The sequence below is a fragment of the Pocillopora verrucosa genome, chromosome 9, assembly GCF_036669915.1.
Source record: "Pocillopora verrucosa isolate sample1 chromosome 9, ASM3666991v2, whole genome shotgun sequence".
Lineage (NCBI taxonomy): Eukaryota > Metazoa > Cnidaria > Anthozoa > Scleractinia > Pocilloporidae > Pocillopora > Pocillopora verrucosa.
In genome coordinates, this window is record NC_089320.1 from 318,151 (window position 1) to 388,446 (window position 70,296).

Genomic DNA, 70,296 nt, shown 5'->3' on the forward strand with positions numbered 1-70,296 from the left:
CTGCACGAGCTAAATGTTCTCCAGGAATCCTAAAATCACAAAAATCCTAAATAAAGCGTTGGGAATACCCTCAATCAACAAATGAATAGTTCAAGCTTTACTGAAGCGCTCAAATGATAATTGTAACAGCATAAACATGAACCGAGTTTAAATGCTTGATGGTATAGTTTACTCATATTTTGAGCAGGATTTTCTCATCTAAATAAATCTCAAATAAGACGTTGATAACGAGTTCAATCATTCACTGTACGTCTCATTACAGCATTAAAATTATCGAGCTTAAATGCTTGATGGTACGGTTTACTCGTATTTATGCAGGGTTTTTTTTATCTATATGAATTTCAAATAAGACGTTGATCCAGTCATTAATTATACATATCATCACGGCATGAACGTTAACAGAGCTTAATTGCCTAAAGGTATAGGGTTAATCATATTTGTGCAGGATTATTTTTATCTATACAAATTTTAAATAACATATTCATGACGAGTTCTATCATAATTAATTATTCGTATCATAAGCTTAAAACTTGACGCTCGGCATCTTTTAATGTGGGTCTACCGCAAATGGCGTGTGCGTTTGTAAGTACTTTGAACGTTCCAGAAGGAAAGCAATTCTTCGTGATTTACAATCAAGCTTCGCACCACGAGATGCTGAGAGTAAAGAGACCTATGAAGAACAAACCAAGTCACATGTTTTCTCGTCAGTCGCCTCGTTTTTCACAGTTGCCTCGCTTTCATGCTTGTAGAGGAATATCGCAGGCCGTCAAGCAATGCAGGCTTACACACTTTCGACATTGACGATAGATAGTTAGATAGGAAACCGAAACCTAGACTCGGCCTACCTGTGTACCTGAGTAATGATCTTTGTTTACAGGGTTTTCTCCCTCTTGCATCTGCTAGCAAACTACCAAGTTTTCTGCCTCGGAATAATACCTCAAAACGCATTTTATGCGACTGTAAGCTTTTTTGACTAATTGAAAGTAACGATATGCGGTAATGAATTCCACAAGTTTGCTTTTGTCGGAGAAGCACAGGATTATTTTCGTCCGCTTCTGATTGATACAGCTGCAAATGTTTTACATCACGGCTCTTGTTTAGCAACAGATCATGAACAATCGAAGCAATTCACAGTTTGGGTTTGTGCCTGAGCTGGATAAATTTTACTCGCTTGGAAGGTGATATTTAAAGCAAAGATGCTTAGTACAAACTGTAACAAACCCTCGCTATCGTTTTAGGCGCGGTTACTACTCCAATAGTACATCTTGGTGAGTGAGTGACTAATGGGCATATCGAAGTCCCAATAAAAGCGCGTCTGCAGAATCAGTAAAACAACCATGGTATTGAGGATAGAATGCGCGTCCGTAGTAAGTAACTGAGGCAAGATAAGTTTATTTTGTATTCTGGAAAGAACAATTGTCCGACAGTAAACCGGGGCGGAAGTTAATATCAGAATCAGGCGAGGGTCTTTTTCAACTATCGGTCGAAGCTAAAACTCTAGTCCGCGCAAACTAAACTCACGTTTTGAAACGTGATCGGTAAGTCCCGCTGCTGTGCTACTGGTTGTGACTCAAATAGGCCGTGTCAGTCCTGATTAATCAGTTTTTATTCGTCAATAAAGCTAAGAGGCTCTTTTCAGTAAGCTGGTTGTATTCATGTGTGTATAGATTCGTTTTCCGGGTGCCAGTAGTTGTTGATATCTGTTCAAGGGTCTCCGCAAAGTAAGTAAACCAGCTTTTCAGAGTCAGTCGTTAAAAGTGCGGTATGTCGTTGATTACGCATCAAGCGATGACAATTTTACAAGCATGATCGCTGACGTCACTATTTGTAAGGACCGGTCTGTCTTCAGTTAATATGTTGTTAAAGTTCTTAGTCTCTCCAAAGCTGAAGGCTCAGCGGTCCAAGAACTTACTGCCTCGACCAGCCTTGGAACTAAATAGACTTATTACGTCAATTAGTCTGAATCAGTCTTTGCTTGAGAATACGATGAGCGCGAGGATTAATTTGTTCCTTTCGTGTTCAAGTCAAAACTCTTCATCTCAACGTGTTCGAATGAGGACCCTTAAAGAGTGTGAATGTTTTCCGCTGTGTGCCCATCGCCGAAGCTGAAAAAGGATTAACTTCCCATAACTTAAGGGGATCATCCTATAAAATAGCTTCACGATTTTGTTCATGTAGATTTACGACGCGATGAAAGCCTACTCGACTGTTGAGAGGTGGAATGAAAGAAGACGTGTACGAACAACTCGCTGCTAGGTACGTGAAACGATTTTTCAAATGTAAAATCCCAGAAAATTCTTTACCTTAACCGGCAAACAATTAGTGAGAAAGAGACAAATGACTGAAAATGTCATCACCACATAGTCTTAACTTATTGACAAGGAAATAAGACAAAGCTAGTTGAGTGTTATTTCTATGTCAGATCTTGGTAGCTAGAAAGTTAAACACATATTTGCATAAATTCACTCAGACAACCGTTCAAAATCAGTAAGTAAAAAATCAAAACAAAACAAAAACGCTTATGTACGTAACAAGGGCAAAATGACACGAAGACACAAAAAAGGTACGTATTTCGCTCCCTTTTAGGATAAGTTGAAACCATTAAAAAGAGGAAAATTAAAACATGTAGAAGGTTGACCAAACTGGGTATCAAAGTGTCAGTTGAACTGATCAACAATTTTTGTTGTCTTTTCCTGCGATTTTGCCAAAAATATTGTGAAATTAACGTCTACAACTTATACGTAAAGAAAGCAACAAAGAAAAACTCCAGTTGGTTTCTTTAAGTTCGTCTGCACTTGGTCAGTAACATGCATTTTCCATCTTGTCTTTAAACCTAAATCGCTTCAGGGGACTCTAGCGCTGTTCATATGAGAAATTTATGTCGTAACAAGATATGAGTACAGGATATTCTCCTGCCAAAATGCTATGAGGCTCAAGAAAGAAATCCAGAATGTGTGATATAAACCTCGTCGACTTTCTCTACGCCGTTTCGTCTTCCATGATCGAAACCTGCTCTGTTGTTTCTACGGTGAAATTGCTCAACAGTTCGCGGAGGCTAAAACGAACCGTTTTCTGTTCATCAGTCTCAGACGGTGCTTTTGCTGTATGTGTTTCCTTATGTTCAGTTAACGATATCTTACAAGAAAATCCTTCGCCACAAAGATCACATTCAAATGGTATTTTCTCGGTGTGCCTTGCTAAATGCTCGTTTAAATGACCTTTCTGATTAAAGCGCTTGCCACAGTGGGTGCATTTAAAGGGCCTCTCCCCGGTGTGTGTTCTTCTGTGTTGTTCCAGACCTCCGGCCTGTGTATACACCTTCCCACAAAGTTGCACTGATGTAGGTTTTCTCTTGTATGCATGCGTTTATGTACTCTTAAAGTTGCGGCGTTTTTGTAACTCTTGCCACAGTAGTCACAAGCGATAGGCTTATCGACAGTATGTCCTCTTTCATGTTCTTTCAAATTCCCTTTCCACCTAAAACACTTGCCACAGTGCGAGCACTTAAACGGCCTATCATTGGAGTGTGTTCTTTCATGTTTCTTTGCGCGACTTTCTTGAAGAAACGTCTTTGGGCAAAAGCTGCACTGATATTGAACCTTTGGTGCATGGTCTATATTTGACTCTTCAGCTGGAGAAATCTTGCCCTGACTGCTTTGCGAATGTGTTGTTTCTTTATGTATTCTTTCATGTAGACTTAAAGCTTTCTTCCGTACAAAGCAAAGGCTACACTGGGAACATTGAAAACGTCTCTCTTCTGAATGTGTCTTCTTATGGAGCTTCAGAATGCTTTTTAATCGAAAACATTGTCCGCACTGGTCACACGCGTATGGATTTTTTTCCCACTGTGTATACTTTTATGTTCCTTGAGATGTCCTCCCTGCATAAAAGACTTGTCACACTGGTCACACTTAAAAGGCCTTTCACCAGAGTGCATTCGCTTATGCTGCTCCAGACCTCCTGCTTGAGTGAACGACTTATTGCAAAGATTGCATTGAAATAACTTCCCTTCCGCATGAACCCGCTTGTGTACTTTGAGAGTTACCGCGTGTTTAAAACTCTTATCACATTGATCACATTCCATGCGTTTTTCATTGGTATGCACCCTCTTGTGTTCCCTCAAGTTACTTGCTCGCCTAAAACTCTTGTCACACTGGCTGCATTTGAAAAGCTTTTCCTGGATATGTGACCACTGGTGTTCTTTTAGATATTCAACTTTCTTGAACGTCTTTCCGCACTGTTTACTTTCAAACTTTTTTCTAAGGTATGTCTCTCTGTTTGTGTCTTTTAGATGGCCTTTCTGCGAAAACTTTTTTCCACAATGCTCACAACTAAAGGCTTCTCACCTGTGTGTGTTCGTTTATGTTGCTCCAGACCCCCTGATCGAGTAAACACCTTCTCACAGAGGCTACATTGAAAAAGCTTCCCTTCCGAGAGCAGTCTTAGATGTACCTTAAAGTAGCGTTATTCTTAAATCTCTTCCCACAATGACTGCATTCACATGCATTTCCACAGGATTGCAATCTTTTGTGTTCGTTCAGGTCTTCTGCCCGTAAAAAAACGCTTTCCACACTGTGGCACTCAGGAAACTTTACTCTCGCATGTCTCCGTTGGTGGTCTTTCAAATGGCCTTTCTGGGTAAACGTCTTCTCACACTGGTCACATTTAAACGGCCTCTCTCCTGTATGTGTTCGAGTATGTTGTTGTAGACCTCCTGATTGAGTGAACGATTTGTCACAAAGGTTGCACTTGAAAAGTCTCTCTCCAGTGTGCATTCTTTGATGTACCTTTAAAGAGGCGTTATTTTTAAACCACTTCCCACAATAACTACATTCACATGCATTTCCACAGGATTGCAATCTTTTGTGCTCGTCCAGGTCTTCTGCCCGTACAAAATACTTTCTACATCCTTGACACTATAAAGCTTTTCGCTCGAGTGTTTCTGTTTGTGGTCCTTCAAATGGCCTTTCTGGGTGAAAGTCTTCTCACACTGATCACATTTAAACGGCCTCTCTCCCGTATGTGTTGTTCGCTTGTGTTGTTCAAGGCCTCCTGATTGAGTGAACGCCTTGTCACAAAGGTCGCATTGATACAGCTTTTCCCCACTGTGTAGTCTTGATGTAATCGTAAAGATGAAGCGTGTTTAAACCACTTACCACACTGGGTACATTCAAAAGTCTTCTCAGAAGTGTGCACTTTTCTATGTCCGTTCACTCCTTGTAGTACAAAACTCTTCGAACAACCGCCATCCTCAAAATTTCTCCCGCCTTCATGAGTTCGGTTATGTTCTGCTAAGAGAGCTTCCTCACGAAATGACTCACTGCACTGGTCACATTGATAAGTTCTTTTTCTTGGTGTAGCATATTATACTTCTCTCAATCTTGAGCCTGACCGACCCACTTCCTACAAAGTTTTAATGCACGTGTACATGTAATCGAATTAACTTCTCTTTGTGCCAATAAATGTTGACAGAATGTTGATTCACTTTTCAAGCTTCTCCCCTATAAGTAAAAGCAGTATGGCAATAAGGTCAATCAAAAGTTGAAGTACTCAGATAGACCCATCAATAAATAGTCACCATCAAATAAAATATAACATTAACTTGATATTTCAGCACCCTATAAGGCTCAGTGACAGTCAGGCTTGTTAGCCCAAACTTTTGTTGCTTCACAGTGACAAGAATCTTTGGTTCAATGACAATCAAATGGAGCTTTCATTGTCTGAGCAATAAAATCAGAAGAGAAACAGGCCACTAGCATGTGTTTCTCCAAAATCATGTGAAAACCATTAAAGAAATACCATAGCAATGTTTACCAATTCACATGTTGGCTGATGCAACACTCAAGGGAACCCCAAAAAATAAGAACCCTTAAATTATTATAACGACCCTACAATGTAACTATGACTACACCAGCACAGCTTTACAGCTAAAAAAAATAAAGCATAGTTTGAAAGAATAAAGAATAATAACTCCCAAGATCTCATTAGTAATTCTCCTTACTGTCTGCCATACAATTCTTATGTGAACTTTGGAGAATTTAGTATTGGATCATGAACAACCAATCCCCTAATTGATATTTTTCTTTGTTCTTTTCAGTTGTGTGCTTGTTATTGCATTAATATTGCAAGGAGAAATTCCATTTTAGGCACTTGTGGGAGTTAAAGGGTTAATAAAGAGTCTGGAAAGTAAAATACAGCAAACCTGAATTAAGAGGTCACCCACAGGGAATGGAAAAATTACCACTTAATGCAGGTTCCACAGAAGAGGGATAATATAAAAAATAAATAACACTTACAAAAAACACAATTTTTATGCCATGATTGACCACTTAATGTACAAACACCCACTCAAAAATACTAGTAGAGTAACATTGATTTCAGGAGAGAAACATGAATTAAAATTTACTAGAGGGATTATTTTCAATTTTTTTTTTCGAGTGGTTCTGCTTTAAATGAATGTTTAATACCAGTGGAAGACAATACAAAGAGGCCATTGGGACTTAGGAGTGATCACGACAACTTAGTAGAGATGACCACATAATAGAGGTGAAAATTACAGTAAGTAAGGTTAAACAAGTTTGAGACTTAAATAACCACCTCTTAATATGGGTGACTGCTTAACACAGTGGAACTTAATATGGGTTCAACTGTACCAAGTATAATACAATTCAGTAATCTACACAGCACTAGAACTCTAAAAAAAAAAGAGACATTGATTTCAACTCTTAGCAAGTTTCTTCTCAATATTTTCAACTAATCTCCTATAACCGTTGTAAGTGATTTAAGTAATATGACTTAAAAAAATAAATTTGCCCTCAAATTAACATTTCTCCTGTTTTGATTCCCCACAAGAAACACTAAAGTTTTTTTATACCTGCACATGTATAACATAATGTTTTGAAAAGGAAATATGCTTGGACTTCAGTAATGCTTCTAATTGTTTTCTAGCACTAAAAAGTTAGACACCTGGTATATTAGAATACACTTAAATGAAAATACTTAAATCCACAATAACTAATTTAAGGGGTTTTGATGATCTGATCAGTAAAGTGTTTGAATGTGCTGAGGCAAACCAAAAACAGGTAAGGCCTACAGCATCAGAACTTCCATATTTCACTTCCCATCAGCGACAATGCACATAAAAGTAATGACCCCTTTGTAATCCTTCAGCAAGTGAGGAGATAAGTGTAACAACTTACTGTGGGCTAGCCCCATGTACATGCACACATACTTTTGTGGTTTAAGGTCCTCCTATAAACAAAGTTTTGCCCTCACGAGGAAGTGTAACTAAGCAATCCAGTAGTACACCGTCAGCACAAAAAAATACAGGCGAAAACAACGTTTACATAAGAGGAGAATAAAACCACAAAAGCTTCTACCAAATGATTTATATGAAACAGAACTATGTGGAAATTGTTCGTGAAGTGAACTTTAAGACAAATTATTTTCGCAACCAGGCTAGTTTACACCAAGAATCGAAATATTTGGAGCTCAGAAATATACCTTTAAGCTATCATTCTGAAGTTAGGAGTGAAAATAGATGACATCACGCAGTAAACAAAAGATCAAATTTGAATGTACTCTCGCATTCGATCGCCAGCGTGCAACGTCTGTCATTTTACATTTTCTTATTGTACCCAGGCTGTGTTCCAATATACATAAAAAAAAAAATTGGTTGGTAGGTGGGATACATTTCCTCACAGATTTTCTTATCTTTACCTCGAATCCAACCATCATGACAGAGTTGATGACACTTTACGATCTAGGGCTGCATGTGTTTGCTCGCTGGGTTGACAAGCTACCGGCTACATGTTGAAAGTATTGACTTTTTGAGCAAAGCGAGCAGTCGTTTACATATTTCATGTGTTTGTAAATATGTTAGATATCACAAAGACTGGCTTACCAAGCTTGGTGATTTGTCGGTGAAAGGTAATAGATCTTGGCCACCTGAACGAAGTCTCGATGATAATAGCATATTTGACGTACTAGTATCTCAGTATGACATTCCGCTATCCAGTTTAGCCTGCTGCTTCAATCTTGTCCCCAGCGGTTTGTCGGCCACTTTTCATAGATAAAGGCCTGTAAAAGGAAACTGAACGCTGCTATCCGGGGCACAAAAGATTCCTCTCCTATCATAACATTAGAAATGTTCCTTTTATTTGAATGAGTATCTCCAAGTCTTGAATCGAGTGACATATCACGCTTGCATTACTTCTTTAGAAGTTTCAGGGAATTTTATTTTTTCAAAGTGACTGCGAACATTCGATGCGGTAAAGGAATGAAAAAAGGAGAAATATTGAAAAAGACCTCAATTTTTCAATATCCTGTCTCATCTTTCTTTCTACCTTTATGCTAATGTTGTTTGCGGTGTAACTTATGTCCCGTCTCCCCTTCGTCCGTTGTTCCCATTATATAGTCCAGTCCACACTAAACCTTTCAATGCATACGAAGATTGGGCACTAGGTTACCAAAAGGCTGCTCCTCGAAAACAATACTTGATCAAGACTGATATTGGTTCATCAGTTTAGGAAAGGTAAGGGGAACTTAAGAGGGAATTTTTTCAAAGGAAACATAGAAATTATCGCTTTCCTCAACGATTTCAAGCGAAATCACCGAGACCTCCTCATTTATACGAATTAGCCGGGTGCAATTTTCCTTTTTATCACTGCCATGGTGGTCGTTAGATAGCGGCGTAATATGTGACTAACAAAGTCTATAGACTGTAAGATTTTACGCCACTATCTGCGTCGGTGCACATACTGTAAGATTTTAAGCCGTTAACTAATGTTGTAACTACACCAGTAACTTACGGCGTAATTTCTTCCAGTCGGTGATACATATACGCCAATAACTAACGGCTTAATTTCTTCCAGTCAGTATTGTAAATACCCTTTACGGTGGCTAATTTACGTTTTCAACTCAGTCGTTAACACTAAATTACCTAGTATTGTATATACTGTAAGATTTTACGCCAGTAACTAGCGGCCTAATTTCTTCTATTTGGTGATACATATATTGTAAGATTTTACGCTGGTAACTAGCGGCCTAATTTCTTCCTGTCGGTAATGTATTTATGTTAGGGTGCGTTCCTTTGGGAGTATTCGGATTAGGATTTGTGATCCAAGATCACACAGATCACGATGCATGAAAGGAACGGAGTTTTAGGGTGCGTTCCTTTGGGAGTATGCACGTAGGTTATTGAGCTCTTCTCTGAATGGCTCGTCTAACTGCACGGGCTTTTAGCGCCCACAATTTGTCTAATTAGCACTATTCATTAGAAGCACATTTTTTTCATGATAAACTCAAACGATAGAGTCATCCTGGACATATAGTCAACTGTTTTACGGTAAATACATTCGCCGTTCGTCATTTTACAGTCTACTTACAGTATTTTGAATTTTGTCCGGTAGAATCCGAAGAAATCTTTTTTAGTGTCACGCTTGGATCTCTACATACACTGTGTACAGCGGGGTCGGCGAAAAGGACAACGTTCGAATTTTTTCACTTTCGAGAAGCACTTGTGGATTCTAAATAAGAACAAAATATTTTCCAATAGAAATTGGTATTTGTCAAGGAGAAATATGAAAAAATATCAGACTGTCGGACGTTTAGTTATTCGAAGACCGAGTCGGTAGTGTCCGAAGAAAATTTTCTTAGTGTCACGCTTGGGTCTCTTCGCACTCTGTGTTCAGGGTCGGCGAAACGGACAATGTTCGAATTTTTTCACTTTCTAGAAGCGCTTGAGGATTGTAAATGAAGTTAGAATATTTTCGAAGGAAAATTGGTATATTTCAAAGAGAAATATGAAGTTATTGGAGGACCGTGTCCGCTCGTGTCATTGAAAAGTTTTTAAGTGTCAGGCGCTTGGATGGCTTTGTACTCTGTATACAGGGTTGGCGAAAAACATTAAGTTCGAAATATTTGGCTGCCTGTAAGCGCTAGAGGATTGTAAATAAAGGAAGAATATTTTCGTATAAACATATTGGATTTCGAAGAGAAATATGGAAAAATATCGGACTGCCGGACGTTTAATTATTTTAAGACCGTGTCCAGCCGCCGGACATTTAGTCACTTCATTGCAGGAACGTCAGCGACACTGACAGTTTATGTTACAATTCTTATTTGCTGCTTTGCATGGACAACAACCTCGACCACTCTTTTGAGCGCAAGCTCCTCTCCACGGGTAGGAAACTTCAACTGACCCTTGGTCCTATTTAACAAGGATGGCAATCTTCAATGAAAAAAAATGGAAGTATGAATTTAAACGTGGTGGATCAACATTTTCACCTTCCTCGGAATACTCGCAAGGATTTTCGTGTTCCTCTCTAGCAACAACTGATCCATAAGCACTTGCTGCCTCGGAATCTACTAAATCAGTGTATTCATCTGATTCCAAACTGGATTGAAACGTATAGTACTGTTTTAAACAGAATTATTTTGACAAGTTCACCGAACTCATCGGGAAAAAACGCAGAAGATATTTTGAGACAACGTGACAAGGTAAAAATAACTGACCAATCAGAGGCGCTATTTAAACAAAAGTGGTGGTTCAAAACAAAAACAAACGACCGCGTTGCATCAAGGTTGGAAATGGGCCTTTAAGTACGAATTATGTACACCACACCAGAAAAATTCGTTAAAAATGGTTAATAATGAAAAAGTCTTCGGTGCGCCTCGTACTACAGGAAGTAACGTTTTTGTAAAAGTACAGCTGGTCTGAGTCGTGCCTTAGACACAAATATACTGTAAGATTTAACGTCAGTAACTAACGGCGTAATTTCTTCCAGTCATAAATATATACACAGTAAGATTTTACGCCCGTAACTAACGGCGTAATTTCTTCCAGTCGTTAATGTTTTATGTAAGATTTTACGCCAGTAACTAGCGGTGTAATTTCTTCCAGTTTGTAATGTATATAGTGTAAGATTTTAAGCCAGTAACCAACGGCGTAATTTCTTCCAGTCAGCAACGCATATACTGTAAGATTGTACGCCAGTGACTAACGGCGTAATTTCGTCCAGTCGATAATGTCTATACGTAAGATTTTACGCCAGTAACTAACGGCGTAATTTCCTCTAGTCGGTAATGTATATATGTAAGCCAATAGGGATAGCGGAATCGATATTCCTGATGCATAGATACCCACAACAGCCGATTTATGAGGACCTAAGAGGGACCGGAATAATAACGAGGATCGAAATGCACCAATAACAGCGTACCAACGTGCAACAAATAGCGACACGTAAACAATCGACCTCATTGCCCGATGAAGACTAGCAGTATTGCAGTCCGAACGTCGCGATCAACATCAAAAGTGACTCTATGGTGAGAGAAACGAACAAAGTTCATCTCCTATATAAACTGTGTTAGTCACATATTACGCAGTTACGTTTATTCCCATCACGTATCAGACGGAAAAACATTATAAATTCTCAGTCTGCATTTTGTACCCGGTCTGCATTCTGAATTTTGTACCTAGTCTGCATTTCGTACCCGGTCTGCAGTCTGCATTTTGTATTGACCAGATTGGTATTGCTGTTTTTCCTCGAGCGAGTCTCAAGTCCGAACCGAAATATTAGGGCTCGAAAAAAATTTTTGGTAAGACTATCTTGTGAATGAAAGTGATCCTCACAGTGATGTGCACTACTTAGGCATTCACGTCTTTATCCGCAGTTCAAATATATGACTTTCATATTTTTTACCGTCTATTCATCACTTCACGGGTTTATTTAGAACCACCATCATGCTCCCAGTTGGCTTGTTAGCTCAGTTGGTAGAGCGCTGCACCGGTATCGCAGAGGTCATGGGTTCAAATCCTGTACAGGCCTGAATTTTTTTCAGGCCTTATTTTCACTACTGCCTAAGTAGTGCACATCACTGCGAGGATCACTTTCATTCACGTCTTTATCCGCAGTTCAAAAATATGACTTTCATATATTCTTAACCGTCTAAGACTATCTTGGCCGCTATGATTGATGTGTGGACTATATGTTGAAGAGCTCCCGAGGAAAGGCACAATGATAGAGCTATGATTACTATATACCAACTGGAGACGAACGCAAATGCTTGGCTTAACAATGTGGCTGCCTCTGATACCCTTCCACGTGGTCACAGCGAGTGTTGAAATGAACCCGCTACGGGTCCCCTAGGTGTGAACATTTCGGCTTCTCGATTCAAGTTGCAATTTTTAGAAGTTCGGAAATGTGATTTGAGTTTATCATTTGTATTAAACCATACAAACATTTTATTTCTTTCCACGTGACTTTCTGAGCTTCATCGGGATTAATTTTGACCTTTACTAAGTCGGTAGGGGTATGGTGCAAGACTACTTCCGTTCACGGTCCACAATGCAACTTCCGTGAACATCTGCTTTACCACAATACCTCATGTATTGCTTTCAGCGTGAATGAGCGAGGAAATTGGCTCTCTTGAAATTTTCATATTAATGAAGCAGCATAGGATATCTATGTTTGGACTCATGTTAACCCAAAAGGTTGGCGGTAAATAGGTTTGCAATTATGTTTTATAACTTTGAAATGTGTTTAACTGAGTGGAAATCATGCGTGGATGTAACATATAATGAGGTGTCTCAGCTTATCACTTTTTGAGCAGTGATATCTTGTTTTGGATATATTTTGGTGGTGTTGAGGTACCGGTATCTAGAGCTCTGCCATGCCTCCTCATTCACTGCACTGTTATGAGTGTATTTGGAGGGGTGCCTTCATCTACCATATTTCCACAACAGTCCCTTCCTTTTTCGCAAAGGAGGTCTTCCTTGGGAAGATACTATTGTCAATTTTCCCTTTTGGAAAGTGTCAACATATATATGGGCTATTTTTTGTGGAACTTAAAGCCATAGGGGCTTAAAAGTGGTATGAAATTTTCCTTTATGAATAGGGGACCAAATTTAATTTATTACCTTGGGGAGGAGGGAAGGGGGGTTAGAAGATTTTGGCTTTTGTTGTTATAAAATTTAGCTGATTGCCCCATAAAGTAATAGTCCCCCACCCTTCAATGGTAAGTTTATAGCCGTCAATTTTCCTTTATACCCTACTAGGGATGCCTGATCACTGCACCTTTCCTCCTGAAAATCCTCCACCCCTCCCCAGGAAATAAACAATGTTTGACAGTTTAGTTTATCTTTGGGGAAGAGGGCTAAGAACTTGGAGTTAAGGGTAGTTTGGTATTCCTATGCAATGTTTATGGTAACAAGAATAAATGATAACTCGTAGGAGATTAACCCTTTAACCCAGGAGTGACCAGCATCTATTTTCTCCTTACAAATATCACCCATTAAGGTCATGAGAGCAAAGAAAATGATCAACAAATTAACAAGCTCTTTATTATTAAACAAATTCTCTTTGTCAGCATCTTAAGAAATGTATGAATAACAGTATGGAAAATATGCACACTGATGTTAGGGTGTAAAGGGCTAAATCAGAAATTCGAGAAATTCAAGAATATCCCTGCATAGGTCAGGTCCACTGCTAACTCCGTGCTTCTATTGATTAAGGATTTGGGTTGGGGCTGAAGAGGAGATAAAAGACTGACTTAGGCCTTGCTGCGCAAGCGAAAAAGTTGTTAATTTAGACAAATTCCTGTCATCACCAACATGTTACATGTGCGACTTGACCAATTTTGGAAAAAAATTTTTGAAAAAGTTTTGAAAAATTTTGTCTTAGATAAAAACTGGACGAAAGCAATAAATAAACAAGACCGTGAAAAACTTTTGTAAACTTGCCCTGCTTCTCTTTACTACTTCAGAACCTCAGAAACACGTCATTTTATGTCAGTACCAAATGTTTGGAAAACATGGAACATGAGATCAAAAATGGTGTTCCTTAACCCTTTTGCTCTCAAGATCTTATGAGTAATCTCTCTTACTGTCTACCATACTATTTTTATGATGTTCAGAGAACTTGGTGTTGGATCAATTAATAATCCTCTTATGGTAATGATAATATTATTTTTCTACATTCTCATCCCTTGACAATGTCTGCTTGCTTTTGTAGTGATATTGTAAGGATAAATTCTGTCTTGGTCACTCACGGGAGCTAAAGGTAAAATAACCTGTTGGGGGGTTTACCCCGAGTTTTCCAGCCAGGGTTGTAATACCAAGAAGCTCCTAGTCTCATTTGGATTACATAATATTTGAACTATTTATTATAGAAAGTGAGCAGCATGATTTCTCTCTCCACTTGACAGTCACTATATGGTCAGTCGATCATGGCGAGATGGAAGCTGATGCTGCTGCCTTTGGTTGTTTCCCTGTATGCTCTACTGACGACAGTTGAAAGACATTTAAAATGCAATTTGCCTTCAATTGCTAATTTGCTGGTTAGTTAAAGTTTCCAATTCTGACTTTACAACAGTATTCTTTTGTTTTATGTTCTCTTTTATAACCCGACATCATTTCCTCTCTCCTTCTTTTTACTTTCGCTTTTTCATCCCATCGTTCTCTTCCAAATGCTTTCTTTTCTCTTTAAAGACCTTATTCCACCCATTTTTCCACTTTTTCAGTGTCAAGCTTATGAAGCAGGGGAAATCTCTGGACCTTTATGCCCCGATCTTTGTGAACAGAAAAATATCCAATTTGGAAATTGCCTTACAGAGGCGATGGAAGATAAAGTTTATGAAGGCCAATGGCATGGAAGAGACGTCATTTTTAAGGCAAATCTTCGATGGTATACGGACTTCAATACATTTCAGAAACAAACAGACGAAGATGTTGTTCTAAGTTTTCAAGATAATGTTTCTTTCTTAGTGGAAACCTTGTTTGGTGATTGTCCTCAATGCAACAGGCTTGTGTCGCTGTTTCTATCCCTTGGTGATAGCGACAATGATGGTATTGTGACAGCCCCCGAAGTACGGTCGTTGGTGCCATTATTGCGCCAGCAAGAACCATTTATGTTGATTGCATTAAATAACAGCAAACAGACTGCTGATTTTCATGGATATTGTGGTGGTCTGTATGCGACTGAAAAGCTGCCTCTCATTGTCTCAGATGTTTTAGGTACAGAGTGGAATTTCGATGATTTGAACATTGTGCCCGATACATTTGAACCCTTTCAAGAAATGGTGAAAAAACTTATTGCAAAGATTTTCGACGCAGCCAGTTCTATCCCGTATTTTTCTAAAATTGTTGTGAATATACCAACTATTACATTGAATGGTATTTTAGATGCCTTTTTCGACTTACGGATGCCCAATCGAAAAAAACAGTTCGAGTATTTCCACTCACTGCTAGACTCTGTAATGGATCTGTCCAGTAACCCTTATGGCATGTTACAGTCTTGTGACATGCACCTCGGGAATTTTGGAATCGCCAATAATTCAGTGGTAAAAGTGATTGATTTTGACGCGGTCTTTCCTGTTCATTATCTTAGACATGTCTTGGAGCAAAAGGAATGTGTTTCTGATGCTGATTGCTGGTTTGGCACCAAAGATGATTGCCAGTCGTCGTGTGACACTGCTACCAAGAAATGTACGTCGAGAATGCAGAAACAAGATTTGATCCATATCTGTGAGACTCACATTCCCTTTGTTCTTAAAAGGCCCTGTAACCAGGAGTTTTCGAAAAACAACTCCACATGCTCTAAGAAAGTTATAAGAAAATTCGAGTTGTTTTGCAAAAGGTTGAGAGTGGTTGACTCACTTGATCAGCTAAGAAACGATGTTCTAGCGGTGAAAAAGGAACTCACCCATTTGGAGAAGGATTTATCCAATATGTGCTGAAGCAAAGGACCCTTCAGTAACACTAAAACTGTTTAGCACTCATCTGCACCAGCAGTACGTCTTTTTATACTGTTTCGCCAGAGGACAACTCTGATATCTCGAACAGTGAAAAAAAAACCACGGTTTGATACCGTGATAAATCAGATAAATCCAATCTGTTTAACCTGTTTCAGGTTTTTTTTACGACAATTAACGATAGCATCAATCGCGAAATATTCCTTTTGCAGTGATCTCTTGTTTCGACTCTATGCATAAGTATTTTCCATTTTGCTTTGTCTCTCTCTGATTTTTGCATTGTCTCTCTCTTATACTCTTTTATATCTGAAAACGCATCTCTTTTAGTGCGTTTTGTCTATCGTCCACGATTCAGGCTAGAAAACGCTGACTCGCGCGACGGAATTCCCAGAAAAGGGAGGGACTTCTTGTAGCCTAGTTTCGAAACGAGAAGGCAGTCGAGTTTCTCTGTGAACATGACAGTTCGCGTGTTACCGTGATGGAAACGCGTTATTTGCCTACGATGCATCTATTATGTTAAGTTTACTCTTATACCAAAAAGATCATATCATCATCAACTGATTTTAATAACGTGATGATCCTAAAATTATTAATAAATGATGTAAGCAGTTTTAAAAGGATATTTATAGAAGGACATCGATATGTAAATATTTTAATTTTATTTTATTTTTTGAATCGAGATCTATAACACTTTATCCAATCAATTATGGTGTTACAGTTGTAATTAAGACTGGAGCTGGCCAATTTATGAGCAGAGGAAATTGTCTGTCCGTATTTGGCTCTTGTCCATCTTACGGGATGCGACTTTACCTAATGTTACCAATTTTCATGGTCACATACTCGTACGTCCATTTTAATCTTCCATCGCCAAAAGCAACATCGTCATGAATATGTGACGAAAAAAAAAATAAAGACGAAATGTTCGCTTTTGACCTCAAAAATGTCCGTGCTGCATGTCGCATATGGTCCAAAATTCATGATATGTGGAAGCCTAAAAATCATTCAGCGCTGGTGTGCTATCTGAAGAGCACTTTCGATTTCTTAATCGGATCTACAAGGCATGATTTGGCACTCTGGCTTTTAAATTGTCAACTGAGTTTATAATGTAAATTGGCCACCTTTAAGAGTTTGTAAGTTGAGTTCGAGGGCTGGCCCTTCGTCGTTATGAATGGAGGAATTATGGGTTGCGTGTGTGTGTTTACGTGCTTTCTTTGATAACTATACTGAGGATGCTTCAGGGGAAATTCGGCAAGAAGAGGAATGTAAATGAACCCTCAGTTACAACTTAACTGCGACAACTTTGAAACTATACAAACGCATTTTAATTAACAGGATTTCCCACTTAGGATTGAATTTTGTGTCACTAAATTTCACGTCGACCATCCTTTTCGAAGGGTACTTGAATTTTACGCTTCGATTAAATTTCGAAAACTGCGGAAATTAGCATCAATTAAGTGCGTGGTAGAGCATTTTAACAACATACCATCAGCGAACGCCGCTCCCCGCGCGCTGCCTGGGACAAGTAATGTCCAGTCCCTCGCTGCCATTTTGATTACATTGTAACTGTACCAGGGGCCAAGTAGATGAAAGACCTTTAGGCATTTAAAACAGACTCGTGGGCAAAGTGAGTGACTTCAGTACAATTACATCTCAAGATGAAACTTGTCATGGTATGCTTTTTCCTTTTTTTAATATGATCTGAAGGTTAATTTGATAATTAATGTCATCGACTCGCCTGGTGCAGGAAACACATTGTTTACATTTCGTAGCGTGTACTATTTCTGGTAGTTGACAAGATGGAAAATTTCACGGGCACAGGACTTTAAAAATTGGGGATAACACTTAGGTGATGTATTGCAAGATTATAAGCTGCTGTTCTTCATCATATGTAGAATCCTCTGTAAATTTGATACAGTTGAACTATCAATTTTTGTTGCCATATTTCCTAGGCAGTTTGCCCATCAAACCAAAGATTCTAGTGCTGAAAGATACTTTTTGCTTTTACTTTGTTTGCATTGGTATTCAGCCTCAAGTCCACTTGTAAGAAAGCTTCTTTCATTGTAAACGTAAATATAATGTAACATAACTTAACATACATGTAACAATCTTGTTTATTGCTTATTTAGCTTCAGTTCTCTTGTTGGTTTTGCAATGCAGGCATGAAAACAGTTCCAGTTGATAGTGCGGAATCTTACTTTGAAAGTTCTATACTTGACATTTCTGCTTTATAGAAGATGCCACAAATAAACATAGACCCCAAGGTCCATTTTTTTAAAAATTAAAATTCAATATGAAGCAGTCAAACTGTCATCTCTTTTAGTTCAATTTTGTTTGCTCAACACTTACAAGCCAAAGTTTGTCTTCATGTTTTTGTTCTTGTTTTTGTGTGTTTTCTTTTTTCGTGGTTTAGTTTGGAAGTGGAAGTAGCTATGGGCATTTTACAAATTAAAATTATAAAAATTGAATGAGAAGGGCTGTCTGAGGCATTTTGTGGAGGAGTGCTTTTCTTAATCAATGGAATATATTGTGTTACAGTATAATCTAACCAACAGGAAAACAGTACAATCCTACAAACTCAACTACTTTATTAAACAACAAGTGATAATTATTCTTAATAAGGAGCAACTCTTAGAGGCAGTTCAGTACTTATGCTCAATGAACTCTGAATCCCTAAGTCTGCTACAGTCTATATCTTAGCTCACCACTGAGCCAAATTCACAGTTTCCCCCATCGTTTCTTGAAATTAGTAATCATCCACTGAAGCTCTGATGAAATGTTCAGGAAAGTTCTATGGTAAGCATGTTAGCACGACTAAGCAGTCTGGAGTTTTCTAGAAGCTTGTATTTACAACAGCAGTTACTCATAACAACAGTCATATTTTGTTAAAACATACTTCTCTGTCCTCAGGTCCAGCTATGTCAGGGACAGAACCCTTTAATTTTTTTCCCTGGTCCTTCATTTGATCCACAAGGATCCTGATCTACTGAGGTATATGGGCCCAGCTTCCTCCTGTCACATTGAGTGTGGTGCAGCCGGTGGCTAAGATGTCAATCACTGAGCTGATGAAGCTCACCTTGAAAATGGGGTTGGAGTGTAATTTTGAGACTGTTGCGAATATGGGACCAAGCCATAGGAGAATGTTCGTAATGTGTTGTATTGTGGGAGATATCATAGCTCAGGGATCAGGGTGTGGAAAAAACAAGGCCAAGCACGAGGCAGCCAGGATGGCATTGAATAAGCTCAAAGAATCTCAACTTTATGTTGACTTTGTTAAATGTAAGTTTTTGGACCTGACTTTTCAATTTAAGTTTCTAGATTTGTTGCGCTGCCCTGTAAAACCCTTTTCAGTGTAACATCAGTATGCATATTCTTCATGCCATTCTCTACATATTTCCTAATGTACTAATTAGGAAATTTTGTTTGACAAATAATTAAGAGCTTCTTGATTCAGGAGTGATATTGTAAGGAGAAATTAGATATTAGGCACTCGTAGGGGTCAATGGTTGACCACATGCCTCTTTTCAATCATTCAAGCCTCTTTTATATAATTGCTCAAGTTGTTGGCAATATTGCTATGGATGTTTCTCTTCTTGGTTTGGGATTACTGGAGGAGCATTCTGTTATCTGGGTCTTCCACTAACACTTAAAGCTCCAAGCCAAGACAAGTATTTTTTGTAGTTGCTGTTTCTTTCGGTCTTCAGACACATAGTTCCTGAGAGGAAATACTTTCATACTATGTAAGTTTAGATAATGATCTTTATATCTATTCTTCTAAAGCAAGATAACACCTACCCAATAAGTTTGAGTATTCTGATTAACTGTTTGCTGGATGATGTATTTATATTGTAGGGATAAGGTGGATGTTAATCACTTCTGGGAGTTAAAGGATTAAAGGAAAATTCAGTGTTCTCTATAATTCTGTCATAATTATAATTTTTCCACAACAGCAATGGACAACATCTGGTCTTGTGCCACATAATAACCCCATAAGTCATCTGCAAGAGCTAGTTGTTAAAAATGGAATGCGAAGACCAGAATTCGAGTGATCTAATGGAGACGGCCCCCCACATCAAAGGACTTTTGAGACAACAGTAACAGTGGGAAACTTACTATGTACAGGTAAAGGCAGATCTAAAAAGGAATCCAGGCGTAAAGCTACAGAAGCCATGCTCAACTTCTTTAATAAAACCTTGATCTATCATTGGAGCCACCACAAAAGAGGATGGTTTTCATTCCTGCTGGAGTCCCTATTTCGTTTTTACCTGCGGGCACCTTATAGGGAAGATGGCTTGTCATATTTCCATGAAGGGCAGCGAAATCAGGAGCCTGTTATAACAGCTTTATCTTCCCATAACAGTAACAGGAAAAGCATATTTTGTTGGAAGTATTCCTGCAGTTTCAATCTGGGAAGCCATAGGCATAAGCTACAATACAAAAGCAATGCTAAGAAAAAAATGAGAAGTCACTTGTTGGAAGAATGTATTTTTAGTATCGTCTACACACAACAAAGAGCAGAAAATCTGCACAGGGTGAAGAATAACACTCATCAGTCATTTTTGTTATCTTAAAAAAGGGATGTGATTATTTGTTACAATGAACTTTAACAATAACTCTCATTTATCTCATAATTTAGTCACAACTGATATGGATTGCATTGTGATTAATGCTTTTATGTAAGTGTACTTCTAGTCTTTTGTAAATAGTGATTCATTCAGGAAGTGACTGCATTATTAGACAAAAGATAACACTAACTTTTACATCACATCTTCCTTGTTAACCTTCTTAGGCAATGTGAACCATTTGATGAATTTCCATCTATTTAATCATAGGAAAAAGTTTCATCATGTTTGATAGATTTATTGAAAGCAAAGTAAAGAGAACTAAAATACTCCGTGCTTCATTATGTTTTAAAATATGTTTATTTCAATAGGGAGCCAAACAACAACCAGTTTTACAATAAAAAGAGTCTCTGTTCCTTTATATTTGAAACTATCCCTGTCTGATGAGATGACTGATTTTCATGCACCTGACAGAAATTTAATTTACTGTATGTTATCGTTCACTATAACAGTGATGAAATAATATGTAATTTTTCTCTCTAGCTTTTTCCAGTAACAAATGTCCATAACTGAAGTGAAAGTAAAGTAGAGTCCATGGTCTCGATCCTTCATGTTACAGGAAGTATCAAGAAAGATGCCAATTGAGTTTTAAATTCCCTTGAAAGAAGAAAAGAGTACAGTCCTACAGCTCTCTTCTCTCAAGTGTAAAGCCAACCAGAACTTCAGGAGCAAGAGATAATGGCATGAATCAATATTTTAAGCAACCATTCAAGATACTTGTGAACCTTTCTGTTTGAAAGCATACAGTAACTGTGAAAAAAATTTGGTTTCTCTTGGGATAGAGACGGATCAAATATTTTCACGGACGTCATTAAGTAAAGGAACGAATTTTCACATATAAATAAAATTTCATGAAATATCTCATTTGCTCAGTAGTAGACAAATGTTCTTTGGCCAATTAAATTTTCAAAGAATTTGCCAGGCTCTCATCAATGCCAGCTTTACATGCGCAATGTAAAAAGCACTAAGCTGCTGAACCATAGAAGTAAGCTAAACAGCCCTAAACTAGCCGAAGAAAGTCACATGATGGAAGACAACAACCACTCAAGTGGGGTAAGTTTGTTTTCATTTAAAACTAATTCAGATTTTTTCAGGTGGAGAGGTTCAGTGTGTATTCCCATACAAATCCTTACATTTCACCCATTGTGCAACATAACCATATTGCAGAATAATGATCATAACTTATTTTGTAACCTAGGGTAATCAGACATGTAAGGTCATATTTTACTTGTCTAAGTGGAAAATTTACGGCCATCCCAGACATTCCAATGGCTCAAGTGTCCTTCCCTCTTTTAGGCCGAAGTTTCTCACAATACACCTACATGCATCTAAATTATTTATAAAATCCATAGTCAAGGCAAAATTTCATGCTCCAGTGTCTTGAGAGCTATGCTTATGCTGTCATTTGATGTCATAAAGGGTGACAGTTTAGTGTGCCTAGCATGATAGAATTTCTCCCTTGTGTATACCTTGAGGACTTTGGAGATCCTGCTCCTGAGAGGAACTTTTATTATGCTGTTCAGGTGATAGGTTTCTGTGAAAAGTGAAGAGCACTGTGTAAATAGAGATGACATTTAAAGTGAAAACACTCTCCACATTGATAGCAGCTAAAACTAGTATTTGTGTCAACATGTTTGCCTTCATGAACTTGGAGATGGCCTTTCTGTTTAAAATTCTTGCCACACTGAATGCATGTGAAAGGTTTCTCCACTGAGTGAGTTGTAAAATGCTGCTGGAGGTGACTTTTCAAACGGAACTTCATTCCACATTGATCACATGCAAATGGTCTCTCTCCTGTATGTATGCTTTGATGTGCCTGAAGATGTACCTTCTGCTTAAAACTTTTTCCACATTGTTCACATTTAAATGGCCTTTCCCCTCCATGTACTACCCTGAGATGAATCTGCAGTGTGTCTGGATGGTGAAAATTCTTATAACACCTGACACATGCTGTACTCTTGTCTGATAAATGTGTTATTTCATGTCTAAGGAGACCTCCTTTTTGTGTGAACTGCTTGTCACAATGCTTACACTTGTAAGGTCTCTCTCCTGTATGTATTCTATAGTGTCTGTGAAGATTTCTGGAGTAACTGAAGCATTTTCCACAATAGCTGCATGCAAAAGGCTTCACTCCTGTATGTGTCCTTTTGTGGTTTTGAAGGTCCCACTTGAGACTAAAGGTGCGGTCACACTGGTTACATGCATAAGGTCTCTCTCCTAAATGAACCATCGTGGTGTGTCTTCTCAGAGTTCCTGCTTCACTAAAGGTCTTTCCACATTCTTTACACAAATGAGCCTTTTTACTTGTATGTCTTCTTCTGTGCTTGTAAAGACTACTGTTACTGCTAAAGTTCTTTGGGCACTGATCGCATTTAAAGGGCTTCTCCCCAATTGGAGTACTCTGTTCCTCCTGTTTATTGTTCTTTTCATCTTGATGTGTGTGTAAATCCTTTTCTCCTTCTTCAGCACTATCCATAGTTGATGCATCTAAAAGTTTTGAAGGGATCTCTCTTCGATAGAAAGACACTTTAAAGTAAAGAATGATTGATTGAGAGACTGATCGTGTTCGATCAATTGAAAAATTATTCTTATAAACATTTGTTTTCATAAAGAAATTAACCGAATGAGTAGGGATCGGGGCGTTCAACTACCACACGTTCAGTTAAAATCGTGAGGACGTCTTCCGCCATAGAAGCCGCATATTCAATGGAAGAAAATAATGCTTCCTTTCAATCAGATCGTGCGACTGATCAAAAGTAAGTCTACCTGAGTCTCTTCTAGATAAGTTCTTTGGCACCTTACCTGAAGCAAAAGCAGACCAACAACTGTCTTTCTGGAGGTGCGTATGTTTAACTTGGAACAGCGACACCATTACGGAGTACTAGCATCCAGACTACGCTCCTCCTCGGCTAATATTAGAATGGCCTGGACTTTTTTCCTGTCAGGACTTGGATTCCGGACTTGAGTTTAAGATTACCTATGTTATGCGAAAAAAAGTAATTCCGTTTTTTCATCAGCGTAATACGAACAAAAAAAAAAGCTATTATGATAAAAGTTATTTTGGATCAAGAGAACATCGCATGTCAGTCTTGGGTGGAGCCACTCTGAGGCTAATACGTTTCATCCACGGGTATTAAACTTTGTTGCCGTCACGTTTGTGGCTAAATAGAGATCCTATTCCGCGAGGTTTAATAATGAAAGGTAAATTAGAATTCCTCATCCTTTTATACTCAATTTGAAAACGTTTGATTAAGTTTCTCAACTGTTTATTAATTACCTCGACCACACTATCGCCGTCGAAGACAACGCACAATTACATCTTTGTACTTCTTAAAAGATTGCAGCGAACAAGGCCCAAGCAATCAATAATTAGTCATAAGTCTCATTTTTTTTTACAGATGCAGTCTCGTGACCCTGAGATTAAACCAGAAATGAAAGACGAGTACGAGAAAAAAGTGGAGAGCAAATGATGATTATATAAACGATTGCTCTCGGGAACTACTCGAGCAAGATAGTCGGATAACGATGAATTTTTCAACAATAGCTCTGGCATTTATGACTACATTCTAAATACTCTTGTCACCTTCGCTTTATCATTAATAAACTTGATTAACATTGATTGAAGTTCGTTCCTGAAGAAATATCAATGAAACTTCAAACTTCTTGTTTCTGTGGGGCCCTTCATTTGCAATTTTAACTTCTTGACACAAGTGAAAAATGATTGCTAATTGAGAGCTCAGAAAGAAAAAAAATCTGAAATCTTTCATGTAACTGATTTACTTTCCTTACATCTATCCCTATTTGGTTCACATAAGAAAGCTTATTGAGTGAAAGAGAACGAATTTTCCCTGGGTAGTTTAGCGAAGATTAAGCGGAACGTGAAGGTTCATTAAACGTGACGAGCGTGACAAGACCTGAATGAGATGAGCAAAAATTGACCTTAAAAACCCTTAACTTTAACGGCGGGATATGCATTAAATTTCCGGTAAATTACATTCTTTCTTGTTATTGTATATATGTATCTATTTTTTTTAAGGTTTTATTTAACCCGAAATGGGTCTCTTCCGTCACCATCAAGATCAAAGAGACGTCAGACAGTTTTAAGGGGAAAAATAAAGCAAATTCAATTACATTGAAAATTCCAAATACTTGAGTACTCTTGAAATTCAATTTCAGGACTTTCTTTTGTGAGGCGATAGCATATACGTTTTCCGATTAAAGGAAAACGTGTCACTCGCCATGGGTAAAAACTCTCTACCTGCCAAGGGAAATAATAACTTGAACTTTCGTCTCACATGTGATTAGGTCGTGCTCTTTGAAACCGCGGCAAATTTGTGTGCCAGCTCCATAGAGAAAATCACTTTTTGCAAACTGTTCTATTTTTGGGGTGAGATGTAGAAGTAAACGCTTTTCGAATAGCTTCGCCTCGGGAAGCAAAAATCACTCTTTCTCTTAGGGCCAGTCACCAAGTGCCTAGTAAGTAAGCTTTCTTCCAATGGACCGTACTAAACGACAGGCTTGAAACCTTTCTTTACGCTTCAGTTCACTACTGCATAGGCCTTTGTTCATTTTCTTTCGGGCGCAGTGATTGGTTTCTCAGGCTTTATGTCGGGTTTCACTGAGAATCAAGAACTTGATCACAAAATTTCTGATAACTAATTTTTCTCTTCGCTAATAAACACCAAAAACAGCTATGTCATGAAAGACCTATAACACTTTCCCCTGTTTTATATGGTAATAAAGCCACGAAGGATGGTGAAAGAATTCTCGAAAAGCTTGTAAAAAAAACTCGCCTCACGGCTTGTGACCTTCAAATTGTACGCGTGTTCTCCCAACATTCCGCGTGGCATTATGACGTTGTAAAACCCCGGGAAAGTGCAAAGTATTTCTAAGTCTGTCTTGTTTGACGACTGCGTCAGTGATATTCTGATTTAGACGGGTACGTTGAAACAGGTGCTGAAAGAGTAGCTTACTCGGTCATACTTCGCCGCCTCAGTCTTCGTGAACGAAATGGCCACGAAATCTGGTGACAAGATAAGTAAAATGTCCTTAGCGATTTCTGGGATTACGTTGGCCCTCGTTTTATTTTTGTTTGTTAGATTCGAATTCGAGTACAACAATTCGAAAGCGCTCGATAAAAGTATTCAGCAGATTGAAGTTGACCTTAACGCAAACATAGAAAGAATTGTGGAGGAGAAGTTACAGATTCATGAGACTGCTCCCACAACCAGTAGTAAGAAAAGGCCTGATGTTACCCTTGGTAAGTCACTGTTTACTAGTGGTAATGTTATGTAAGCAAAACATTGCGTCATCCAGGCACAAATGATTTTTCCTGTTTACGTCTCCATCCTAGGGAGAGAAGACTCGTTGTTTAGTTATGATTTTATCACCTATGACTGAGATAAAGGACATAGAGATATTGTCAAACTTGTATTTAATTTCATCGTCTTTGATTTGTGTCATTTACCTATCTACACTATATCTACAGCGTTTTTTTCGAAGAGGTTAACTCAGATAACATTAAAATAATGATTATCCTTCTTTGCAACGTGCTTTGTGGAAAAAAACAACCATAAGAAAGTCACAGGGTAAACATTTTGAAGTTAGGGTTTTACTTTAGTTATTCAGCATTTTTTGCTTGTTTGAGGAAATTTTAGTGTTATTCGAAACACCTGTTATCACATAACGGAAAGTTCGGGATATTGATGTGTGGTTACAAGAATTCGTGCGACAGGAAACGCAAGAAATCAGATTGGATCAAATTGCTCAAAGTTATGACCTCGGCATCGCAATTTCCTGAGTCACGGTGGTCTTTAATCTTTATTCTATAATCTGTTTTTACTAAAACTCGATTTGATGATATTTTATTTTACCCTGATGTACCTTAGCTCATATCCTCTGCGTATTTCCCAAAGAGGTCAAACCTAAATGACGTTAGAATCTAAATAACTATTTTTTAAGAGCTCAGTAGGACAAGGAAATTATAGGATATCAGCCAGTAAATAGTTTAAAGTTATCATTATTTACTCACCTATTATCAGTAGTATTATTATAATTAGTTTGCTTGAATGAAAAAAGTTAAGGGTATGTGAAAACTCAGCTTTCACCTGAAGGTGATTTTGTGGTATTGACATGCATTCGTGGTCAAGCCATCGATGACTAAAGTAAAATTTTGTTGTATCTAATTAAAACAAAGTTATGACCTCAAGCAGTTCGTTTCCCTCAATCAAGTTTACGAACATTCTTGAGGCTAATATTTATGTTTGATCCCCGCCATATTCTGTTACCAAAATCCTCACGGAATAAGAGTTATCAAATACTTCTCCTTACTTTGCAAACAGGATTTCAAGCGCAATGAGCTTGTTGTCTGTAAAGTCGCAATTGAAAAGTATTTTGCCCAAGAGAAAAGGCGGTATCAGACTAAATTCCACCCTTTTTCACAAAATTTAGAGAAGTAAAGTTCTCACTTTTCTATTAAGTACTTTTTTCGGTTTGTTTTCCCGTTCTTTGACTGTCACTCAGTTTGACGATGAGATATTTCTTTTTTTGCACATATCTGCCATGCCATATCGAGTGCGTATCTTTTCAAGAAAGTTAAACTTTGCTGATGTTAAAATCTGAATTATTTTCTGTTTAACGAGCTTGATGGGACAAAAGAACTCAAAGGATACCAACAAAGAAATTTTTTGAAATTATCATCATTAATCTGTTTATCCCTTTATCGTCTCGTAAAAAAATCATGGGTTTATTTCTAATTTCTGCTAAAAAATTAACAATGATTTCACGATGTTAATATGGGCTGACATTTATTCGTGATTAGGCCACTACCGAACATGAGATCGTTTTAAGGTACACATAGTTGCGCCCAATCTAATCAAAGTTAGGATTTCCAGCATTTCCGGAATCAAAGTGGTTTACATTCTTTTTAAAAAGATCATATGTTTGATCCCCACCAAATTTGGCACGAAAAGTCTCACGAAACATCAAGAGCCGTCAATCAGCTCTGAACATCTTTAATTTGCAAGCTGGACTTTAAGCGCGATTCTCAGCGAGTTTGCAACTTGCAAAATGCCTTGATCGAGGCCAAAGGGTGCTTCACACTAGCTTTTAACTGCTTTTCAACAAACCTTTGAGCACTGAAAAGTTCTTTATTTAATCATAGTTTCTCTTTGATTTTTCTGTTCTTTTCTCTGACTCGGTTTTATGATTATCTTCTCTGCACAGTCTTCCTTCGGTTATGTACACAGCATAGTTTCCAGAAAGTCTAAACGTAACCGACCGTAACTCTGAATTAGTTCATATTAACGAGTGAATATTGGGAAGCAACACTCGTTGTCATCTTCATGCATGTATCTATTAGCTTCTTTGCTCCAGAAACGAAACTTTGCGGTTATTCAAAGCATCTTCTTTGTAGTAATTACGTTTATTCGTGGTCAGGGCACTGAAGACTGGAGATTGACAAAAACAACATTATTTTTTTTGCCAAACCTAATGGAAGTTCTGACCCCGAGAAGTCTTAGCCGAAAATGTTCACGTATTGGACCAAAGGCCGCTTTAAATTAGCCAGACTTCGACTTTCTTTTTTTCAATAAGATTAAAGAAGTGAAGAATTCTTTTTTTTAAATCATGTTTCTTTTTCAAAGAGATCAAACCTAACTAAGGTTAAAATCTGTTCAAGGATATATATTGCATAAAGGACATAGGATCACAGGATATAAATCAGAAAATATAATGAATTGTCATAACAAGCATTCATTTCCTTTCATTCCAGTGACGAAACCTTAAAAACACCTGCTTTCAAATTTCGGTAATTTTGCGCCGTCGACATACGGTGACAAGCGTTCATGCGTCAGACAACTCAAGAAATCAGATTGGATTAAATCGCCCAGTTTAAGCTATGACCCTGGCAATATCAATCTCCTGAAGTCGCGGTAGTATTTGATCTTGAGATTGAATCGGTTTTTTTTACTTTAACTCGATTTGATGTTATCTTATTTTACACCTATTTAGCTTGGCCTTCCTCCACGCTGTAGTTTCCAAAGAGGTCAAACTTTAACGACTTTAAAATCTGGATAACTTTTGTTTAACAAGCCTCAATCAAACTGAATCAATGAATTATTAAGTTATTATTATCACATATATCCATTAATTTCCTCTAAATAAGATACTTTGGGATTATTTAAAGTATTTGCCATCGCTTTTCTGTAATTTGGTGATATTAATGAGATATGACAGTTGTGACCCCGAGCATTTCCTGACTCTCCGCCAAATTTGGTAAAAATTCTCAAAATGCTCACGAAACAGGAATAAGTTAAAAACAGGACTTTGAGCGCGACTTCTAATGAGTTCACATTAGCCTCCAACTATTTTTCATTAAAATTTGGAGAAATGAAAAGTAATTTCTTCTCTTTACTTTTATTCTCTCTTACTCTGACTCCGTTTAATTATTCGCTTAGCCTCGGTCTTTCTTTGGCCGTAAACACAGCATAGTCTAAACTTAACTGACCTTAAATCTAAATGAGTTACTGTTTAAAGAGCACTATGGGGTAAAGAATACAGGGAAATACTAAATATCTCGAAGTGATTATCATGTTATCTATTAGATCGTTCATTTTGTTGTCTTTGTTCCAATGAGGAAACTTCGCGGTTATTCAAAACACATTACGTTAATTTGGTGGCTCTATAATAGAGTGACATGTATCTGTGGTCAGGCCACTGAAGAATGCAGATTGGTCAAAGCAACATTTCGTTTTGCCAAATCCAATCAAAATTATGACCGTACCCTGAGCAACAAGTTTCCTGAATCAAGATCGGTGGCGCCCAAATTTTAAGATAAAGAATCGTCGAGTATATCTGAAGAATTTCAATTTGTGAACTAAACTATCAGCAGATATTCAATAAGTTGGCTACTTGATAAGTTTCATGTGTTCTTCGCTTTCGATTATCCTCTAACATCTTACCAACAAGTTCAGAGAAGTGCAAAGTTCTTCTTTTTTAATCAAATTTCTTTTTAAAGAGATCAAACTTAATAAGTTGAATGTTTTGAAATTATTTTTATCACAATCTTTCGTTTATTTTTACTCCAGTTATCAAAGTTCGTAACACTCTTTTTTATATCTGGTAATTTCGTAATATCGATATGGGATTAGAAGCATTCGCGCGTCAGGCAACTCAAGAAATCAGATTGGATCAATTCGCTTAGTTTAAGTTATGACTCTGGGCATATCAATATCCTAGAGTTTTGAATCTGTTCTTTAACTCTAACTGGATATGATCTTATCCTATTTTACACCGATGTACCTTAGCTAACATTTATCAAGCTCAAACTAACTTGATATCAAGATCCGAATAATTTCCTGTTTAACGAGCCTCGTGGGAGAGAGGAAATCAAAGTAGATCAATGAATTGAAAAATTGTTGTTATCTATAAGTTGGAGCTATTTAAACATCTGCTCTCACCTTTCCGGAAATTTTGGCGGTATTGATGAGGGTAACCGTTATTTGTGGTCAGGCCACCGCTGAATGCAAGATTAGTTAAACTATATTTAGTTGAGCCCAATGTAATGACAGTTATGACACCGAGCATTTCCTGAATCAAGGTGGGATAAGGTGATCCCGCCAAATTCTGGCAGGGAAATTCTCACGAAACAAGAATTGTCCTTGAAGTACTTCTCTTTATCTTCATTTTGAGAACGGTGTTTAGGGCGTAATGCTCGGTGGGTTTGCCCTCTAAAAAGTCTCTTAATCAAAGTGAATGACCATTAAACTAAGTTTTTAAAGAATTCATAAGTGATAAGACTCAAAAGTCTTCCTTTTTTTATGTTTTTCAAATTTTTTTCCTGACCTTGCACAACGATTTGCCTCAATGATCAGATGCCCCTTCGCATGTTTCTATCAGGCATATTCATAAATCATAACCCGTGTTCATCTTCTTTTTTAGTTTTATTCTTATAACTCCTTCCTCCATCTAGACCGTAAATGTCGATTGAATTGATAAAGGAAAAGTTCAAATATGATTATTTTACACATTTCAAAATGTCATTTTTTTCAATATGATCATATTTTGTGGGTAATCAAAATAGTACGTAGGTAAATGTTTAGTACGGTAATGACTTCAGACCTCTTTTAGGTGTTTTTCCTCACAGACTCTTATAATAGGGTAAAGAGGGAGTTCTGTTGCATTCACTGGACCGTCGAACTGTAAAATAACAAACGGAACAGATTAAGATTTAAAAGAGGTCTGCAATTGAAGTAAATGGTTGCCATTTGGTATCAATAATGAAACGATAATCGTATGTTGGCCTACGCTGGTGACAAGATAAAAGCCATCTTTCTTGATAATCATTTATTTGTCAGGTTCTGAAAGCAAAGAAAAAGTGTGGTTTCAGTAAAGTATGATCATCAAAGAGAGAGAAGAGCTCCTATTGCTGGGTCACTAACTAAGCAGGACGTCCTCACAGAAATCAATAAAAATTTCAAAAAGTTCTGCGGTGTTAACAGAGATAGTTGTCAGACTGGACCACAGGTCCCCTGGAATACCCGGCACACCAGGTCCATCGGGTCCTATCGGGCCTTCAGGTAAGAGTGGTGATCAAGGAGCCGGAGGTCCTAAGGGAGTAAAAGGCGACAAAGGCGATACAGGGTCCCCTGGACAACGTGGAGTTAAGGGAGACGTTGGTTCCATGGGTTCTCCTGGCATCAAAGGATCCGTCGGCTCGAATGGGAACAAAGGCCATAGGGGATTGAGAGGCATGAATGGGGCCAAAAGGGGAATGCGTCACTCAACCGAACATTACCGTTTATCCACTTTCCCAGGCAGTCTTCCTCAACGAGGAAAGTGATATTGTACTGCTGGTTGAAGGTCGGACGCAATTGAAGATAACGTGGCAGAAGCTTGGTGGTTCTTTGCCTAATGGTGTTCAAACAGACAAACACATGCTTTTAATAAAAAATGTACAAAAGTCACATGTTGGGGATTACATGTGTACAGCTCTCTCTGGAGCGCTTAAAGCAATTAGCAGTTTGGAAATAAAAGGTAGGATCTTAAATTTTGTTAGCTCTCCAGCTCAACTTTCAGTTATTTGAAAACTGACGAAGCATTGTCCAAAGCCTGAAGAAATATCCATATTCCTTCAATCAAAGCCTTGAATTAAATTCGTTCAGCTATGTCAAGCTTTCTCTGGATAAGAATTTCTAGAAATGACCAGCTTGTATCTGAAACATTCGTCAAGCCTATCTTTAGTATGACAAATAGATATCTTTTTTTCCTTTATAACCACCCAAATTTACCAAAAGGCCGCCAAAAAAGTCTCTTAATCAAAGTGAATGACCATTAAACTAAGCTTTTAAGGAATTCATAAGTGATAAGGCTAATGAATTGTCCTTTTTTTGTGTGTTTTTTAAAGCTTTTTTTCTGATCTTCCACAATGGCTCGCCTTAATGATCAGATGCTCCTTCGCACCTTTCTATCAGGCATATTTATAAATTATAAGCTATATCAAGCTTTTTTTGGATAAGAATTTCTGGAAATCATTACCTCGTATCTAAAACATTCGTCAAGCCTAATTTTTATATGACAATCAGATATTTTTTCCTCTAGAACCACCTAAATTTACCAAAAGGCCGCCAAAGCTGGTTATTCGCAATCGAGGAACAAATGTAAGCTTGTGCTGCAAGGTCAGAGGAAACCCTCGTCCAAAAGTTGAATGGTACCGGCCTGATAACCCGTCTGTCATGATCCCGCACTCCCTGGAATTTGGATGCCTTCAAATTAATATGGATAGAGAGAGCGCTCAAGGAACGGACTACATTTGTCGGGCTACAAACAGCTTTGGAATGGTGCAAGGAATAGCCTCAGTGGTCGCAAGATCGTTTGGTATTACTCTTTTAGTTTAATTTTTATGGGAAGTGGAGGTTAAAACAGTCTGGAATAAATATGTTCGAGAAAAAGGAAAAAAAAATGCTAGATTTTTTATTAGGGAGCAAGCAGGACTTCAACGCTTTCATTAACTGTGAAATCAAAATCATACCATCGTTTCTCGTAATTAAACCTATGTCTAGGATTGGAAACGAAATTTATTATAACTGCAGGTCTGACTTTATTTCTCTTTTATGTTTAGTTGCGGGACAATCCTACATAATTGGAAGCAATGAAACTCACATCGCAGCCCTAAACCAATGGTTGCACCCTGTTGTAAAGAGTAGAACCTCTTCCTGGGCTTCGTGTTGGATAGCGACAAAACATGGTTGGAAGGGCTCTACATTTCACAATTTGTGTGACAACAAAGGGCCGACTTTGGTAATTGTCCGTGTTGGAGATTACATCTTTGGTGGATACGCTGGTGTATCATGGAGAAGACATCGTAAGTAAAGGATTTCGTGGTTTCTTTTAAGTTCCTTTTTTCGTCAGTGAGTCAAACTATTGAAAGTAAGAATGTGAGTTTGAAGACCTAACGCAACATATACGGCAGCTGCTAATGCAGGCTAATGTAAGCCGCAATCACTCTTCTGAAAATCAACCTAACCTGAGATGTTTGCCGAAAGTTTTGCTCTAGTTCTACAAGACTTAAGGAAAATTGCGGATTAAAGACAAGAGGTTTTCAGTACTATTTTCTCAAACATTTTATTGTTTGATGTTTAGATGGTGATGCTTTACTTGCTTGTAAAACTTGCTCCTCAGGATTGCCCGTCAGTAAGGGCAGGAGAAAAGCTAATGAGTCAAATATCTTCAATTTAATGACTTTAAAAAGCTCACTTGAACGGAAATGGCTAGGATAAACGAATTCTAAAGTGTATTCGAGGTGTTCTTTTCAGAAGAGTCCTTGTTTGTTGATTGGGTTGGGTGGAAAATTTGGGGGAACTAGCATTGTATCGCCCCACACTTAGCGAAAAGCATCAAGACTTCTCAAACTGTCTTTAACTGTTTTTTTGTTAATGTCTCAGTTCTGTAATATACTTTTAATTCCACTTAAATCAATTTCTTTCCTCTCCGTGTAACTATGGTTACCTGACTCATAACTGTGATAGATCTCTTCGAGTTCTCAGTGACTCATGCTACTGAATTATGAATTTTTCTGTTACTTCCGAATTCTGTCAACCCACTTTTGAACTCTGTCTCAGTTGCGCTGCTCAATTCTGTCTACTAAGTAAGTTTTAGAGGACATACTTATATATTCACTACTGATAAACATGGCCGGGCGAGCCAGCTGATTGACCATGAGAGATTAACCATTTGTTGTTAGAGCACTAACCCACTTTGACATGAAACACAAATGAAAAACAGCGTGCTAAGAGTTTCTGATTAACCAAATCAACTTCTACTACGTAAACCGACACAGTAACTTTCGAGTGGGTCCAAATCAAGATCAGCAGGAAAACTACTCTCGTACACTTATGGGAGTTAAAAAAGACTGGTATAGTTCAGGAAACTCATCGCGATAGCTTAATCTCAAATAACTTCAGACTTCGAATTCAAATTTTAACCACATGCTGATTATAAACGAATGACTTAATCATTCTGAACTAAATAAATACTGCACAACATGATGATGTTTTGTTTCTGCTGTCAAAAATATCGTGGCCCCCAATCCTTCTCTTTTTTAGAAGATTGTGACGATTAATAACACATTTCTAGCGCGCTGACAACACTGTATGAAACGCACGACAAGACACAAATTAGAAATTTTAAGTGTTGGATTTCATCTGACGAAATAGCGCTTTATTATTCGATATCTCTTTGGTTTCATTTTTGTTTTTGGTTTTTTTTCAGCATGCCCTGTTGGTTGAAAATACATTTCTATTGGTATGTTCAGATTACTAAAATTGTTTTACCATAGCTTTTTATTACTATTTTGCTCATCAGCTAAAATAAATTACTGTGGACGAGTGTACAGTCCAACCTCCTTCATGTTTTCATTGGTAAATAAGCCTGGATGGGGGCCGACGAAACTGCCTCAACTCGGATATGACAGTCCTATTGGATTTTCCATGATGTCTTGTCATAATGATGGACCAATATTTGGTACAGGAAGCGATCTTACAATTTTAGACGACGCCCACAAGAGTAAAACATCCTATGCACACATCGGAATGTCCTACAGCGCACCTAAAGGTCAAAGTCCTGATTCCGACTTCACTAACACATTCATGGCAGGAAGTGAATATTTCTCACCTGATGAGGTTGAAGTCTTGTATGAAAGAATTGACTAAAGTAGGCGAATTGAAGTAACGATAACATTTAAGTTTTCTATGTTATTTTTGATCAAAATGGTTATTCTACCTCTATCATTAGCTAGATGAGAATCATCAACGAATGTTTATGTAATAGTACTGTCCTGTCCTATATCATCCAGATGTGATCATTTGTATAATTGGTAAAGAATTAATGAAACTCAAAAAGGCTTTCAGCGACACAAACTCGAGGTACAATACATTACCTCGATCTCTTAATTTTGTATAAAATTTTGAAAGCAAGTTGTAAATTCTGCGGTAATTTGTAAAGCTTATTTCGCACAAACTAAGTTTTCAAGTATTTTAGTATTACAATTGTAACGCAGCATGAGCGCAGCTAAGTGAATGTCCCCTCCCTTATCTCCGATCCTTTGTAAGATAATAAGTGCATAGAATTTATCCGGCAGAATTCTTTTCCAGAGCTAGATCTCTGCTCCATTGGCCTGTTTGTCTCGGTGCATGAATTCCAGCCAGACGACACGCATGGGAAGGCTATAGTACAATCTACTTCGCATTTGGCGGGTGGAAATTTGTATCTGTGATTCTCCCTTTCCCATCTCCCCTCCTTGTTACGCCCCTTTGGAGCGAAAATTAAAGTATTTTTAAGTGAGTTTAAAGTAATGATAAAGAAAACAAAATTCGAATCGTATAACTCCTTGATTATTTTGTATCAATTCTAATATTTCATTTAGTAGACAAATTTAGGAATATCTAAACGCAAGTGTGAGACACAATATGGGGGCAGTTATCATTTGGGAATTGTTCCTGTTACTGCCCCCTTGTCACGAACTTCTTTTTTTTCCGCTGAGTGTATTTTTACTTTGTGTGACCACTATATAAATGAATAAAACCGTGGGGAAAAAAGGTTAAAGCCGCGAACAAATGTCTTATTGTAAGTCTCTTTGGGTAATCGAGGCGATTGCAAACTTTCTGCTTGAAAGTGTCACATAATCCGTTAAGTCTGGCAGAAATGATAGTTCGAGCGGGAAGGAAGGGGGAAGAAACAAAACGAAAGGCCCTCGTTTTACTAGCAAGAGAACATATCCTTATTCCTGGCTCATTCATCAAAATCCAAACAAATAAGAATATATATCCAGTTCCTCCTCTCAAACCAAGTGACTGGATCAAAAAAGTTGAACCAAGAAGCCCACAATAAAACATGAACTACTCATAATCTCGGGATCCGTAAACACAGCTCATGAATTTAAATGATTAATGGCTCCTAAGCTTTCCTCTATTAGACACTCTGGTAGGAATGAAGTACTCCATACTGAAAAGCCAAAGGGAACGAACAAGCAACGGACGTCTGAATGTTTTTTCAAGGTCGAGTTGATCACATTTAATCTGTCTGACTAAGAGATTATAAACTGTTCATTTTATTATCTAGAAAGGACAAATTTTTCTCTACATCCTCTAAAACATCAACAAGCCCGCTATCTAACATTGCCAGCGTACAGCTGTCGGACACAACAAACTACCGAACTTTGCTATTACGAGGTGGAAAGATCAACAGGATGCACAGTTTGAGGTACACTGGCAAAAACGTTTCCCGATTAAAGGAAAACGTGTCACTTCCCCCTAGGTGATAAGGGAAAAAAAACAACCAGTCACCAGGCACTTACTACCCGAACATTTAAACCGAGACATGTTCACACTATAAACTCAGTTGATGAAACTATATTATCTTGTTTCCCTCCACCCCCCTTCCCTCCCCATAGACACAGCGCAACAGTTTCTTAAACCTCCTTATGCTAAGTACACGTTCGAGTTATTTCAAACCCTATTTTTGATGCTCTTCATCCGTCACAGTGTAACGTATTCAGATGTTCTTTAAGTTAGGAATTAAGCGTAATTAACTATTCCCCCAAAGGAAAAACTCTAAAAATACCGAACAAGTTAGGTAGAGTTTCCTTCTCCAAACTGAAATAGCACACAGCATCAAATTTTAGTTCACGCCGTCGTTTGATTACTGCCATTTCTTTTAGTTCAGTGCTATGATTTCTATCGAATTATGGATACCATTTCATATATCTGTCCTGGTTGTTCACTTTCTTTCGGGCATCGTGATTGGTTACTTAGGGGTTTTGACAGGTTTTATTGAGAATCACCGACTTGATCACAAAAAGGATGATAAGTTTGTTGTCCAATTCGCTAAACTCCGAGTACAGATAGACATTAAAGCAATACAACTCATTTTCCCGGTTTTCATAACTTGATAAAGCCGCTTGGTATGTTGAAAGAATACTCGAAAAGCTTGTAAATAACTCGCCCTAAAGCTCGTGATTTTCAAGCTGTATACGTGTTCTCCCAGCATGCCCCGTGGCTATTGATGACACTATAAAACCCGGGAAAATGAGTTGTATTCCTTAATCTGTGTTTTTTGACGACTGCGTCAGTGATATTCTGAACTAGAAGGGTACGCTGAACAGGTGCCGAAAGGGTAGTTTAACCTTAACTTGTACTACTGTGCCGGCTCAGTCCTCTCAAACGGGATGGCTGCGAACAAAAACAACCACACGAAATCTGGAGACAGGATGAACAGAATGTCCCTGGCGATCTCTGTGATTTCGTTGGCCCTCGTGTCATTGATGTTTGTGAGATTCGAATTTGTAAACAAACATTCGAGAGCACTTAAAAACCGTATTCAGCGGATTGACGTTAACCTTAAAGAAAACGTAGAGAGAGTTGTAGAAAAAAAGTTACAGTTTCATGAAACTGCACCAACAACGAGAATTAAGGAGAGGCCTGATGTTAACCTTGGTAAGTCATTGTTTACACATAGTATTGTTATGTAAGCTTTTAATAACAAACATTGCGTCATCCGGGTACGAAGTGATTTTTTCCAGTTTACGTCTCAATCCTATGAAGAGAAGACTCGCTGCTTAGATATGATTCTGTTGTAAATGGCTTTGAAACAGAACAAAGCTTCAATATCACAGTGACTGTATGTCATTTACAATATTTGTATGTCATATACCCTGGACCATATCTACAACATATTTTTTTAAGAGGTCAAACTCAAATAACATTAAAATAATGATTATCTTCTTTATAACATGCCTTATGAAACAAAATACCCATGGGAGAATCATCGGATAATTGTTTCAAAGTTATATTTTACTGTATTAATTACAATTTTTTCCCCTGAGAAGTACCTTAGGGGTCATTCAAAACACCTGCTTGCCAGTAACAGTAATTTCATAGTATTGATGTGCAGCGTCTTGTATTCGTGCGACAGGAAACTCAGCGGAAATCAGATTGTATCAAATAGCCGAGTTTTGACCCCAGCCATTGGAATTTCCTGAGTGACGGTGGTCTTTCATCTTTCACCTATAATCTGTTCCTTTACTCTAACTCGATTTAATTTGATTTGATTTTAACTTACCCCGATCTACCGTGGCTCAGATCCTCAGCTTATTTTTCGAAGAGGTCAAACTTAAATGACGTCGAAATCTGAATTACTTTTTGTTTAACGAGCTTAATAGGACAAAGGATTTCAAAATCAAACAAAATCAGACAAAAAATATTTTCAAGTCATAATTATTTACTCATTTATTATTATTAATAGTATTATCGTTAGTTTGTCTTGATGAAAAAACTTTAGGATTATCTTAAACCTCTGCCTTCACCTTACAGTTATTTTGCGATATTGACATGTATTCGTGTTCAGGCAAACGAAGAAAGGTATAAACCTTTTTTTTTTTCCAAGTCAACCAAAGTTATGACACCGAGCATCGCGGTTTCTTCAATCAAGGCGTTTAAAATTCTTGAGGCTAATGTATTTGATCCCCGACAAATTCCGCCGCGAGAATCCTCAGGTAACAAGAATTATCAAATACCTCTGAACATCTTGACTTTGCCAAAAGCATTTGGAGAGAAAAGCTTAATGAGCTTGCTATTTAAAGTCTTAACTCAAAAGTTTCCTCTTCATCGAGAAAAAAAGACCGTATCAGATTAGTTTCCAACTATTTTCTCACAACATTGAGATAAGTCCATTTTTTTTTTCAACCAAGTTTTTTTTTTCTTTTTTTGGCTTGTTTTGTTCTCTCATGGACGATAAAACACCTCTCCCGCATAGCTCTATCATGGCTATCTTTCATGGGAATCAAACTTTACAGAAGTTAAAATCCAAAATATTTTATGCCTACGAACTTGATGGGACAAAGGAAATCAAAGACACCAAAGAGGATATGTTTTAAGATCATTTCCATTATCATTTATTCATCGATTTTTGTTTCAGTCAAAAAAACCTTCGGGATATATTTATAACTTCTGCTTTCACAAGATTAAGATTAATTACAGATATATTTCTTGTCTAATTCAATAAAAGACATGATACCGAGCATTTCCTGAATCAAGGAGGTATACATTCTTCATGACCAATGCGTGTTATTTCCGCCAAAATCTGGCAGGAAAATTCTCACGCAATTGACAATCAGTTCCGGACATCTTAAATTTGAAACGTTTCTCGTTTAAGACGAAAGGACACATCAAACTAGCCTCCAAGTATTTTTCAACAAATTATTGAAAATTAATAAATATTCTTTCCTTTAATTTATTTATTTTTGGTTTGTTTCTCGATGTAATGATCTTACATGCCTTTTGCACCGTTGTCTTAAGCTTATTGAAGTAAACGGTTTTGTCGGTAGGTCTCCAGGATAGCTCTTGTGATCGCGTTTCGTTCTGCACTTGTGAAATAATAAAAGCATCTTTCTTCACGATCATTTTTTAATCAGGTTTTGAAAGCAAAGAAGGAAGTAAGCTTTTAACAAAGCATGATCACCAAAGAGAGAGAAGAGCTCCTGCTACTGGGGTAGTAACTTTGCATCAAGTCCGCTCACTAATCGACGATAATTTCAACAAGTCCTGCATTGCCAACGGCAGAATTTGCCAAGCAGGACCCCCGGGTCCTCCTGGAAGTACCGGCCCTCCAGGCCCATCGGGTTCTATCGGGCCTTCAGGAGTGAGTGGTGCGCGAGGGCCTGTCGGACTTCAGGGAATAAAAGGTGACAAAGGCGACACAGGGTCCCCAGGACAACCCGGAATTAAAGGAGACGTCGGACCCACGGGCCCTCCTGGCGTCGCTGGACCCACTGGCTCAAAAGGAAGAAGTGGCCGAAGAGGAGGGCAAGGTAACAGGGGACCTAAAGGAGAATGCTACTCTTCACCGAAAATTACCCTCTCTCCACTGTCTCAGGCAGTCTCCGTCAATTCCAGAGCAGTGTTTAACTGCGCGGTTCAAGGTCCAATGCCTTCGAGGATAAAATGGCAAAAGCTTGGTGGGCCTCTGTCTAGCGCTCCCATACACAACGGTAAGCTCAAAATCAAGAAAGTGCAAGAGTCCCATGCTGGGTTTTACATGTGTACAGCTCGCTCAAAGCTTGGAGCATTCAAAGTCATGAGCAGATTGGAGGTAAAAGGTACGATCTTCAACTTTTGTGCGACTGAAAACTAACGAAGTTAGCGTCCATATCTGCAAATTGCCCATACTCCTAATCCAAGAAAACATTATCAATGAAACCCAGAGAAATGACTGTTCTGGAAAAAAAAAAAAAAGAAAATGTTCTAACCAGAGACTTTCATAAATTTTTCAATCGTGCTCATTTTATTATTTCCTGTGTGTAAATAAACTCGTTTCAGAAATAGAACAATGCCGTTTTTTTGGCCAAATCCACAGATGTCAGGCCCGCTGACCTATTCAGGATGCAACACTATTTAAGAGAGAGCGGGAGTTGAAGTCAGTTCGCATTCTAAGTTCTTTAGCTGTGGTGATAGCTTTTTACTGAAAAAGGTCTTACTGTCTTTCGCCTTTGAACTGATGCTGAAACAAAAAATATATATATCAGCTTGAGTGCTCTTTTAAATTCTTTGCGGGGAAAGCGTAATCACTTGATTTCTCGTTTGCGAGATTGACACGTGAAAATTTCTGGATCTTGTCTCAATTCAGCTTTTAAAAGCGCTTTAATTTTCCCGAAATCTCTCTTCTTTGATTGCACACTTCTCAGTTGGTAATTTTATGAAGCGCCATTTTAAGTTAGCTATTAAAAAAAATAATAATGATCCCACGGATGTGACTTACAGCATCTTGAAACGACTTCAGAATTTTTTCCGGCGTTCGAAATTAGATTAGTAAAGACAAAATAGTCCAGAGTTATTTCACGGAACTTTCTTTGAGAAAAGGTGATGGATTTGCTTCCCTAGTCAATCAGCGCCTTGAAAATGATAGGCTATATCACGAATTCTTTGGATCAGAATTTCTACAAATGACTATCTTATCTCTAAAACAGTCGTCAGGCCAGCTTTGAGTATGATTGTAACATTTTGTTTTCTTTCAGTGCGACCTGAATTTATCGAAAAGCCACCAGAGCTGATCATTCGTGATCGAGGAACCAACGTACGCCTGTGCTGCAAGGCCAGAGGGTACCCTCGTCCGGTAGTAGAATGGAAACTGAATGATGACTTGTCTGCCATGATGCCGAAATCTCAGGAAGATGGATGCCTTGAAGTTGATATGGATAGAGAGAGCACTCAAGGAACGGAATATGTTTGTCTGGCTGAGAACAGCTTTGGATCGGCGAACATATCAGCCTTGGTGTATGCAAGATCGTTTGGTAATACTCTTTCAGTTTTGCTTTTACTGTAGAGCGTAAAGTGTACGAGACATGAGAGTTTTTATCTACTGTTTTAATAAATTTAATTGTTTAAAAAACTGGTCCAGCATAAAAAAATATTCAAAAAGAAAGTGAAGCTGGATTTTGAGTGGCGGGCAATGCGCTAGCCTAGTTCTTAACAGTGGCGCCCAATATCAAGTTGACTTAACTAAGATATGTTGGTTTTTCTTTTTCATTATTGATTATTGCATTATTGTGGGCATTCACCTTAAGCCTCTCTACATGAAACAAAACCTCTTTCGAAAGCAATTTCTAAAAGAGTAAACTCATGAAATCCTTACGCACAATTAAGTTGGAACTCTAGCTAGTTAATACAGGAAAAGCACGATGTCAAACACACACACTGTAGTTTTAATAGCCAACCACAATACCCTGAAATTGGACCAGTAGACTCCAAATGCATACTGGCTGATAGACGTAGCCTTGCAGTAACAGTACTCAGGCTTTTAACCCTACTGTACCTTCGAAATTGAATGCCATTTTCCAAGTTTGACTTTCGAAGGTCAGTCAAAGCAATTTTCAAGACTCCAATTAAGCAAATGGATGAATAATCAAATGAACCGTTAAAAAAATGTTCTTTTTCCTAGAAGATAAAACTACATGTAATTTCAGGGACTAGCACAAAATTATGTTGCTTAATACAGGTCTTGCTTTACTTTTCTTACATGTTTAGTTGCTGGACAATCATACATAATTGGAAACAATGAATCGCACATTGCAGCCCTAAACCAATGGTTATACCCTGTTGTAAAGAGTAGAAGCTCCTCCTGGTTTATGTGCTGGATATTGACAGTAAATGGTGGGAATGCTTCTGCATTCCACAAGCTGTGTGACAACAAAGGGCCGACTTTGGTTATTGTCCGCGTTGGAGGTTACATCTTTGGCGGATACACCGGCGTATCATGGAGTAATGATCGTAAGTAACTGGTTACTCAAGCCGCCATTCTGTCATGAACGCGTATTGATCGCATCTGGAATTATACTTAGTTAAGATGCACACGAAAGCTAAATTTTCTCTTATTTAAACAACAACATAACACGACAGAAAACTTTTTAAAGTCTTGCAAAAGCGTACAGTTAGATAATAAATCATATACATAAGATATCACTTAAAGAGCGCCTACGTTTCCAACAAAGTGTTTCAAATATTTCTATTCATGTTAGTTTACTAAAATAGTTTAAAATAATTCTTTGCTGCTATTCGTTGAAGGTTGTGGATACAAGTACAGTCCTACTGCCTTTTTGTTTTCATTGGTAAACAAACCTGGCTGGGAACCAATGAAGATGCCTCAAAGAGGAGACGGTACCAGTCCTGTAGAGTCCATCTACGCTTGTGATCGATATGGACCCGTGTTTGGTAAAGGATTCGATCTTAAAATTGGAGACGACGCCGAATACAATAGAAATTCTCTGGCAAATATCGGATGGACTTTCAAACCACCTATAGGCTCTAGCTATTCAACCAGCTTCGCTAACACATTCATGGCTGGAGTAGAACGTTTCTCACCTGACGAGGTTGAAGTGTTATATGAACAAGTTGACTAAAGGAAACGAATTGAAGGAACAATGATATTCAAATGTTAAAACAAACAACTATGCTTCTGTTTTGAAAGTGTTATTTGCCTTGATGACAAGCCAAACCGATTTTTTAGAGTTATACCTTCGTGGCGCTTAATTGAATTAAATATAAGTATGCAAAATAATTTGTAAAATTAGAGGTTGTGTTGATAGCTACAATTTATAATAGTAATGTTAGTTTTTTTTATATATTGTTACTGATACCGACTATTTTCATGAGCAGTTACTAAACAGTTGCAATTGGGTATTGTAAACACTGTTAGGCACAGCAAGTAATGTCTTGTAAGTTTCTGTTTTGTTAAATTGAATTTTTTTCTCTGCTAGTTCGATGATCGTTTAGGTATGTGATCATTGTAAACAATACCAGAAAGTATTGTTATTATTGAATATTTTAGTGTGTTGTTGGGTACAAAAAATATACATGTTCAAGATTTCTATGTTACCGAAGATCAAGACAAAATCATTCAGCCTCCTGTATCAATGAAATAAACAGATTTTTACGCAATAACATTATCCTGCTCAAATCATCTGGATATTATCATATGTATAGTCAGTAAAGAGTTTACGAGATTTAAAAAGGCTTTCAGCGATACGAATTCGAGGAACAATGCTGTTTAAACTGATAAAAAAATGCACACAATCTCTTAATTTTGTTATGAAATTTTATAAAAATTGTAAATTCAGTGGTTGTTTCCAAGGCTTGACTTGCTCCAAATAAGTTTTCAAACATTTCAGGACTACAATTGCAATGCAGCATGAGCGTATCCAAGGGCACCCGCGAGTGCCCATTACCTCCCTTTTCTGTTGCCCCCCTTTCCTTTGTGAGAAATTTTTGTCTCAGTGAATGGGATTTCAATATTTTTTTTCAAAGAAAACCGTTGAGAACACGCGCGATTCCGTAGGTTATAATCGGTATAATTTTCTCCTGTACTAGATTTCTGCTCCATTTGCCTAGCATCAGTCGGCACATGAACTCTACTCGGCCGACACACAGGAGAAAGCTGGTTAAGTTACTTCGCGTTTGGCGAGCGAAAATGCGTAACTGTGATCCCTTCTCGCTCCCGCTACCCTCTTTGAAAAACCCCTAGTTACGCCGCTGTAGAGTAAAAATGCAGAGATGGTCTGTGCTCTGCCAACATGACAGGAGCACACACATTCTCCGCACACAACTTCTTTTGCATTGCCATAAATTACTATTACCGGATAAAGAACATCTAAAATTTACACGTAAAAATAGTTTTTTGTCTTATGATCTCTCGTTTGCTCTTGGCGAAATATTACGGATATAAGCAAACTACGACGTCAATAGAAACGAGAACGTGGCAAAACTTAAGTTACAATGACAGAACAACAGCTCAGCACGTGCATTTTAAAACTTTGTACATTCTGTAGCCGTCCTCTGCAGAAAAACGTAAAATCAAAACTTTACGCAGCTGAGAACGAGAACCACGACGGAGAATTAATAAAGTTTCCATTCAGAACTCAACGCTGCTCACATAAAGTGTGCTGAAGTTAAGGTGTGGCGCCGTAAGAGAAGGTAAACACAACTAGCCAATCGAGAATTTCATATTAAAGTAATCGATGTTTTCAACCTGCCTGCCTGGGTCCCTATTGGCATCGGTTGGCGATCTACGGTTATATTTAGAGGTATAATGTTTGGGCTAAAAATGCACTATTCCAAGAACTTTCTTGCGACCCACCTAACATGTGATATCTTTATGACTGTGCATTTCTTAGATATGGTGGCATAAGAAAATTTGCAAATAAGAAACGGAATCTAAACAAAATTGTTTTTCACGGGTTTCTTCAATGAGATATTTAATAATTTTGTAAATAGAAAGAGAAAGATGGTAATTTTTTAAGCTCGGTAAAGAAATAGAGAAATATGTTTTTCGTCTTGTCACGAGCTTGACAAGACTCTCTTGACAATTTAAATGACTATCAATCTGCTTTCCAGTGAAAATGACTTCATTTGGTTGAAGCATCACAAAAGTCTGAGTGCCTATCCTTAAAATGGTCAAACAGCAGACACATCTTAAGTTTTTGCAATCAGCACGTTTATATGTAGAACTACCTGTAATATGTTTACATTTAAGCTTGGTGTTTTTTGTTTTGTTTTTTTTTTACGTCCACCAAAACTTGATACATATTTGAACAAGTGCGTGTTAAACGAACGACAATATTAGACTTCAACCAAAACACTAAAGTAAGGAAAACTACTCTAGGTGGAAATAAAACTTAAATAAGATCATATTCGTACGGCGTAGAATCGTGAAACATCTCGAAAGAGCTACCCTTTATCAAGTTTAAATGACACATTTTGCAGGGCATTTTAAGTGATAAACCCACGATGTATGTTGAGAGAAACTGCGAAAAGCTCTTCGTCAGCATTGTTGTATTTTTCGGCATCTTTTAATTAAGACTGCGATGCCCTCAATCAAAATTCTCGGAATGGCGTTCAATTATCCGTATTTTCTGATTAAAAATTTATTTTTGTAACTAGAATTCTTCGCGCACAATCTTTCTCTGCATCAAAAAACTGCAAATAATACATCTTATATAATACCTTATATCCTTTTGGCAGTGCGAAATGCCAGTTAGATAAGTGTTCATCATTTACTGAGCACATGCCTCGTAACTTTGGAAACCATTGGCAGGATCTGGAATTTGACTCTTGAACTGAAAGAAAGATGAAATTGCAGCTGTAGCAAGCATGAAAGTAAACAAATGAACGAAATTGCAGAAAGAAGCTTATAAAAGATTCAGGCCTCAGCAGGATTCGAAACCATGCCTCTCAACCATTATTTGGGCGCAACTAAGATACAAAGCCACATTTTGGGAACGAGGCAACTGTGGTGCTTTTTTTTTTTCACCTTATTGCAGCTTGGACTCAAGGACTCTTCATCTTTAATTACGTCTAACTTGCGAGGATTATTTCGTTGCTTGTATGTCACCTGCAGATCAAATTATGCTCTCAGATCATGATTAAATTGCGTATGCAAACATGCTCTTTTGTAAGTGGGTGTTTTTTTTTTGTTTTTTTTTTGTAAAAGCACGCGAACGTTTTTTTTCCTCTTAATATCTACAGATGTTACGTCGGATGTTTCATTGACAAACTTCGTGCAAAAAATATATATCTCGTACCCTTTTCCTCGAAGTGTAAGTGTACAATTTAAAAATGTCCTAAAGGCGCAGCTTCAATAAATTTTACACCTGAAGTAAAAAAAATTGACATTCGAAAGCAAACACTGGCACTCATTTCATTGTTCTTCACATTTCGTATCGGTCGGGAGACTTATTTGGGCGCTATGTTTGAATTTGAAAACAAACTCAGCTAACAGTTAATTTTGAAACTGAGTTCCGAAACCATAGAGTTGTAACCAGGAGCGTGTGAAAATGGAGGGTAACGAATAGGGGCCAAGATTCCAATTTCGCTCGGTTGAAGGAAATTAACTGTCGTAATGTGAACTTTGTGAACTAGATGCGAGTACAACTTTGTTATTCACATATTTCACATTCCCATTACAGTTCTGCGACAAATTAGAAGCCATACAATGGTAGACCCATTTTGCGAATATTTACTGCAACTGTGGCCAGATACATCTGAAGTGAAGACGCTTCGCTGGACGTGTATCGCAAATGTCGTCTTAAACAGCTTTTTGTGTTATACTGCTGTGATGTTAAATGCTATAACGATCCACGGAATACGAAAAACATCCTTTTTACCAACACCTCTGAAGACTTTGCTGTTGAGTCTTGCTGTTTCAGATGTTGGTGTTGGTATATTTGCTCAGCCATTGTTTACTTCAGTTTATGTCAAGTTGCTGGCACAACACTCTCCTGGGTGTCCTTTCTATAAGACTGTCTATGCCTTATCAGTACTGTTTTGCATGGCTTCTTTGAGTGGCGTTGCAGCCATCAGCTTGGATAGATTCTTGGCCATTCATCTTCATTTAAGATACCATGAACTTGTAACGTACCCGCGCGTACTTGTTGTGGTAATATTCAATTGGATGCTGAGTGCGTTTGTTTCGCTGATGTGGTTCTGGGTTCCACTGCACATTGCGTACCCTCTTATCTATATTCCCTCGATCCTCTTTCACCTAGTGAGTGCGATGGCTTGTATCAAGATTTATCAAGTTGTGCAACGCCATAAAAACCAGATTAATTCCCTGCAAGTACAGTGCGAAGAACAAAGGCCTAGTGAATTGGTAAATTCTGCTGGCCTTCGAAAGTCTGTAGTCGGTGTATTTTACGTATATGCGGCGTATTTAATCTGTTACTTACCTTCTTCATTCTGTTACATTGTCGTAGCACTTAACGGTCCAAGCATTCTGTTAAAAGTGTTTATCTCTTTCTCGAATTCTCTTGTATTCCTTAATTCGACTTTGAACCCAATACTTTATTGTTGGAAGATGAGACACATTCGACACTCTATCATGAACATGTTGCGCAACACACTGAATAGGTTCAGAAACTCTTTATCGCTTGAAGAGTGATAAACGTTTCATCAAACTTAAACTAGGATCTAATTTTTTATAATAAGAATTGTACACAAGCAGGATTTGGTTTGGCCCACTTACGAAGTAATAAATACATGTAACTGCAGTAAAGAAATCGAATTTGCTTTTCCTGCCATGTATTGATTGAGCATGGAGTAGCTAAAAGCGGGATGTAAATATGATAAAGGGAAAAACGCCCAGGATGTTGTTTATTGTCTTACTAGCGCTAACTAATGAGCGCGGAAGTGGACAATACAAGGTAATTCAATCAAGCGTGGTGGGCGAACGAACTTGTGATTTATTTTATCGCTTTTTCTCTATAATCATATTTGATTGTATTTTTTAGATATTTTTAGTTATTCAAATGAATGTTTTATTGATCACAGCCTTAGAATGACCCTCAACTTTCCGAGCTTTTCCTCGCGGCTTACCCGGCTCACCTGGCTCATCCAGCTCACCCGGCTCACCCGGCTCACTTCAACTGTTTCGAAAGTCTCGCTTATTAGTCTCCCCAGCACGTTTCCTTTTGTTTTCGGAGCAAAATTTATTACTAAAGTTTTATAGTCTTACAGCGTCATAGGTAATAAAAACCTTCCCAACTTTTCTTTTTTTTCCCCCTAGTGTTTTAGAAGTAAACGCTGAGGCGTATCCTTTTTGTCATTTCCAATTATCTCCCATAAAATTGGAAAAACTCTCCCCGAAAAAGGTGACTATGTTCTTGGTGCTATAACGAACAGAGGGGTGTCTCCATTTATGTTTTAAGGATAAAACAAGTGAACAAAGCAAAACAAAAATCAGGGAAGAAAGCAATTTATTTTTCAATCATTCGTTTGACTTGAACCAGTGGATTCTTTAATCAAGACGTAGATCCACAATCCTTTGCACTTTCACACTTTAGCTCAACCCTAGCGAACCGAAAAGGAAAAAAATAGTTTGTTAAGGTTGTCTCCACTCTGTCATAGTGGAGTGATCCTTTTTCATAGGGAAAAAAAACCCTAAGCATATAACTTCACGTTCCAACCACGAAGAATTTTATCTTTCTTATCCAATTGCAAGCCCAGACAATCGCAAGTGCCTTCGCAATCCAGTTAGTGATGGCGTTATACTGCCCTTTGGGAGGAATGGGTAAAGGCCCGCAAAAGCCTGGATTCATTTTCAAACCTCACTATCTGCAATTGCTTTCCTTGGGAATCAGTTGGTCAGGTACCACCCGCACTCCGCTCATGATTGCGCTCATGATATATAGAGATCAAGGAGAATGCAAAGTAAAAGAACAAAGACAGAAAACAGACAGTAGAAGTAATTACAGTAGTTAGTTATTACAGTAGAAGTAATTACGGCAAACTTCGGTTAACGCAATCAGCGCTCAAATTTATATATGGTTACAATACGACTTAGACTGGAAGTTGAACACATAATCTGAGCCTAATCAATGGTGTTGCAAAACCATGTGGAACAACAAAATAAACACCAACATACCACAAAATGGGGGGTTGCTATTTGTCTTTAGATAATAATTGCCAGTTAGATCTGTTTTGTCGGCGTCATATCCCATGGAGGGGCATTTACCATCGCATGTCGTGTTCTTTCCTGCCTCACAGTCTGAGAGACTGTGGCATGGAAACGCTTTCCAGGAGCAATTGTTTTGAACTGAAGCAATGTAGTATTCTGGAGCCCTCATATGGTCACAGATTACTGTCTGGAAGATAGCTAAAGAAAGAAAAATCATTTTAGTTGAGTGTTTTAAATTCCTGTCTGACCTGTACCGCTTACCTGCATTTCCTTTAGGTTCTCATCGCCTATTTCCAAAATTTCTTCCTTTTTCCGACTTTTTTTTGTTTTCGTGAACAGGTTGATTTGTGAAAAGGCTATTGAAAGGCACTTTACCACTCGTTTTAAATAGTTACTCGAAAATAAGAAAGTAATGCAGATCTAAAACAAACCAAAACATACCCTGGGTCAAAATGGAAAGAAAGGATGGCAAAGATACGAAAAAAAAAAGGATTATGGCCAGTTTATGTTAATATGTTCGCCATTTTGACTTTTGGTTAGCAAATAAATTCCAATCGAGCGTAAATAAGAATGCTCAAGTGACCAAAACACCTGCTTTTTTCCCTTTAACTGTCACATTATGCGCTTCTAAGGATTAACCCGAGCTGAGAACCTCACTGACGTTAAGTGGCAGGTTTTTCTAAAAAAAAAAAATTTAATAAGGAATAAGATCACAAAATTTGCCCCCGAAGGATATGAATCTGAAATTGACACCTCCTGAAACCTCCTGAAGTTTGGATCTCTCGAGGAATTTTCTTTTTCTATTGTAATGTATAGAAACGTACCCAGCTTCGCAAGATTTTGTTTACAGCCGGGCTGTTGGACGCCTCCATTTGGAAAAAAGTTTGCATGGCCAGCCTCCTTACGCATCCCGAAACCGACTAATCCACCCTTCTGTGGCATGTCCGTGAGTATGACGTCAACGTATTTAGCATCACTTGGATCCAATCGGAAGCGAGCATCTCCGACATCGGTGAAAAGGGGCCCGGCTGGATCTAATCCTAAGAAGAGAAAAGGCAGTAAGGGTCGTTCCAAAGTCAAGTTTGAGTCAGTTCGAGGGCTTGAATGAATACACAGGTAAAAGCAGTCCTTCACTGATGGTTTCCCAACCAAATGGGAAGAAAGGTGAACAAGAAGGAAATTTGAACAGGACTTTTAAGCACATGTGGACTAAACGAAAACTTACATATCAGACAAAGTGTTTCACATATTTCGCAAAGCTTTTGCTCGTGGCTAAGTTTTAAGTTACGAATCTTGAATTTTTTTGCCTATGATCGTTACCAAGTCAACAACAAATTTTGCTGGAGATGGCTGAAGGAATTTAAGACATCCATGGTATGTAGAAATTTTTTTTTCCAGAACTACCTGTAATACGGCCAAGTGTCATACTGGCTTCATCCTTCAGATAAGTTCCAGCATATCCTGCCGCTTGAGCACCAAGGCTAAATCCTATAACATAAAACTTGTCGACCGAGTTAGGTGACCCAGGGGCACTGGAGATCAGGAACCTTATAAGCTCTCCCACCTGAGCCCCCACAAGTTGAGTGTTTCCAGCAGACTGGAAATAATCTCTATTTGCTCCCTTGGACCAGTCCACCAAAATTACATTGCAATCCACTCGGTTCTTCAGTGCGTTTTTCATTCGTGTGGCCCAGCCTTTTGTATTATCTAGATTTGATGTGGTGTATGAGAGAGAGAGATATCAACTCTTTAGTCATTGTTTCTCTTACGGAATTGAATAAGCGTGAAATGTGTGCGGGAGCAAAATCAGTGGCCGAGGACTGTTTAATAATGTATCCATACTTGTTTCCCGAAAACTTGAGTGAAAAATGTTAAATTCTAAAGGTCTTGCAATTGACGTATGGAATGAACTCCTTCTGGGGGATTGAGTCATAAAGCTTCGTAAACTTTTACGAGGGGAAGGGATCAAATATCAAACCTTTCCATGACCAGTTTATTCATCTGCCACTCAATGATTTAAAAATGTTCTGGGGATAGTGAACACCCAAGTTGATGTCCTGACCCACCCACCCACCCCCCCCCCCCCCCCGCCAGATTTTACATTCTATGCAGATCCCAGGTTTGAGGGCTCTAGCTGCAGGTATTCGTGGTACTTACCCCTCCATCCATGAATCACAAGGATAGTTCGTCGCGTGATGTTGAACTTAGCCGCCCTCAGTCTACTTACTCCAACATCATCAACTTCCCCAGACCCATTTCTGGTGAACATGATAAATTTAGTACCAACATCAGATGGGCTTTGTGGTAATTTTGCACTGATGCTGAGAAACCCCCAACGAACTCCAGGGTGTTTATTGAAGCAGCCGTATTTCCCATGGCATACCCTTGAGGGCTTCCTTTTAAATAAGAAACCTGTAGAAGTAAAGATAACGAAGAGATGGAATGTCAGTATTTCGGCACATCGGCATCGTGTTCCATGAAGCCGGTAAAGCGAAAGTAAAAGAGGTACCGCCAAGTATTGGATGCAGTGTCTCACGCAGAACTTCTAAAAATAGTGAAACCAGTATCAGCCCCCTTATCTAATTTGGGTCAAATTACTTAAGTAAAATAGCGCCAGTCCATGGATTGATTTAAAGGTAGGAATAAAAAATCATAGACTTAATGCGATATGTAAAAGGCTGCCAGTAAAGGTTCATATAGAGAGCTTGCCCGAGAGCGAGTTCTTGGGATAAGTTCATGATAATTCTAATAGCGGCACTCGGGCACCTATAACTGAGAAAATATTTATATTTGGAAGTCCATACATTAAGCTGTTACAATATTCGAGTTATGAGGCACATGTGAGAAAGGCACGAATTATCACACATTGACTGCCCTCAGACAGATACTGTGCCTTGGAGACAGGTGTAGTGATAGACATTTCTATGTCAAACAAAATTCCTACTTTTCTGGCACATTCGACGGGCCTAATTCTCATTACTGCTAGCGCTAGACCTTATTTATCTGGTACTGATAGATTTCTACATCTGATATGTAGAGTACAAATACCTGAGCGTTTTGAATCTAGGAGGGTGGCAAAAATTTTTGGCGCGACGCGTGATGGTCCCAAAATTTGCCGGGTGACGCGTGATTGAATCCAAATTATCGGCGTGACGCGGGATTGGACATCACAACGTGATGCGTGATTTGCTATTTTACAAACGCGTGACGCGTGATTTACAAGACTTACTAATTAGATTTCCGTAATAAGTAAATGCTCTTTGACATAAAATGATGTCAATCATTTAAAGTAAATAGAGTCTTAACAAAGGTCAATAATCCGTGACATTGTTTTCTGGTCTTTTCCGTCCTTTGCTGACCTTTTATTGACCTTTGATGTCTTTGATCTGCGTGGTAGGTCCAAACAATCCTATCACAATGCGCATAAGTTAGTATGGTTTAAATTGCACAAGGACTATGACCTCCAGTGTTATTGGTCGTGGTAGTGCGTCAGATCGTATTCAGAAAGACCAGAAAATATCCGAATCCATCGAATGAAAGATCTGAAAGAACATCGAGCCAAACAGTGGCTGAAACGGTAAAAGTCGTTAGAGTTTTGATGTCATTTTATGCCGTCCGAGAATATGGTAAAGCAAGCAATAAGCCAGTACTTAAGGAAAAATTTTGCGTGCCAGTTAGTGGTACACAAAGGTCGTCATAATGACCTAAACGAATTCAGAAGCCATGTTATATCCTTCACTGACATAAAGACAGTGCCGCACGGAAGGGGGTTGGGCAACGCTTTGACATGAATATTGCCCGTTTATCAAAGAATGGTTAAGGAGGCAAAGGCGTCTTCTCAATTCGCACGCAAGACTCTAGAAGCCACAAGTAGCCGCATATTGAAAGATAGCCAAATTAGCAAAGTTTATACAACTTCACACGAGATGAGCCTAACCCTAAGCATGAGTACGAAAGCAATGTCAAAACTACGACTTCTGACTTATTAAACAACAAACTATGATGACTATGACGCCCAGACGAACAACTCAAATGTTGAATTAAAAAAAATCAGAAATCTTCGTGAACAGAACTTCAAAGGTGAGGCAAACAACAAGCCATTGGATGAAGAGGATACACTACGAAGCAACTTGAATAAGCTTAACTCTTGTGTTAAATATCCTGATTCTTTAATTTGTTTTTACTGTGTTTGATACTTGTATAGTATGACATATTACGATACTAAGCCCGAGTAAACACTCCAGGAGCGTCTGGTTTTAACAAGTAAGTCGTCCTTATTTGTCTAAAAAAAGCAATTTGAAAAGTGAAAGGCAAGTCATTCCAAGACAAAAAACGTTGGATGCATTATCATTTTTAATAATGCATCCGAAAGGTTGAAATCTTACGTCCATACAATACTAGCCTAGAGTATTTACTCCTTTTTTTCGTGATATGTGATTAGTTAAAAAAATTCTCCAAGATGCGTGACTTAATAGAAAAATTCAGCGTGATGTGTGATTGGAACCCCCTTTGCTCACATCTTACAGGGATTCAAGGAGAGAATCAATGGGGTGTCACAGTTCCTGTGATAGTCTTCTAATGTAGAGTCTGCTTACTTCTGGCCTTGTCTCTTATAAGAGTTCAATGTGCTTATACTCATATAAAAAGTAACCTTGGAGGCTTTGTCAGCGGCGTATTGTGAGTAAGTAGCACTTTTCATTCGATCTCAAATACTTGCGTCTGTAAAATTTGACTTGACCGAAAGTTCATTTAAATGTTAACGTGGTACCTTGCCCCAAAATATTTTACAAATTCATAGTTACGTGGATCAAGATGATTATTCATTTTCTGGAATTTGTAATTCACGTGAACCAATTTTATTACTTTGAGACTTATTTAAGTAGTACGTTTGCGTATTGTACAACAAGCTCGTTTTCTGATTACAGTACTAAAAAATGATGCAATATCTTCCCTTTCGAATGCAAATTAAAGTGACGTGGACCCTTTCAAGAAATAATATTTGAAGTGATATAAGAACTAAAGTTCCGGTATCTGAAGCCAGTAAGTCCTTTACTCATAAATACATTCTCGTTGCCCGACAACTTACTAAGGATAAATAAGGTTGTTATGAATGTGGGCATGAGGTACTAAATGCTCAAAGTGATGGAAAAAAATTGTCTAGGGATCGCTGATTAGGTAGAGGTTAAACCTCAGTCGACAGCTATATCTGGAACTGAAAATCAAATTTATGCAAACGACCAAGCAAACCATACCAATAAGTATTGTTTATCTGCAAATAAGTCACGCTTCTTTACGCTTGAGCGGCAGACTCACTCTTGATTATATAAAGAGAAAAACGTTTGTATCCAAATTAATAGTCTTGGTAACTTTCCTTCAATCATGAGACTGAGAAATACCTAAAAAAACGTTGGATCATCAGTAGAGTATGCTATTACCGGGGTAGGTTTCTAAAGAAACTGTTATGCTGCGTCGGTGGGGGAATATAACGGGATAATTCGGTTTTGTAACATGAATAGCTACCATAAAGAGTTTTTCAAGCTGACATGAGCCCTTCATCAGAGCGAATAGCAAAGCTAGGGCTAACCCTCGAAAAACAAATTTGAAACTCTTTAAGGGGATCAATTTAAATTTTCGACTCAGTTAATAAAGCCAAACTATCTTTGAATATCTTAACCCACCAGGAATGATACTCGCCTATTGGAGGGATCCTACCTTGAAATAGGTGACAGTAAATAGCGACTATATGGCTTCCATACTCACCCTCTGCTGCTGCAGTTAAGATTATAAGTAACAAGAAAGCTTTGTTTGTCAACATTGCTTCCGTTTCCCGCCTTAGCCTTGTTTCAATTTCGTGGTTTCAATTCCGGTGATGCTGTTTGAACGAAATCGTCCAGCGTAATGATAATATCTCATCATGTAATAAAGTGTGATTTTGAAAAAGTTGGATCATTTCCCAATATTTAGCATTAGCCAAGGTCACACCTTAAATGAACAACCAATCGGATTTCGATAGAAAGTAAAATTTTTATACAGGGTAAGGAGCTTGAATATTATTTTACGAAACCTCTGACATGTTTTTTTAATTTCTATCATACTGTCACTGGATAAAATAAATCATTCTGACGTATCATTCATATCCGCAAAATTCTATATCACATGTGATAATTAGTTTTCATTACCCAAAATTTTCAATCTGTTTTGAGCTATCGTGCTAAATTTTCAACCGGTTCTCATATCAAAGAGGTGACATTACTTAACAAATGAAGAGAACCTTTTGTCGCAATATTTCTCGGACGCTAAGTTAGGTCCTTTAATCTTGTTATTGGTCTTGAAATACAAAATATATGGAACATATATATGCCACAATAAAAGTCAATAATCTTTTTCATAGAAACGTTGTTGGTCGAGGGAAGAGGCCGAGAAATACTACCTTATAGTCGGCTTGGGGTATGATGTTGATATCTGTTTTCTTTCGAATAACTTGCTTGAAGATTGGACAGATACTTAGTAATATTGAAATTGGGTAGAATCAAAATATCTTTATATTATCCAAAAAACAAGCGATTAGGATAACAAAACTTTACTTCAACAATTGTAACATCAAAGACTCCCCGCTAGGTTAACTAAGACAGTTGGAGTCAAAAGCTTAATGTATACCTTACTGGCACTTCGAAGCCAGCACTCTCAACAGGTTTTACAGGTAAACTTGTCCAAAACACGTCGTTTGAATTCCAATGGAGCAGCAAAATTACCAGACATCGACTCAATACGAGGATTTACAAATTCCGTTTAAAATAAGCGTAATAACTGTAAATTCAGAATTGCTTAAGTTGCTCAGCGAGAGCGGCTCCAGACATAAAGCAAATGGGAGTCACGTGGGATAAAAAAATTCACTACTCCACTCGTGTCGAGCAAATTAAGGGATTACAAATAGCTTGAAGCTTTCTAAAGAGCAAACGTATTGACAGTGCAAGTGTCAAATCCCTTATACAATGATTGTTTCCCTGAAAACACTTCTTCTGTCCATCAAAAAGCGAATTTATCAATGATGAAGTAAAGACTTGATATATAGAATTTGCATAGTTACGCAACGGAAATCTTGTGACGAACCTAATTTTTTTAAAATGTATTTCTTAAATCAAGATTTACGTCAGACATATCTTTACAAAGCGTGTTACGAATTTCATGAAAAATCACTTACAAATATCGTCTTTTCAAAGATGTGATCAATTTTCAGCACTAAGCTGCGCATGCGCTTCCCATGCTAATCTATATTGGAAATTCTTAACAACCACAACATGTACGTAGCTTGAATCAGTCTTTTCCCAACATCTCCTAGTTTTCATCTATCGCTGAGTTGTTTCTGTTCTTGTCTGGTCAATGTATTCAAAGTTATTAAATCGGCGACAAAAGATATTAAAAATGAATTGACAATTAGACCCTATTGTCACGTCTAGAAGGATCATTCTATCGTCAAGAGCTGGCCTTGCTCGCGGCACATGTCACAGTTGAAACGAAGCAAACAAGGAAGAGTTTCTTGATTGATTCCGCACTCGCTTTTATCAAGTATTTGCGAAAAACCATGTGCTTTGAGAAATTGAAGCTAAATTTGCGTGATAGAATGTACTTCGGAGATATCGAACATAAACCCTAACCCTGGCAAATATCGGATGGACTTTCAAACCGCCTATGGGTTATGGCTATTCAATCAGCTTCGCAAACACATACATATGTTTTAAATAAACAAATTGATTAAAGAAAATGAATTGAAGGAACAATGATATTCAAGTAAAAATATTAACACAAACAATTATACTTCGGTTTTGAAAGTGTTGTTTGCCATGATGTCAAACCATAACCGATTTTTAAGAGACATAACTCCGTGGCGCTTAACTGATTTAAATTCAAGTATGCAAAATAATTTGTAAAATTGAGGGTTGTGTTGATAGCTACACTTTATAATAGTAATGTTAGTTTTTTTTATATATTGTTACTGATACCGACTGTTTTCATGACCAGTTAGTAAACAGTTGCAATTGGGTATTCTAAATACTGTTAGGCACGGCAAGTAATGTCTTATAAGTTTCTGTTTTGTTATATTGAATTTTTTCTTTACTAGTTCAATGATCGTTTAGATATGTGACCATTGTAAACAATACCAGAAAGCATTGTTGAAATTTTAGTGTGTTGTTGGGTATAAAAGATATACATGTTCAAGATTTCTAAGTAACCGAAGATCAAGACAAAACCATTCAGTCTCCTGTATCAGTGAAATATAAATTTCAAAAGGATTTTTATGCAATAACACTATCTTGCCTTTATCATATCGATATTATCATATGTATAGTCAGTAGAGAGTATACGAAATCCAAAAAAGTTTCAGCGATACGAAGTCGGGGTACAATACTGTTTAAACTGATCAAAAAATGCGCACAATCTTTAAATTTTGTTTTGAAATTTTAAAAAAAATTGTATATTCAGTGGTTGTTTCTAAGGCTTAATTTGCTCCAAATAACTACAAGTGTGATGCAGCATGAGCGTAGCTAGGGGTACCCCTCTCCCCCACTTCCTTTTCTGGTTTCCCCCTTTCCTTTGTGAGAAATTTTTCTATTAGTGAATGGGATCTAAATATTTTGCTTCAGAGAAAACATACTTTGAGAACACGCGCGATTCCGTAGAATATAATCGGTATAATTTTTTCCTGCGCTAAATTTCTGCTTCATTCGCCTAGCATCAGTCAACGTGTGAACTCTACTCGGCCGACACACAGGAAAAAGCTGGTGAAGCCACTTCGCGCTTGGCGAGTGAAAATGCGTAACTACGATCTCTCCTCACTCCCGCTACCCCCATTGAAAAACCCCTAGTTACGCCGTTGTAGAGTAAAAGTAAAGAGATGGTCCGTGGTCTGATTAAACGCAGGAGTGAGTTTTTTAACAGTGGGTTGAAGTCTTTATGCCAGAAAGAGTCCGTTAAATGATATATAGAAGCCTAAGTGCACACTGGCTGATAGACTGCTCCTGTCTTGCCAGCATATCATGGCAGGAGCACACCCACTCTCATTTGCATTGCCATAAACTACTTCAACCGGATAAAAGAACATCTGAAATACATATGTAAAAACAGTTTCCCGTTCTTACGATCCCTCGTTTGCTCTTGGCGAAATATTACGGATATAAGAAAACCACGACGTCAACAGAGGCGAGGACGTGGCAAAACTAAAGATACAATGGTGGAAAAACAGCTGAGCACGTGCATTTTAAAACTTTGTACATTTCTTAGCCGTCCTCTGCAGAACAACAACGTGAAATCAAAACTTTTCGTAGTCTGCCAACGAGAACTACGACGGAGAATTAATTAAGTTTCCATGCAAAACTCAACGCCGCTCACATACAGTATGCTGTATTTGAGCAGTCCCTATTGGCATCGGTCGGCGATGTATAGTTATATTTAGAGGGATAATGTTTGGGCTAAAAATACACTATTCAATGAATTTTCTTGCGACTTACCTAACATGTGATATCTTTATTTATTGTTTTTTTAGAGGGCACGGTAACGAATCTTGCAATCTGATTGGTTCTTTACCCGGTCAGTATTTTCCTATCTCTGCCCACGGGCCACGGTAACGCTTTCGTGAGTCGCCGAGTACATCCCAACTTTCGTTGTCATTTTTCATAAATATACCTCGTTTTCCGGCTGGGCAGTATTCAGTTAAGCAAACACCTCGGTCACTACCTCAAGCCGATAAATAACTTATGAATCCTCTCTTTTCTCTCTATCAAATCACTTTGGTTGACAGAAAAATATTGGTTTCAGAATGAATTTGTGTAAGCAATAGTGTCATTACGTTGGTTGACAAGCGGCCTAAAAACCGTCTGCAATTAATTTTAATCGTTCACAAAAAGTACCCAGAAAGTTGAAACGTGAGGTATTTGGTTACAGTTAAACTGAACGATGGAACTTTCATTCATTTAATATCTGAATTTTCTCGAGCAATTTGTTCATAGTGAAAGAGCGAGCGAAGTTTTAATTTAAGTTCTACAACAAATATACGCTCCTGGTGAGTCTTTCCAATTCCGTTCAATTTGAACATTTGTACCTTAAATTGCACAACAGAAATTGAAGGAATTTTTGAGAAAAGGCCGCATTACATTCCCTTGCGTCTCGTTGGAGTGTGCCGTTCGAATTAGTTTTTGTGAAGGAAAGATCAGAGTTAAACACGCCATTACAGCAAACAAACGAGCAAACTCTCACAACTTCAAAATAAAAAAATTGAATTTACTCACAATTACTTTCCTCGCCGTTTACTTAATGAACAGAGGTAAATCTTCGTACATGAATGAATGGTCGATGAGAGTGAATAATGCTTTCCGTTAGATCATTAACTGATTTTGAAGAAAACATTGTCGTGACAGTCCTTGCCAAACTAGTTCTGTTGGTTTTCAAATGTTCCTACGCTTTTTTTTTTCTTGCGCGCTCTCTAATGTTTCAAAGTTTGTTTGGAAGCCTTTTAAATCACCTTTATCGTTACGAAAATGAAAATGTTTCGCTGAGGCATCTCTCTTAAATTTGCATCACCTCTATTTTAACTACCATTTACTCACTCAAAAATTGTTCAGTTTATGGAAGATCTTGCCGTATTTACGGCCATAAATCATTCGGGTTCTTTCGGAAAGAATTTCGTCAAGTTTAAAAACAATAAATATGTTATTTACCGGCTAAGGGTCGGTCCGTATGGTGAAAAACTGTGACCTCGGTCTTGAAAATGCTGCCCTCGGCCTACGGCCTCGGGCAGTATTTTCAAGACCTCGGTCACAGTTTTTCACCATACGGACCTCCCAGCCGGCAAATAACATATATATATTATTAGATATAGTGGCATGAGAAAATTTGCAAATAAGAAACGGAATCTAAACAAAATTGTTTTTCACGGGAAATAACTAATAACTTTGTAAATAGAAAGAGTAAGATGGTATTTTTTTAAGCTCGGTAAAGAAATAGAGAAATATGTTTTTCGTCTTGTCACGAGCTTGACAAGACTCTCCTGACAATTTAAATGACTGTCAATCTGCTTTCCGGTGAAAATGACTACATTTGTTTCAAGCATCACAAAAATCTGAGGGCCTATCCTCAAAATGGTCAAACAGCAGACAGATATCTAGAGTTTTTGCAATCAGTACGTTTTTATGTAGGACTACGTCCCCTGTAATATATTTACACTTAAGCTTGGCATTAAATCAATTTTTTTACGTCCACCCAAATTTGTTACACGTTTGAACTAGTGCGTGTTAAACGAACGGCAATAACAGACTACAACCACAACAGTAAATTAAGGAAAACTACTCCAGGTGGAAATAAAACTTAAATAAGATTATATTCTTACGGCATAGAATCGTGAAACATCTCAAGAGAGCTTCACTTTATCCAGTTTAAATGAAATATTTAGTAGGGCTTTTTAAGTGATAAACCTACGATTTATGTTGACAGAACCCGCGAAAAGCTCTTCCTCAGTATTACTGTTTTTTCCGGCTTCCTCTAATAAAGACTTGATGAAAATTCTCGGAATGGCGTTCAATTATCCGTATTTTCTGATTAAAAATTTATCCATTTAATTAAAATTCTTCAAGCAAAATCTTTTTCTGCACCAGAAAACTGCAAATAATACATCTCATATATTAAATTATTGATCATTGGCAAGATCAGGAATTTGACACTTAAAACTGATGAAAGATGAAAACTGTAGATAAAGCGAGCATAAAAGTAAACAAATGATCCCCACCGGGTTAGCTGTAAAATTAACGAAGTTGCAGATAGAAGCTTAAAAAAGATTCAGGCCTCAGCAGGATTCGAAACCAGGCCTCCCAACTAATATTTGGGCGCTACTGCAACTAAGATACAAAGCCACATCTTGGGAACGAGGCAACTGTGGTTTTTTTTTCTTGCAGCTTGGACTCAAGGACTCAAGAACTCTTCATCTTTAATTACTTCTAGCTTGCGAGGATTATTTCGTTGCTTGTATGTCATCAGCAGATCAAATTATGATCTATTTGATTAAATTGTGTATGCTCTTTTGTACGTGGGTGTTTTTGTTGTTGCTTTTTTTTTTTTTTTTTTGGAAAAGCACGCGAACGTTTTTTCCCTCTAAAGTAATTTTTAAAGATGTTACGTCGGATGTTTCATCGACAAACTTCATGCAAAAAAAAATATTTTCCTCACTCTTTTCCTCGAAGTGTAAGTGCGCAACTTAAAAATGTCCTAAAGGCGCAGCTTCAGCAAACTTTACACCTGAAGTAAAAATAATTGACATTTGAAAGTAAACACTGGTACTCATTTCATTGTTCTTCACATTTCGTGTCAGTCGGGAGACTTATTTGAGCGTTATGTTTTAATTTGAAAACGAACTCAGCGAACAGTTAATTTTGAAACTGTGTTCCAAAACCATAAAGTTTTAACTAGGAGCGTATAAAAATGGATGGTAACCAATAGGCCAAGATTCCGATTTCGCTCGGTTGATGGAAATTAACTGTCATAATATGTGAACTTCGTGAACTAGATGCGAGTAAAACTTTTTTATTCACATATTTCACATTCCCATTACAGTTCTGCGACAAATTAGAAGCCATACAATGGTAGACTCATTTTGCGAATATTTGCTGCAACTATGGCCAGATACATCTGAAGTGAAGACGTTTCGCTGGACGTGTATCGCAAATGTCGTCTTAAACAGCTTTTTATGTTATACTGCTGTGGTGTTAAATGCTATAACGATCCACGGAATACGAAAAACATCCTTCTTACCAACACCTCTGAAGACTTTGCTGTTGAGTCTTGCTGTTTCAGATGTTGGTGTTGGTATATTTGCTCAGCCATTGTTTACTTCAGTTTATGTCAAGTTGCTGGCACAACACTCTCCTGAGTGTCCTCTCTATAAGACTGTCTATGCCTTATCAGTACTGTTTTGCATGGCTTCTTTGAGTGGCGTTGCAGCCATCAGCTTGGATAGATTCTTGGCCATTCATCTTCATTTAAGATACCATGAACTTGTAACGTACCCGCGCGTACTTGTTGTGGTAATATTCAATTGGATGTTGAGTGCGTTTGTTTCGCTGATGTGGTTCTGGGTTCCACTGCGCATTGCGTACCCTCTTATCTATATTCCCTCGATCCTCTTTCACCTAGTGAGTGCGATGGCTTGTATCAAGATTTATCAAGTTGTGCAACGCCATAAAAACCAGATTAATTCCCTGCAAGTACAGTGCGAAGAACAAAGGCCTAGTGAATTGGTAAATTCTGCTGGCCTCCGAAAGTCTGCAGTCGGTGTATTTTACGTGTATGGGGCGTATTTAACTTGTTACTTACCTTCTTCATTCTGTTACATTGTCGTAGCACTTAACGGTCCAAGCATTCGGTTAAAAGTGTTTATCTCTTTCGCGAATTCTCTTGTATTCCTTAATTCGACTTTAAACCCAATACTTTATTGTTGGAAGATGAGACACATTCGACACTCTATCATGAACATGTTACGCAACACACTGGCTGTATTCAGAAACTCTTTATCACTGGAAGAGTGATAAACGTGTCATCAAACTTAGACTAGGATCTTATTTTTTATAGTAAGAAGTGCACGCAACCAGGATTTGGTTTGGCCCAATTGCGAAGTAACAAATACATACAACGGCAGTAACGAAATAGAATTTGCTTTTCCTGCCATGTATTGATCGATTATGAAATAGCTAAGTAATGATGACGATAATAATAATAATAATAATAATAATAATAATAATAATAATAATAATGATAAGTGCGGGATATAAGTATGATGAAGGGAAAAACGCCCCGAATGTTGTTTGTTGTCTTACTGGCGCTAACTAATGAGCGCGGAAGGGGACAGGACATAGTAATTTAATCAAGCGTGGTGGGTGAAGGAACTTATGAATTGTTTCATCACTTTGTTCAATATGATCATATTTGATTGTGTTTTTTAGATGCTTTTAGTTATTCAAATTAATTTTTTATTGATCGCAGCCTCAGATTGACCCTCAACTTTCCGAGCTTTGCCCAGCCGGCCACCCAGCTCACCTCAACTCAATCCTTATCAGTCTCCCTCGCACGTTTTCTTTTGTTTTAATTCGGAGAAAAATTGATTACTAAGGTATCATAGTCTTACAACGTCATAGGTAATAAAAACCTTCCCAACTTTTCTTTTTTTTCCCCCCTAGAGTTCTAGAAGTGGATACTGAGGCGTATCCTTTTTGTCATTTTCAATTATTTCCCAGAAAATTAGAACAATTGTCCATAAAAAAAGGTGAAAATCAGTTCTTGGGGCCATAACGAACAGAGGGGTGTCTCCATTTATTTTTTAAAGATAAAACAAGTGAACAAAGCAAAACAAAACTCAAGGAAGAAAAGAAATTTATTCTTCAATCATTCGTTTGACTTGAACCGGTGGATTCTTTAATCAAGACGTAGATCCACAATCCTTTGCACTTGCACACTTTAGCTCAACCCTAACGAACCGAAAAGAGAAAAAATAGTTTGTTTAGGTTGTCTCCACTCTGTCACAGTGGAGTGATCCTCTTTCATAGGGAAAAAGACCTTAAGCAAAATAACCTCACGTTCAAACCATGGAGCCTTTTATCTTTCTTATCAAATTGCAGGCCCAGACAATTGCAAGTGCCTTCGCAGTCCAGTTAGCGATGGCGTTATACTGCCCTTTGGAAGGAATGGGTGAAGGCCCGCAAAAGCCTGGATTCATTTTCAAACCTCAATATCTGCGATTGCTTTCATTGGGAATCAGTTGGTCAGGTACCAGCCACACTCCAATATGATACTGCGCTCATGATTTATAGAAATCAAAGAAAATGCAAAGTATAATGAAGTAAAAGAACAAATACAGCAAACAGAAAGCATCTAGTTAACATAAAGTAATTACGGCAAACTTCGGTTAACGCAATCAGCGCTCAAATTTATGTATGGGTACCATACGACTTAGACCGGGTGTTACACAAATAATCTGAGCTTAATCAACGGTGCTGCAAAACCATCTGGAAGAACAAATAAACACCAACATACCGCAAAATGGGGGGTTGCTATTTGTCTTTAGGTAAAAATTGCCAGTTGGTGCTGTTTTGTCGGCATCATATCCCATGGAGGGGCATTTACCATGGCATGGAGTGCTCTTTCTTCTCTCACAGTCTGAGAGACTGTGGCATGGTAACGCTTTCCAGGAGCAATTGTTTTGAACTGAAGCAATGTAGTATTCTGGAGCCCTCATATGGTCACAGATCACTGTCTGGAAGATAGCTAAAGAAAGAAAAATCATTTTAGTTGAGTGTTTTAAATTTTTGTCAGTCCTTGTACCGCTTATCTGTATTTCCTTTTATTTCTCATCGCCTGTTTCTAAAGTTTCTTCCTTTGCATTTTTTTTTTGTTGTTTTCTTGATCAGGTTGATTTTTGAAAAGGTTATTGAAAGGCACTTTACCACTCGTTTCAAAAAGTAACTTGGAATAAAGAAAGTAATGCAGATCTAAAACAAACCAAAACAGACCCTGTGTCAAAACGGAAAGAAAGGATGGCAAGAGATACGAAAAAGAGGATTTTGGCCTGTGTATGTTATTATGTTCGCCATTTTGATTTCTGCTCAGCACATGAATTCCAAACTAGCGAAAATAGGAATGCTCAGGTGACCACAACAACTGCTTTTTTTCCTTTAACTGTCACATTATGTGCTTTTAGGGATTAACCCGAGCTGAACAACTCACTGAAGTCAAGTGGCAGGTTTCTCTAAAAAAAATTAAAAAAAAATAAGGAAGAAGATCACAAAATTTGCCCCCGAAGGAAATGGAATCTAAAATTGACACCTCCTGAAACCTCCTACGGAGTGGATCTCTTGAGGAATATTCTATTTCTATTGCAATGTGCAGAAACGTACCCAGCTTCGCAAGTTTTTGTCTACAGCCAGGCTGTCGGACGCCTCCATTTGGAAAAAAGTCTGCATGACCAGCCTCCTTACGCATCCCGAAACCGAGTAATCCACCCTTCGGTGGCATGTCAGTGTGTATGACGTCAACGTATTTAGCATCACTTTTATCCAATCGGAAGCGAGCATCGCCGACATTGGTAAAAAGGGGTCCCGCTGGATCTAATCCTATAAAAAGAAAAGACAGCAAGGGTCGGTCCAAAGTCAAGTTTGAGTCAGTACGAGGGCTTGAATGAATACACAGGTAAAAGCAGTCCTTCACCGATTGGTTTCCCAACCAAATGGGAAGCAAGGTGGACAAGAAGGATATTTGAACAGGACTTTCAAGCACATGTGGGCCAAACGAAAACTTACATTTCAAACAAAGTATTTCCCATATTTCGCAAAGCCTCTGCATGTGTCTTAGTTTTAATTAACGAATCTTGAATTTTCTGCCCGTGATCGTTACCATTCAACAATAAAAATTTTGCTGGAAATGGCAGAGGGAATTTAATGTAATCCATGGTATGTAGAATTTTTTTTTCCCAGAAGTACCTGTTATACGGCCAAGTGTCATTCTGGCTTTATCCTTCAGATAAGTTCCAGCATATCCTGCTGCTTGAGCACCAAGGCTAAATCCTATAACATAAAACTTGTCGACCAAGTTACGTGACCCACCGGCACTGGAAATCAGGAAACTTATAAGCTCTCCCACCTGAGCCCCTACAAGTTGAGTGTTTCCAGCAGACTGGTAATAATCTTTTTTTGCTCCTTTGGACCAGTCCACCAAAATTACATTGCAGTCCTCTCGGTTCTTCAACGCGTTTTTCATCCGTGTGGCCCAGCCTTTTGAATTCTCTAGATTTGATGTGGTGTATGAGAGAGAGATATAAATTATTTAGTCATTATGTCTCTTATGGAAGTGAATAATTGTGCCACACCAGATGTATGCGTCTGCGAAACTAGTGGCTGAGGACTGTTTAAAACTGGAGTGAAAAAATATTAAATTCTGAAGGGCTTGCATTCGGCGCATGGAATGAACTCCTTCTTGGGGATTAGGTCATAAAGCTTCAACCGCTCCTATTTTTATCAATGACCTTTTTCGAGGGGAAGGGATCAAATATCAAAACTTTCCATGACCAGTTTATTAATCTGCCACTCAATGATTTAAAAATGTTCTGGGGATAGTGAACACCCAAGTTGATGTCCTGCCCCCCCCACCCCCACCAGATTTTACATTCTATGCAGATCCCAGGTTTAAGGGCTCTAGCTGCAGGCATTCGTGGTACTTACCCCTCCATCCATGAATCACGAAGATAGTTCGTCGCATGATGTTGAACTTAGCCGCCCTCAATCTACTTACTCTAACATCATCAACTTCCCCAGAACCACTTCTGGTGAACATGGTAAATTTAGTACCAACATCAGATGGGCTTTGTGGTAATTTTGCTCTAATCCTGAAAAACGTCCAACGAACTCCAGGGTGTTTATTGAAGCAGCCGTATTTCCCATGGCATACCCTTGGGGGCTTCTTTTTAAATAAGAAACCTGTAGAAGTAAAGATAACGCAGAAGTGGATCGTCAGTATTTCGGCACATCGGCATCGTGTTCCATGTAGTCGGTAAAGCGAAAGTAAAAGAGCTGCCGCCAAGTATTGGATGCAGTGTCTCACGCGGAACTTCTAAAATATGAAACCTGTGAGGCGTATCGTCAGTAGGTAGCACTTTTCGTTCGATCTCAAATGCTTGCGTCCGTGAAGTTTGATTGGACCGAAAGTTCATTTAAATGTCAACGTGGTACCTTGCCCTAAAATATTTTACAAATTCATTTTTATGTGGATCAAGATGGTTATTCATTTTCTGGGATTTATAATTTATGTGAACCAATTTTATTTTTTGAGACTTGTTTAGGTAGTACGTTTGCGTATTGTGCAACAAGCTCGTTTCCTAGTTACAATACTGAAATATAATCCTATTGTCTATTTTTCCCTTTCGAATACAAATTAGAGTGACGTGGACCCTTTCGAGAAATAATATTTAAAAGCGAGATATTAACTAATATTCCGGTATCTAAACTCAGTAAGTCTTTTACTCATAAATACACTCTCGTCGCCTGACAACTTACTGAGGATAAATAAGGTTATTATGAATTTGGGTACGAGTTAATGAATGCTCATAGTCATGGAAAAAAATTGTCTAGGGATCGCTGATTAGGTAGAGGTTAAACCTCAGTCGACAGCTATTTCTGGAACTAAAAGTCAAATTTATGCAAACGACCAAATAAACCATACAGATAAGTATTGTTTATATGCAAATAAGTCGCGCTTCTTTACGCTTGAGCGGCAGACTCACTATTGATTGTAAAGAGAGAAAACGTTTGTATCCAAATAAAAAGTCTTGGTGTCTTTCCTTCAACCATGAGACTGACAAATACCTAAAAAACGTTGGATCGATAGTAGAATATCCTATTAGCGGGGTAAGCCACTAAAGAAACTGTTATGCTGCGTCGGTGGGGGGCATAACAAGATAATTCGGTTTCGTAACATGAGTGGCTGCTATAAAGAGTTTCTCAAGCTGACATTGGCCCTTCGTCAGAGCAAACGTTTGTATCCAAATACAAAGTCTTAGTGACGTTCCTTAAATCACAGTGAATGGCAAAGCCAGGGCTAACGCTCGAAAAACAAATCTTGAAACTCTTTATGGGGATTAATTTAAATATTCGACTCAGTTGATGAAGCGAAACAATCTTTGAATATCTTAACCCAGCCTGAATGATACTCACTCATTGGAGGGATCTTTAAAATAGGTGAAAGTAAATAACGACCGTATGGCTTCAGTACTCACCCTCTGCTGCTGCAGTTAAGATTATAAGTAACAAGATAACTTTGTTTGCCAACATTTCTTCCGTCCTTCGGCCTCGCCTTAGCCTTGTTTCAATTTCGTGGTTTCAATTTCGGTGATGCTGATTGTCCGAAATCGTTCAACGTAATGAAAATATCTCATCATATAATAAAGTTTGATTTTGAAAAGGTTGGAACATTGCCCAATATTTCGCATTAGCCCACGTCACACCTTGAATGAACAACCAATCGGATTTCGATAAAAATTAGAATTTTTTAACTAGGCTTGAGTTTTATTATACGAAATCTCTAACATGTTTTCTTAATTTCTATCATACTGTCACTGAATAAGATAGATCAATCTGATGTATCATTCATATCCGAAAAACTCAATATAAATGTAAATAACAATTATTTTTTGTTAACCTAACAGTTTGAGTGCAAACTCGAGACTTGTTAATATTTTGTAGAATCAGTCGCTCAAAAGTGGCTGGATATATTATTTTCAAACTTCAACTTCAGAGCATTGAAAAACCAATCTTCCTTCTTTCTTCTTTGCATTCGAACGATTTTCAGGCATGAGTTGACTAAAGGATTGATATTTGAAACAGTGGGTGTACTGTGCCCATCAATGTTCATATGCTAATGTACGAGGTAATTCAACAGCGGTTTATGGGAATGATCGATGGATTTTTTTTCTCCACTTGAGGATTTAACTTTTGGGGTAAAGCCTCTTATTAGAGTGATTTTCAACAAATTTGATCTGGTTATTCAAGTTTTTTTTTTAATTGATCAGCTGCGTCATGACACCGTTCACAGAAGGAGCTCTGAATTAAATTCTATATCCCCTAGGACAATCAGTTTTCATCCCCCGCAATTCTTAATCTGTTTCGAGCTATTTTGCTAAATTTTCAAACGGTTTCTCGTATCAAAGAGGTGACATTACTTAGCAAATTAAGAGAACCTTTTGTCGCAATATTTCTCGGACGCTAAGTTAGGTCCTTTGATCTTGTTATTGGTCTTGAAATATAGCATATATGGAACATATATGCCACAATAAAAATGTCAATAATCTTTTGCATAGAAACGTTGTTAGTCGAGGGAAGAGGCCGAGAAATAGTACCCTTTAGTTGGCTTGGGGTATGATGTTGACATCTGTTTTCTTTCGAATAACTTGCGTGAAGATTGGACAGATACTTAGTAATATTGAAATTGAGTGACGTCAAAATATCTTTATATTACCCAGAAAAAAAGCGATTGGAATAGCAAAACTAAGTTAACTAACAGACAGTTCGAGTCAAAAGCTTAATGTATACATTACTGGTACTTTAAAGCACTCTCAACAGGTTTTACAGGTAAACTTGTCCAAAAACACGTCGTTTCGAATTCCATTGGAGCAGCAAAATTACCAGACATCGACTCGCGAAGTTCAATACGAGGATTTACGAATCCCGTCTAAAATAAGCGTAATAACTGTGAATGCAGAATAGCATAAGTTGCTCAGCGAGAGCGACTCCAGACATAAAGCAAATTGGAGTCACGTGGGATAAAAAATACTCCACTCGTCTCGAGTAAATTATGGGATTACAAATAATATGAAGTTATCTGGAGAGCAAAGTATTTACAGTGCAAGTGTCAAATCCCTTACATAATGATTGTTCCCCTGAAAACACTTCTTCTGTCCATCTAAAGCCAATGTATCTTTGATGACGTAAATACTTGATATATATATCTTGCATAATTACGCAACGGAAATCTTGTGAAGAACCTCATCCTCTTATTATTACTTGTATTTCTTAACTTAAGATTTACGTCAGACATATCTTTACAAAGTGTGTTACGAATTTCATGAAAAACCACTCACAAATGATGTCCGTTCAAAGATTTGATCAATTTTTAGCACTAAGCTGTCCAAGCGCTTCCCATGCTTATCTATATTGGAAATACCTAACAACCACACCATGTACATACCGTGAATCAATCCAATGAATGAAACAAAGACGGCAAAGTATTTGGTTGGCAACATCTAGTTTTCACCTATCGCTGATTTGTTTATGTTCTTGTCTGGTCAATGCATTCAAAGTTATTAAACCGGTGAGAAAGATATTAAAAATTAATTGACAATTAGACCTTATTGTCACGTCTAGAAGGATCATTCTATTGTAAAGAGTTGACCTTGCTCGCGGCACATGTCACAGTTGAAAGAAAGCAAACAAGAAATAATTTCCTGATTAATTCACTCGCTTTCATTAAGTAATTGCAAAAAAGCATGTGCTTTGAAAAATTGAAACTAAATTTGCGTGATTGAATGTACTTCGGAGATATCGAACGTAAAACGTAGGGGGCATCTCAAGATATTAAGTATAACAACTGAATTTATAAAATAATTAGGCGACCGCAAAGAGTTTTTAAAACTAAAAACTCATAACGGTGGCCAGCTTACATTATCAACCCAGTGTTAAAAGACAATTTATCTGGCCCAAATTAAACCTCCCCACTGAAACTCTCTTGTAATTAATCTAGCTCCCATAGATGTAGACTGGAAAATTAGGGAAAGTTTACAGTGGAAATAAAAAGCACTCCATACGGTTAAACAAAAACTTGAGAGAAGTTAAAGCAGCATAACTGCGAACACCCCGCT

General features: G+C 37.9%; 6 protein-coding genes and 3 pseudogenes across 10 annotated transcripts; 5 read left to right on the top strand and 4 right to left on the bottom strand.

Moving 5' to 3' along the window:
- Window positions 1-3,063: 3,063 nt before the first annotated feature.
- LOC131788643 (zinc finger protein 184-like) lies at window positions 3,064-5,249 on the bottom strand (annotated as a pseudogene).
- Window positions 5,250-8,467: 3,218 nt separating this feature from the next.
- On the top strand, window positions 8,468-17,093 carry LOC131788644 (divergent protein kinase domain 1A). 5 transcript variants are annotated; one of them, XM_059105720.2, is made up of 4 exons: window positions 8,486-8,533; window positions 14,013-14,060; window positions 14,206-14,337; window positions 14,521-17,092. In XM_059105720.2, the coding sequence occupies exons 3-4, from the start codon at window positions 14,227-14,229 to the stop codon at window positions 15,733-15,735; spliced, it is 1,326 nt and encodes a 441-aa protein (XP_058961703.2). In that variant the 5' UTR covers window positions 8,486-8,533; window positions 14,013-14,060; window positions 14,206-14,226; the 3' UTR covers window positions 15,736-17,092. The 5 variants fall into 5 exon arrangements, with proteins under 5 accessions (XP_058961700.2, XP_058961703.2, XP_058961701.2 ...); XM_059105717.2 differs by lacking the exon at window positions 14,013-14,060 and having other exon boundaries at window positions 8,468-8,533; window positions 14,521-17,091; XM_059105718.2 differs by lacking the exon at window positions 14,013-14,060 and having other exon boundaries at window positions 8,504-8,533; window positions 14,170-14,337.
- Window positions 17,094-17,405: 312 nt separating this feature from the next.
- LOC131788691 (interferon-inducible double-stranded RNA-dependent protein kinase activator A homolog A-like) lies at window positions 17,406-20,083 on the top strand (annotated as a pseudogene).
- An 8-nt stretch (window positions 20,084-20,091) lies between these two features.
- On the bottom strand, window positions 20,092-24,740 carry LOC131788646 (zinc finger protein 813-like). Its single transcript, XM_059105721.2, has 3 exons — window positions 24,628-24,740; window positions 23,172-23,346; window positions 20,092-22,895 (listed from the first exon to the last, which is right to left on the bottom strand). The coding sequence occupies exons 2-3, from the start codon at window positions 23,239-23,241 to the stop codon at window positions 21,889-21,891; spliced, it is 1,077 nt and encodes a 358-aa protein (XP_058961704.1). The 5' UTR covers window positions 23,242-23,346; window positions 24,628-24,740; the 3' UTR covers window positions 20,092-21,888.
- Window positions 24,741-25,263: 523 nt separating this feature from the next.
- LOC136283581 (uncharacterized) lies at window positions 25,264-35,466 on the top strand (annotated as a pseudogene).
- A 1,494-nt stretch (window positions 35,467-36,960) lies between these two features.
- On the top strand, window positions 36,961-43,374 carry LOC131788692 (uncharacterized). Its single transcript, XM_066172764.1, has 5 exons — window positions 36,961-37,357; window positions 39,334-40,017; window positions 40,933-41,208; window positions 41,942-42,184; window positions 42,479-43,374. Exons 1-5 carry the CDS (start codon window positions 37,090-37,092, stop codon window positions 42,811-42,813), a joined length of 1,806 nt encoding a protein of 601 aa, XP_066028861.1. The 5' UTR covers window positions 36,961-37,089; the 3' UTR covers window positions 42,814-43,374.
- Window positions 43,375-48,142: 4,768 nt separating this feature from the next.
- Window positions 48,143-54,758, bottom strand: LOC131788678 (pancreatic triacylglycerol lipase-like). Its single transcript, XM_059105769.2, has 6 exons — window positions 54,621-54,758; window positions 51,018-51,272; window positions 50,265-50,567; window positions 49,685-49,900; window positions 48,828-49,058; window positions 48,143-48,253 (listed from the first exon to the last, which is right to left on the bottom strand). The coding sequence occupies exons 1-6, from the start codon at window positions 54,673-54,675 to the stop codon at window positions 48,243-48,245; spliced, it is 1,071 nt and encodes a 356-aa protein (XP_058961752.2). The 5' UTR covers window positions 54,676-54,758; the 3' UTR covers window positions 48,143-48,242.
- Window positions 54,759-61,483: 6,725 nt separating this feature from the next.
- LOC136283297 (beta-4C adrenergic receptor-like) lies at window positions 61,484-62,428 on the top strand. The gene has a single exon (XM_066171858.1). It carries the CDS (start codon window positions 61,484-61,486, stop codon window positions 62,426-62,428), a length of 945 nt encoding a protein of 314 aa, XP_066027955.1.
- Window positions 62,429-63,252: 824 nt separating this feature from the next.
- Window positions 63,253-67,801, bottom strand: LOC131788677 (pancreatic triacylglycerol lipase). The gene is made up of 6 exons (XM_059105768.2): window positions 67,660-67,801; window positions 66,110-66,364; window positions 65,372-65,674; window positions 64,790-65,005; window positions 63,930-64,160; window positions 63,253-63,364 (listed from the first exon to the last, which is right to left on the bottom strand). The coding sequence occupies exons 1-6, from the start codon at window positions 67,712-67,714 to the stop codon at window positions 63,354-63,356; spliced, it is 1,071 nt and encodes a 356-aa protein (XP_058961751.2). The 5' UTR covers window positions 67,715-67,801; the 3' UTR covers window positions 63,253-63,353.
- Window positions 67,802-70,296: the final 2,495 nt, after the last annotated feature.

Excerpts from the sequence above, each read along its gene's own strand:
- LOC136283297 (XM_066171858.1), top strand. The coding sequence starts at position 61,484 with ATGGTAGACTCATTTTGCGAATATTTGCTGCAACTATGGCCAGATACA.
- LOC131788692 (XM_066172764.1), top strand. The coding sequence starts at position 37,090 with ATGGCTGCGAACAAAAACAACCACACGAAATCTGGAGACAGGATGAAC. Across the intron at positions 37,358-39,333 it reads GAGGCCTGATGTTAACCTTG|GTTTTGAAAGCAAAGAAGGA; the intron begins GTAAGTCATTGT and ends TTTTTTAATCAG. Across the intron at positions 40,018-40,932 it reads GAGCAGATTGGAGGTAAAAG|TGCGACCTGAATTTATCGAA; the intron begins GTACGATCTTCA and ends GTTTTCTTTCAG.
- LOC131788678 (XM_059105769.2), bottom strand. The coding sequence starts at position 54,675 with ATGTTGACAAACAAAGCTTTCTTGTTACTTATAATCTTAACTGCAGCA. Across the intron at positions 51,273-54,620 it reads CTTAACTGCAGCAGCAGAGG|GTTTCTTATTTAAAAGGAAG; the intron begins GTGAGTATGGAA and ends TTACTTCTACAG. Across the intron at positions 49,059-49,684 it reads ACAAAATCTTGCGAAGCTGG|CTATCTTCCAGACAGTAATC; the intron begins GTACGTTTCTAT and ends TTCTTTCTTTAG.
- LOC131788646 (XM_059105721.2), bottom strand. The coding sequence starts at position 23,241 with ATGGTGTCGCTGTTCCAAGTTAAACATACGCACCTCCAGAAAGACAGT. Across the intron at positions 22,896-23,171 it reads TTGGTCTGCTTTTGCTTCAG|TGTCTTTCTATCGAAGAGAG; the intron begins GTAAGGTGCCAA and ends TTTACTTTAAAG.
- LOC131788677 (XM_059105768.2), bottom strand. The coding sequence starts at position 67,714 with ATGTTGGCAAACAAAGTTATCTTGTTACTTATAATCTTAACTGCAGCA. Across the intron at positions 66,365-67,659 it reads CTTAACTGCAGCAGCAGAGG|GTTTCTTATTTAAAAAGAAG; the intron begins GTGAGTACTGAA and ends TTACTTCTACAG. Across the intron at positions 65,006-65,371 it reads GACACTTGGCCGTATAACAG|GATTAGATCCAGCGGGACCC; the intron begins GTACTTCTGGGA and ends TTCTTTTTATAG.
- LOC131788644 (XM_059105716.2), top strand. The coding sequence starts at position 13,904 with ATGATGTTCAGAGAACTTGGTGTTGGATCAATTAATAATCCTCTTATG. Across the intron at positions 13,952-14,205 it reads CAATTAATAATCCTCTTATG|TCACTATATGGTCAGTCGAT; the intron begins GTAATGATAATA and ends TCCACTTGACAG. Across the intron at positions 14,338-14,520 it reads CTTCAATTGCTAATTTGCTG|TGTCAAGCTTATGAAGCAGG; the intron begins GTTAGTTAAAGT and ends CCACTTTTTCAG.